General features: G+C 52.1%; 3 protein-coding genes and 2 long non-coding RNA genes across 7 annotated transcripts in view; 2 read left to right on the forward strand and 3 right to left on the reverse strand.

The window, feature by feature from the left end:
* Nucleotides 1–2,856: 2,856 nt before the first annotated feature.
* LOC136565986 (uncharacterized) lies at nucleotides 2,857–4,611 on the reverse strand. Of its 2 annotated transcripts, none has more exons than XR_010784946.1 (5): nucleotides 4,559–4,611; nucleotides 4,242–4,297; nucleotides 3,914–3,988; nucleotides 3,549–3,614; nucleotides 2,857–3,105 (listed from the first exon to the last, which is right to left on the reverse strand). It is a non-coding gene; the product is annotated as an uncharacterized lncRNA (long non-coding RNA). The 2 variants fall into 2 exon arrangements; XR_010784945.1 differs by having other exon boundaries at nucleotides 4,455–4,589.
* Nucleotides 4,612–6,150: 1,539 nt separating this feature from the next.
* Nucleotides 6,151–8,245, reverse strand: LOC136565985 (uncharacterized). Its single transcript, XR_010784944.1, has 6 exons — nucleotides 8,137–8,245; nucleotides 7,847–7,902; nucleotides 7,538–7,597; nucleotides 7,179–7,241; nucleotides 6,645–6,735; nucleotides 6,151–6,379 (listed from the first exon to the last, which is right to left on the reverse strand). It is a non-coding gene; the product is annotated as an uncharacterized lncRNA (long non-coding RNA).
* An 8,307-nt stretch (nucleotides 8,246–16,552) lies between these two features.
* KIAA0319L (KIAA0319 like) lies at nucleotides 16,553–47,301 on the reverse strand. The gene is made up of 21 exons (XM_066564678.1): nucleotides 47,152–47,301; nucleotides 45,949–46,115; nucleotides 41,450–42,102; nucleotides 36,238–36,511; nucleotides 33,482–33,583; nucleotides 32,543–32,640; nucleotides 31,309–31,396; nucleotides 30,130–30,222; nucleotides 29,437–29,569; nucleotides 28,365–28,593; nucleotides 27,507–27,630; nucleotides 26,841–26,973; nucleotides 25,863–26,011; nucleotides 25,409–25,560; nucleotides 25,096–25,234; nucleotides 24,623–24,782; nucleotides 22,368–22,510; nucleotides 21,278–21,400; nucleotides 20,674–20,764; nucleotides 20,227–20,318; nucleotides 16,553–18,279 (listed from the first exon to the last, which is right to left on the reverse strand). The coding sequence occupies exons 2-21, from the start codon at nucleotides 46,088–46,090 to the stop codon at nucleotides 18,092–18,094; spliced, it is 3,306 nt and encodes a 1,101-aa protein (XP_066420775.1). The 5' UTR covers nucleotides 46,091–46,115; nucleotides 47,152–47,301; the 3' UTR covers nucleotides 16,553–18,091.
* NCDN (neurochondrin) lies at nucleotides 46,919–51,358 on the forward strand. 2 transcript variants are annotated; one of them, XM_066564680.1, is made up of 7 exons: nucleotides 46,919–47,014; nucleotides 47,711–47,835; nucleotides 48,218–49,204; nucleotides 49,349–49,575; nucleotides 49,751–49,975; nucleotides 50,196–50,338; nucleotides 50,622–51,358. In XM_066564680.1, the coding sequence occupies exons 2-7, from the start codon at nucleotides 47,734–47,736 to the stop codon at nucleotides 51,086–51,088; spliced, it is 2,151 nt and encodes a 716-aa protein (XP_066420777.1). In that variant the 5' UTR covers nucleotides 46,919–47,014; nucleotides 47,711–47,733; the 3' UTR covers nucleotides 51,089–51,358. The 2 variants fall into 2 exon arrangements, with proteins under 2 accessions (XP_066420777.1, XP_066420776.1); XM_066564679.1 differs by lacking the exon at nucleotides 46,919–47,014 and having other exon boundaries at nucleotides 47,630–47,835.
* Nucleotides 51,359–56,685: 5,327 nt separating this feature from the next.
* TFAP2E (transcription factor AP-2 epsilon) overlaps nucleotides 56,686–69,070 on the forward strand; it is a 20,980-nt gene continuing 8,595 nt past the window's right edge. The window contains exons 1-3 of the mRNA XM_066564893.1: nucleotides 56,686–56,712; nucleotides 56,826–57,272; nucleotides 57,573–57,624. Coding sequence (XP_066420990.1) covers nucleotides 56,686–56,712; nucleotides 56,826–57,272; nucleotides 57,573–57,624 — 526 coding nt within the window. The remainder of the gene's footprint in view (nucleotides 56,713–56,825; nucleotides 57,273–57,572; nucleotides 57,625–69,070) is intronic.

Raw genomic sequence — 69,070 nt, forward strand, 5'->3', positions numbered from 1 at the left:
AGTTCTTCCAATGGACAGCATGATGCCTGCTGCTGCTTGCAGGGCAGAGTCAGTCCATATGTTTTCCCTCTATAAAGACATGACTATCAGGTCCCAGAAACATCGAGGCTGCCTGCTGATGGACAAGCACGAGGCAGGGACAGCCAACAATGTCTCTCCAGCAAGAGTCTCCCCAGTCTGTGCCAGAGAGTTGGCCTGCAGTCAGCTCTGCTCCATGAGCACACCCAGCCCCTTTCTGCTCTCCATTTCCACCTCTGACCACTGCTGCCAGTGGGCACAGCAGTTCTTGCCACAGAGCAGTCACCTGCCTGCACATCCCCAATGCCCTCAGCCCCAATCCTACCCCAGTGGGTCCTGGCTTTTCCCACCACATTGGGATGGATCCCTTTCCCACAGTTTGGGTACATTCAGACCATTGAGGGGTTCATGGGCTGCTTTGCCTTCAGAGTAAGCCCAGAGTACAACCCCATGTTCCACCCAGCACAGCCCAGCCCCCCTGCCCTCTCCACTCACCAACTTGAAAACAGAAGGAAAAAGATCCCTTATTTATTTTGAGGAACATCTTGTCTTTGTGTATTGCTGTTACAGGGAGGAGAGAGAAGCATTTAGGATGCTCTCTGTGAGCCACATCTCCCTCTGCCACCTGCACCTGAACCGGCCTCCCCAGAAGCACCCAGGGAGCAGAGCGGGGAGCGAGGGCTGGGGCTGCAGGGACGGGGACAGCCCAGGGCAGCAGGAGAGGAGCAGCGTGCAGGGCTGCAGCAGCGGGGACAGGCAGAACTCCAGGCAGAATTCCAGACAGCGCCCAGAGCTGTCCCCTCCCTCTCAGCAGTGCCACAAGAGAACCGAAACGCTGCTTATCCCATGCCAGACTCTCACCTATAATTGTAATTCCTGCCATGACTACGACTAATCCAAAGACCTTTAAAATTCCAAGGATGACTGGAACGGGAACTAAGAAGGAAAATGACAAAAGGGCAGCAGTGTGGGCAGTAAAGCCCCCTCCCGGCTGGAGCCCCGTGCCCTCCGCCGGGCAGGGCAGGGTCCCAGAGGCAGCAGCAGCTCTCCCAGCGCCGCCCTCCTTCAGCCCTGCAGAGACCCGGGAGGAGAGGGGAGAAGGGGCGAACCCCAGGGTCCCTGTGCCCCCCCCACTGCAGGTCCCGTGTCCCAGACCCCATGAGACTCCCAACTTACCCATGGTCAGCTAGGCAGGAGCAAGAGCTGTGATGAGGCTGCTCTAATCCCTGTCCCTTGGGAAGCAAGAATGAGAAATCTTTCCGTGGGCAGCAGGTGGGGTGAGCGGGGCTTTGTTGCCCAGCACGATCGCCCCCCACCACCCCTCTCCCACCCAGGACACCCTGGCCATCCCGTAAGAGCAGAGACCCCTCAGTCCCCACCCAGGGTCCAGCCCAGCCCAGGGCTACCTGGGCTGCTCTGCCAGCGCACAGATTCAGACTCGCAGGGATACTGAGATATTTATTGAGGGAAAGGAGCTGGTTTTATACCCTTGCTCAAGACCCACTATTTCCTTGTACGTTTTTTTTCACTAAATGACCTTTCACACATTGCCACATCAGCAACCTTCTTAACGTTTTCTTATCATCCTTCCATGGGGCCATCTCGTGCTGTTCAGGTGTCTGTAAGATTCTAGCAGTCCCCCTCCTTAGGGCGTCCACCAAGTGGCATTTCTTCCCAAGGTCAGGGGAGACAAGTTTCTCCATGCTGCCATGTGCAGGCACATCCCACAGCCTGGAACTCAATTCTATCTTATCTCTCCCCAATGATACAGCGAGGTGAGCAGCCCCCCATTATTGCCCCCCTACACAGAGAAAGGGGGTGCTGTCCCCAAACATCCACTGTGGGAGCACAGCACCCCACACCACCAACCTGTCCTGTGTCTCCTGTGCTCTGAGGGTCAAAGGGCAGCAGGAAGGATCCCAACAGGGAATGTCAGGACAGGTAATGTACGGGAAATTGCGCAATCACTGAGTTTCAGTTTCGTTCTAATCAACTCTTGATACTGGCGTCTCTGCTGGAGTGGGGCTGGGACTCCCCCATCTCCAGGACATTGGACCTTAGGGTTGTCCCTGCAGGGAGCCTGTGGCTTTTCACTGTGGGGAACTGCAGGGAATTCTTTTAAAAATAGATGGTCTGGAATGAAATTAAGTCAACTGAGACAACATTGTATCTGAAACCTGTTTATTGATAATGCAAAAAAAAAAAAACCAAACAAAAAAAGTTACCCTGGTAAAAAGTGTTAGAAAAGGTAGAGAAGGAGAAAGAAAAATGGAAAAGGAGTGGAGGGAGAGAGAAAGAGAGCAAGCCAGAGACAAAAAGTGGGAGTGAGCAGCAGCAGGTCGGGGAGTGGCTCGATGCTCACAGGATGCAGGATGCTCTGGCAGCAGCCCAGGAGCTCCCCCATGGCTGCTCCCCAGGGATGCAGCCCTGAGGATCCCAGACACGGCTCCCAGGAGCCAAGACAAGGGCCCAGCCCAGCAGGAGCAGTGGGCACAGCGTGTCTGGCAGCACCAGCAGCCCTGAACCACCCCAAATCAAACACAGTGGGTGTCCTGAACCCGGGGCTGCAGAGATGCACCCAGTCCAGCCCCGGGGCTCTGCCGGCCCTGCAGAGCAGTGCCATGCTGCCCTGAGGATTTGCTGCAGCAGTGCCGGGCTCCCAGGCACTGCCAGCACTGTCAGGCTGCAGTGGGAGCAGCCCCTGGCTGTGCAGGGGGACAGGGAGCAAGGCTGCAAACCCTGCCTGTGCAATGCCTTCTGGAGCACAGCACATCCCCAGCTGCAGGGCAGGAACCTGAGCCAAAACGCACACCAAGAAACACCACACACACACACACACACCAGTGATGCACTTTTATTAAAGGTTTTAAAAGCATTTATTGCTTAAGGCAATCCAAAATTTTTGAAGGGGCAGCTGGGGGTCTCTGTGGGCTTTCCAGTTCCAGTAGTGGGAACACATGAATGAAGCCAATTGGAAGGAAGGAAATCACCTTCTGTTCGCTGGCAGTGGGCACCAGGAGTTCTTCCAATGGACAGCATGATGCCTGCTGCTGCTTGCAGGGCAGAGTCAGTCCTTATGTTTCCCCCCTATAAAGACAGGAGTGTCTGTCCCAGAAGCATCGAGGCTGCCTGCTGATGGACAAGCACGAGGCAGGGACAGCCAACAATGTCTCTCCAGCAAGAGTCTCCCCAGTCTGTGCCAGAGAGTTGGCCTGCAGTCAGCTCTGCTCCATGAGCACACCCAGCCCCTTTCTGCTCTCCATTTCCACCTCTGACCACTGCTGCCAGTGGGCACAGCAGTTCTTGCCACAGAGCAGTCACCTGCCTGCACAGCCCCAATGCCCTCAGCCCCAACCCTACCCCAGCGGGTCCTGGCTTTTCCCACCACATTGGGATGGATCCCTTTCCCACAGTTTGGGTACATTCAGACCATTGAGGGGTTAATGGGCTGCTTTGCCTTCAGAGTAAGCCCTGGGTACAACCCCATGTTCCACCCAGCACAGCCCAGCCCCCCTGCCCTCTCCACTCACCAGCTTGAAAATGGAAGGAAAAAGATCCCTTCTTTATATTGAGGATTATCTTGTCTTTGTATATCGCTGTTCCAGGGAGGACAGAGCAGTGTTAGGGTGCTCTCTGTGAGCCACATCTCCCTCTGCCACCTGCACCTGAACCGGCCTCCCCAGAAGCACCCAGGGAGCAGAGCGGGGAGCGAGGGCTGGGGCTGCAGGGACGGGGACAGCCCTGGGCACCAGGAGAGGAGCAGCGTGCAGGGCTGCAGCAGCGGGGACAGGCAGAACTCCAGGCAGAATTCCAGAGAGCGCTCAGAGCTGTCCCCTCCCTCTCAGCAGCGCCACAAGAGAACCGAAACGCTGCTTATCCCATGCCAGACTCTCACCTATAATTGTAATTCCTGCCATGACTACAACTAATCCAACGACCTTTAAAATTTCAAGGATGACTGGAACAGGAACTAAGAAGGAAAATGACAAAAGGGCAGCAGTGTGGGCAGTAAAGCCCCTCTCAGCTGGAGCCCCGTGCCCTGCGCCGGGCAGGGCAGGGTCCCAGAGGCAGCAGCAGCTCTCCCAGCGCCGCCCTCCTTCAGCCCTGCAGAGACCCGGGAGGAGAGGGGAGAAGGGGCGAACCCCAGGGTCCCTGTGCCCCCCCTCTCTGGGCTGTCCCACTGCAGGTCCCGTGTCCCAGAGCCCACGAGACACCCAACTTACGCATGGTGGGCCCGGCGGGAGCGAGAGCTGCGATGAGGCTGCTCTAATCCCGGTCCCTTGGGAAGCAAGAAGAAGATTCCTCTGCACAGGCAGCAGGTGGGATCAGCGGGGCTTTGCTGCCCGGCACGATCGCCCCCAGCCGCCCCTCTCCCACTCAAGAGCCCCCGGCCCCTCCCCTCACAAGAAGAGACCCCCAAGGCCATGCACGCGAACCTTCCCGTCCCAGGGATCAGTGCCTGCTCCGCCGGCACAGCGAGGGGAGCAGCCCCCGTTACTGTCCCCTCCTCAGAGAAAGGCTGCTGTCCCCAAACACCCACCGCGGGACGGCGGCACCTCAACCTCTGGTGTGTCTTTTGTGCTCTGAGGGGGCCAATGGCAGCCGAAAATCAATAGACCCACCCTCGCCCCATCCGGCAGGAAAGGCAGGTCTGAGTCAACTGATTTCCGAGAAGTTCTTAAACAACTCTCTCAGTTTTAATCTCAGTTTAACTCTTGGTGTTGCTGCCTGTGCTAGAGCAGGAGTGAGGCTCTCCCGTCCTCGGGGTCGCACATGTGGGCACATGAAGAAAAATGTAGGGTTGGGAGGGAGAGGCGGGCGCCGCGGGGCACGGGGCTGTCCCTCTGCCCGCCGTGTCCCCCAGCCCCAGTGAGGTCCTGGAAGGAGCCCGTGGCCATGGTGAAACCCGAGACTGGGCAGGGGCTTTGGGGACACCTCCTGCCCACCCCCAGTCCCATCCTCAGCCTGTGCCCAGTGCAGCCGAGGTGGAGGCACTGCCCAGGTGGCCCCTGTGCCTGCAGCCATCCCACAGCTCCTCGTGTTTGGAGCCAAGGCCAACCCATGTGTGCCTCGGACCCAGAGCCCCTGGGGGGCTGCAGAGTGTTCAGGTTGGTGTTTTGGGGGATTTTGGCTGCCCTTTGAGGGTGCCAGGATGCTCCGGGATGCAGCTGAGGCTCAGTGGTTTGGGCTGTGGGGGCACCTGTGGAGCTGCACCTGCGAGGAGATGGCGGCACAGCCAAGGGCCGTGTCCTGTGAGCCCACACGGGCCAGCACGGATGGGTGGCAGGGGTGGGTGCCTGTGCTTGGAACCACTTCCAGAGGGGAATCCCCTTCAGCCCAAGCTCTTGGCTTGGCAGGGGTCATTGTGGCTGCTGCTGCTGCTCTGGGCCAGGATGCACCAACTCATTCCCCTGCCACCCTGCACTCCACAGGACACCCTCCACATGTCCCTGTCCATTTGTCAGAGCAGAGGTTGAAGGTTGGAGTAGCTGGGCCAGTGTAGGGCAGCACCCACTTCCCACACCCCCATGCCCCTGCCCACCTCTTTTGCAGCGATTCAGCACCAGGAGCTGTGGCCACAATGGCCACAGGTCCCTACAAGGAGCCCCTGAGTGCCAAATCCAGCCTCACATCTCTGGCCCTGCTCACAGCAGCCACAGGCAGCAGAGTCACTGCTCAGTGCCACCCCTGAGCCATCAACCATTGCTGTGAGCCACCAAGCATTGCTGTGAGCCACCAACCCTTGCTGTGAGACACCAACCCTTGCTGTGAGACACCAACCCTTGCTGTGAGCCACCACGGTGGCTGCCACCACAGCCATGCTCCCCCCAGGATGCTCTGCCAGCAGCCCAGGCGCTCCCCCATGGCTGCTCCCCAGGGATGTGGCCCTGAGGATCACAGACACGGCTCCCAGGAGCCAAGACAAGGGCCCAGCCCAGCAGGAGCAGTGGGCACAGCGTGTCTGGCAGCACCAGCAGCCCTGAACCACCCCAAATCAAACAGAGTGGCTGTGCAGGGGGACGGGGAGCAAGGCTGCAAACCCTGCCTGTGCAATCCCTTCCTGGAGCACATCCCCAGCTGCAGGGCAGGAACCTGAGCCACAATGCACACCCAAGTACCACAATGCAGACATGCCAGCACTGTGCATTTATTGCTTATTTACTGCTTAATTCCAAATCATTGAAAGCAGAGGCTGTGGGAGGGATCGGACTTTCCAGCACCAGCCATTTGAAGACGAATCCGTGTGCTTGGAAGGAAGGGATCTTGCTTTTGCTCCCTTGCATTGAACACAGGGAGCAGATCTGTTCCAGATGCGATCAGCTGCTGCTCAGAGGGCAGAGTCAGGCCATTTATGCAGCCCCTGCAAAGACAGAAGTGTGATGTTCCAGGAGCATCGATGCTGCCTGCTGAGGGACAAGCATGAGGCAGGAACCTGAGCCACGACACACACCAGGCACCACCACACACACCCACACCAGAAATGCACTTTTATTAAAGCTTTCAAAATCATTTACTGCTCAAGGCCACCCAAATCTGTTAAAGGGGCAGCTGCTGGTCAGTGGGGGCATGCTAGTTCATGCTGGTGGGAAGACATGAAGCAGGCGGCCTGGAAGGAAGGAAATCACCTTCTGTTCACTGTCCATGGTGATCAGGCTTTCTTCTTCTGGACAGCATGGCGTTGGCTGTAGCCTCGGGGGCTGGCCTTTTGTTTCCCCCCTATAAAAACATGACTATCAGGTCCCAGAAGCATCGAGGCTGTCTGCTGATGGACAAGCACGAGGCAGGGACAGCCAACAATGTCTCTCCAGCAAGAGTCTCCCCAGTCTGTGCCAGAGAGTTGGCCTGCAGTCAGCTCTGCTCCATGAGCACACCCAGCCCCTTTCTCTCTCCATTTCCACCTCTGACCACTGCTGCCAGTGGGCACAGCAGTTCTTGCCACAGAGCAGTCACCTGCCTGCACAGCCCCAATGCCCTCAGCCCCAACCCTACCCCAGCGGGTCCTGGCTTTTCCCACCACATTGGGATGGATCCCTTTCCCACAGTTTGGGCACATTCAGACCAGGGATGGCTTTGAGAGCTGCTTTGCCTTCAGAGTAAGCCCAGGGCACAACCCCATGTTCCACCCAGCACAGCCCAGCCCCCCTGCCCTCCCCACTCACCAGGATCACCACGTGCACCCCCAGCATTCCCAGCAGCGTCCACGGCCTGATTCATTGCGGCTGCTGCAGGGAGGGCAGAGCAGTGTTAGGGTGCTCTCTGTGAGCCACATCTCCCCCTGCCACCTGCACCAGAACCGGCCTCCCCAAAAGCACCCAGGGAGCAGAGCGGGGAGCGAGGGCTGGGGCTGCAGGGACGGGGACAGCCCTGGGCACCGGGAGAGGAGCAGCGTGCAGGGCTGCAGCAGCGGGGACAGGCAGAACTCCAGGCAGAATTCCAGACAGCGCCCAGAGCTGTCCCCTCCCGCTCAGCAGCGCCACAAGAGAACCGAAACGCTGCTCATCCCGTGCCATATTCTCACCCAAAATTGCAGCGCCTATGACCAGTACCGCGAAGTATGTCACGGCAACTGGAAGAAAGCCTAAAAAAGAAAATGACAAATGGGCGGGTATGTGGGCACTAAAGCCCCTCTCAGCTGGAGCCCCGTGCCCTGCGCCGGGCAGGGCAGGGTCCCAGAGGCAGCAGCAGCTCTCCCAGCACCGCCCTCCTTCAGCCCTGCAGACGCCCGGGAGGAGAGGGGAGAAGGGGCGAACCCCAGGGTCCCTGTGCCCCCCTCGATCTGTCCCACGCCAAGGTCCGGGCCCCCCACCCCCCGGGCCACCCAACTTACTCATGGGCAGCGCGACAGGAGCGAGAGCTGCAGTGAGGCTGCTCTAATCCCGGTCCCTTGGGAAGCAAGAAGATTTTTTTGCGTGGCCGGCAGGTGGGGTCAGCGGGGCTTTGCTGCCCGGCACGATCGCCCCCAGCCGCCCCTCTCCCACCCAGCAGACCCCGGCCCTCCCCTCACAAGAAGAGACCCCCCCCTCTTTCCCCAGCCCCGGCTGCTCCGCCGGCACAGCGAGGTGAGCAGCCCCCGTTCCTGCCACCGCATCAGCGAGGCTGCTGTCCCCAAACACCCACCGCGACACTCCGCGACACCAAAGTCTTGTTTACGCTCTGAGGGGCCAACGGCGTTCGGAAAAGCTCCCCCCAGGCACGGCAGTTGTGTGTCAGCTGATTTCCGCGAAGTTCTGAAGTTTCGCTTTCTGGTTAACTCCTGATGGTGCTGTCTCTGCTAGAGCAGGACTGGGGCTCTCCCGTCCTCGGGGTCGCACCCTGGGCTGTCCCCTCAGGGAGCCCTTTGGCCCCGAAGGCCTCGGACGGGAGCTGCGGGGGAAGGACGCGCCGGGCTGGGGCTGCTCGGGCTGTGCCAGGGCTCCTGCGGCTTCACGGGGCCTTTCCCCAGCAGGTTTGGGACCGATGAAACTCCGCGGCTCCGACGAGCACCGACAGCAGTCTGGAGGGCCGAGCTGAAGCCGCTCTGCCTCCTCCCCACAGGGCATCCTCAAAAAACAGCAGAAACCCCTCTCTGCACCCCCGTTTGTCCCGCTCCCTGCAGCCACTCCTCAGCCCGAGCCCGCTCGGGGCTGCACGGCGGCAGCGCTCAGGGCCAGCGGGTGCCGTGGCTCATGCGCCGCTGCAGCTGGTTGAAGGGGACCAAATCCAGTTGCAAGTTGATCTGGTTCCTTTTTACCAGCCCCAGGGACGCATCGTCTCTCCGGAGGCTCCGTCTGGTCGTTGCTGGAGATGGGGGCTCCCGGCGTGGGGGTCCCAGCCCAAAAATACATACTTCTTAACATTCCATAGCACCGGCCGGCTCCATATGGGCATATGAAGAAGTATGTAGGGTTGGGAGGGAGAGGCGGGCGCCGCGGGGCTGGGGCCGCGGGGCACGGGGCTGTCCCTCTGCCGGCCGTGTCCCCCAGCCCCAGTGAGGTCCTGGAAGGAGCCCGTGGCCATGGTGAAACCCGAGACTGGGCAGGGGCTTTGGGGACACCTCCTGCCCACCCCCAGTCCCATCCTCAGCCTGTGCCCAGTGCAGCCGAGGTGGAGGCACTGCCCAGGTGGCCCCTGTGCCTGCAGCCATCCCACAGCTCCTCGTGTTTGGAGCCAAGGCCAACCCATGTGTGCCTCGGACCCAGAGCCCCTGGGGGGCTGCAGAGTGTTCAGGTTGGTGTTTTGGGGGATTTTGGCTGCCCTTTGAGGGTGCCAGGATGCTCCGGGATGCAGCTGAGGCTCAGTGGTTTGGGCTGTGGGGGCACCTGTGGAGCTGCACCTGCGAGGAGATGGCGGCACAGCCAAGGGCCGTGTCCTGTGAGCCCACACGGGCCAGCACGGATGGGTGGCAGGGGTGGGTGCCTGTGCTTGCAGCCATTTCCACAGGGGAATCCTCCTTGGCCCTGGCTCTTGGCTTGGCAGGGGTTCCCTCTGCTGCTGCTGCTGCTGCTGGGCCAGGATGCACCAACTCATTCCCCTGCCCCCCTGCATCCCCCATCACCCACAAACTCCACATCCCCATATCTGTCCATGTGCCAGAGCAGTGTTTCAGGCTGATGCACATAAAGTCAGTGTAGGTGGGCACCCACGTCCCACACCCCCATGGCCCTGCCCATCTCGTTTGCAGGACCAGGAGAAGGACACAGGACTCAGGGCTTTCTCACCCTCTCCCCACCCAACAGCTCGAACTGGGAATGCCGGAGGTGCCTTTGCCCATGGGAGGAGGGATGCAGCTGAGAACTCAGAGTCTTGACAGTCTGAGGGACTGTGGGGGCCTCCCATGCCCAGCACACATAGCTGTTAACTACAGTATCATGGGATCAAAACCCATCTGCCTGGTAAATGGGAAGGTCCTAGCCATGGCAGGGTGACAGAGGGGACGCGCCCTGACTTCAGTGACCTTCCCAGCCCTAAATCTGAAGTTGGAATGGGACAATGGCAGGTACAGGGTGTGTTCTGGGGTTCCCAGGGCTGGCACCTCTCAGGACAGGGGGTGAGAGGTACATGGGGGCCTGGCTGTGGGCAGGAGGGGCTAGCTGGACGTGGCGTGGCCGTGACTCAGCACCAGGAGCCATGGCCACACACACCACAGCTCCCTGCAAGGAGCCCCCGGGGGCCAAGTCCAGCCTCACGTCACCAGCCCAGCTCACAGCAGCCACAGGCAGCAGAGTCACGGCTCAGTGGCCCCCCAAGACACCAACCATTGCTGTGAGGCACAGCATGACACAGCCAGGATGCTCTGGCAGCAGCCCAGGAGCTCCCCCATGGCTGCTCCCCAGGGATGCAGCCCTGAGGATCCCAGACACGGCTCCCAGGAGCCAAGACAAGGGTCCAGCCCAGCAGGAGCAGTGGGCACAGCGTGTCTGGCAGCACCAGCAGCCCTGAACCACCCCAAATCAAACACAGTGGGTGTCCTGAGCCCGGGGCTGCAGAGATGCACCCAGTCCAGCCCCGGGGCTCTGCCGGCCCTGCAGAGCAGTGCCATGCTGCCCTGAGGATTTGCTGCAGCAGTGCCGGGCTCCCAGGCACTGCCAGCACTGTCAGGCTGCAGTGGGAGTCAAAAGCTCAGGGCTGAACCCACTCACCCTGAAACCACAGAGCCAGGGCTCTCACATCGCAGCCGAGTTCATCTCCAGTCACCTCGGCTGACCTTGGGCAGCCTCCCAGTGCTGGGAATTAGAGACACCCCAGCCCGAGTGGCCCACGCAGCCCCAGCCCGTGGCACTGCTCCCACAGCCCTCAGCTGGGCTCTCCCAGTGACCTTGGAGGGCTGCACCAGCTCCAGGGGATCCTCACTGCATCCGGGGCACCTCGCTGTGTCCCCTGCTCCAGCCCGGGCCCCCCCTGCCTGCTCCCACCTCCCCTCCTTGCCCCTGCCCTGTTCCACAGACCGGTTCTACCTCACTGCCCTCTCTGTGCCCAGACATTCCCTGTCATCACCACCAACCCCTCTGCAGCCCTGGGCGTGCCCCCCACCACCGACGGCATCCCCGAGCCCTCCCCAGCCCCAGCGCTGCTGTAAACCCCGAGCCGAAACCCACCAGGGAGCTGTGGCCTGGAGCAGACCCTCTTCCAGGAATTCTCCATGCCCGCAGAGCGGCTCTGAGTCCCCGGCCAGGGCAGCCCCCCGTGCTCTCTACGTGCCCCAAGAGCAGCTCCTTGCCCGGGCGGGGTGGTTTGAGGGCACCAGGCGGCTTTGCAGGGGGAGGCGGAGGAGCCGGGGGCTGCCGGGGCCGGCCGTAGTGGCACCCACGCGTCCGCAGGCACCCAACAACCCCGGCTTGGCTATAAAAGGAAGAGTCTTTTTTTCCCCCCCGGCTCCGCCAGCGCCGCGTCCCTGGCCGAGCTCTGCAGCCGCTGCCCCGCAGGGGCCTTTCCAAGTTTTCTCATCCAGCGCTGCCCCCCCAGCCGGCTTCCCCCAACTCATCCGTCCCCGGCAAACCCACTGCAGCAGCTGCTGAGTGTCTTATAAAACACCAAGAGGCCCAGCAAGCAGGAGGGAGGTGGGCGCAAGGGGAGCGCTGGCACAGGGTGCCCGGGGGAGCACCGCGGGTCCCGTCCTGCCGTCCCGTCGCCCGGCACTGCCCGTGTCGGGGCGGTGGGCGCATGACCCTGGTGCACCCGGCCGTGGTGGTCAGCGCTTCCCTCCGTGCCAGTCCGAAACGCGATGCCGAGGTGCCCAGAAGTTGGGTTTCCCACCCTATCCCGCAGGCGCGGGGTGTCCCCACTTTGCGTGGCGGAGGTCGCCTCGGCTCCCTGGGGAGGGGGCGACCCGCCCCGCTGCGGGGGGACCCCCGCGGGCAGCAGGGCCGGGTGCTGCCCGCAGAGCCCGAGCATTCACCACCCAGGACCCCTCTGCAGCCGGGACCTGCCGGGGGGGGCCCACTGTCCCCCCAGCCACACAGGGACTTGCTGCCACCCCCGCTCCTCCGCCTGCACCCGGGCTGGCCCCAAGCAGGGGGGGCTGCGGTGTCCCCCTCCCCAGGGCGTCCCCTCCCCGCCCACGCCGAGCCGCTGCCGGCGCCCGCAGCAGGAGCATCCCCGGCCCCGGCGGGCTCAGCACCGGCCGGGCTCGCTGAAGGTTAAACCTTGGCGGCGGGGAAAGCCCCGCTGCCCCCCGCAGACCCCGCACCTCCCGCCCGCAAGGCCACTCACGGTGCTGGAGGTGACAGCGGCCGCAGCAGGCTGGGCTGGCGGCAGCGAGCTGCGGTGACACCCGGCACGAGCACGCTGCTTCTCTGCTCGCCTTGACTTTGCCACAGGACTCCTCCGGCTCGTCCGCAGGAGCTTGCAGCATCCTCCAGTTCAGCGGGAGAAGTTCCTCGCCAGGGAGGGAGGGAGGAGGGAGGGATTTAAGGCAGACCCTACCGGGGATGCAACATCTACGGGTGCAGTTGAAGACCCTTCGCTCGCTGGGCACCCCAAAGCTCCCACCTCGCTCTCCCCATCCTGGTCCCGGTGTCTCGGCACATGTGCCCGATTCTGGGTGATCTCTGCTGAGAAACCCTCTCCTTCCCGGACAGAGACAGCCAGGGCTGCCACCAGCACGCAGACAGCCGGCCAGCTCTGCCACCTGCCCCACATCCCTCGGGTGCCCTCGGGGGTCCCAAGCCATGTCGTGGGGGAGCCGGCACACACCACTGGGCCCAGCAGCAGCCCAGGGCAGCTCGAGGGCAAAACGGAGCTCGTGGAGTGCACAGAAGGGTAAAACCTGTCACCACCTCAGCCACACGAGATTCCCATGGCCAGGGCACCCCGTGGGGATGGAGATCCCTGGGTTGCCCCAGGCCACCCACCTGGGGCGTCCCCAACCACGGGGCGGTTGTTCCAGCATCCCCAGCTGCCAACTCCGGGGGTACAGGGCTGCTCTGCCCACCCGGAGCCCCACCTGTCCTACCTGCAGAGAGCTGGCAGGGCAAGGGGGACCCCCTGCCCGGGGCAGGACGCTGGGAGACACCTTAGCGTGGTTCCCAAAGGGAAAAGCCAGGGCCAGCAGCGTGGCATCCCTCCCGCGGCGGTCCCGGCGGCTCCCTGCCTGCCACGACACCCTCCCCACCCCGGGTGCGCTCTGTTTGCCTGCTATTTTTGGCAGCCTCCTAAGAGCTCCTCTCAGGCTATTAATAATGAGAGTGAGAAATTCGTTTGGCCTCTCCTATATAAGGAAAGGTAGAGGCTTAGAGGCAGCTAAATATACTGGCGCGTGCGGGAGCGAGCGGGGAGCCTTTGGCACCGCGTGTGGAAAAGAGATTGTTTGAACAATGGAAAGACGGACTCACTCGGAGCACGGGGCCCCGCCTGGACCGACGGACGGAGGGTGACGGTGCCCGCGGGCCTCCACCGCAGCAGCCGCATCGCCCCCGATGCCCCTCGGGGCTCTGCCTCAGCAGGAGGAGCAGCGGGAGAGCGGCGGCAGGGGCAGGGATGCTCGGCAGCTCCTGCTCCGAGCCAGCCACGCTCGCCCCAAAATGCCTCTAACAACCCCCGGGGAGTGACGCTGGCCCTGTGCCCGGTCAGGAGGGACGTGAGGGGTGCTGGTGGTGGGGACCAGGTGGGCTGTGATGGAGCTGTGATGGGGCCACCAGTTCCCACTGGGACATGGCCGGCACAGGGTCAGTCCTCCAGCTGAGCCCCCGCAAATCCCGGCCTCTCTCAGGGCCGTGACCAACGCTCCTGCCCGGCTCCGGAACAGCCCCGGGGGCATCTCCCGCAGCCGGTGGTGGAGGTGACATACTGTGGCATCTCTGGCACCTCTGCAGGGTGCCACAATGTGTCCCCAGCTCCCAGGGAGCCACCAGCACCCTGCAGTGTGCCCACACCCTCGGCACAGGGACAATCGTTACTGTGTCCCCCCCGTGGCTACGGGAGACCCGGGCGAGGTGTGGGAGCTGCTGTCAGGGAGAGCCCGGCTGGAAGAAGGGAAGCAGCAGCAATCCAGGGAATCCTAATGACAGGAATGCGCTGGGGAGCAGCGCCAAATCCACACGGTCGGAGCAAGGACAGCACATGCAGCAGGATGAGTACAAAGACAGGAAAAACCGGGTTCCTCTGGCTCCGGAAAGAGCTTTTTGGGTTTTTTTAACTCTTTGTAGCCACGGTGCTGCTTAGGGAGGCACAAAGTGGTGCAGCTGTGGCTGCAGCCCCGACCTCCCCGGCTCCGTCACAGTCCGACAGGCGCCTGGCCTTGGCCAAATCCCGGCACCCGAGGGACTGCGGGGCTTCCCCGGGCTGCTGAGCCACCAAAACACCGGGACAGGCGTGGTGGGAGAGCCCTCGAGCTGCTGCCTTGGCCACAACTGCCTCAGTTTCTTGAGCTGTGAAATTCCAGCAATAAAACCCATTTCACAGACTGCAGATGCTCAGAGGCTGCAGCCCAGGCCCTGATCCCCCCCTGGGGATGTGACACAGGCCAAACACTGCCAGAGGCAGGAGCAGCTCTTTGCCCTCAGGGCAGTGAGAAACCCCAATCTCCCCTTCAGGCACTGCCCAGGGCTGCTCTAAGCTCTCCCCACCCACCAAGCAGAGCCAAGTTGGGAGCTCAGCAGATCCGGCTTCCTCTGTCCTTAGGTGACATTGAGGGACGTGAACTCAGAGGCTCCAGCCCACCCCGCAGACCACGTGAACTCTGCATGGACAGAAGGACAGCTCTGAAGGTGAATCTCCTCCCCTCTCCAAAACATCTGTGTCCATCGGGTCCCTCCTGGCTGCCATGTGCTAAAGTGTGCTCCCTACACAGGCAGCCCCAGCAAGAGCTGGGTGGCCACAGTCACCTCCCTCAAGGACTCCACTAACTAATCAATGTTTCTCTGCTGCATGAGGAGGTGCTGCTATCCAGGTGTGGGGCAGCTGCTGCTTTGCTTTCCTGTGAAATCCAGTCTTAGGTGAGAACTGTCCCACAGCTGAAACTGGACAAAGAAGTAAAACATCTTCCCATTTGCAAGAAACATCTTCCCACGTGCAAGAAGCATTTTGTTTAAAAAAAAAAAAAGACTTTTAGTCTTGACCCAAGTAACACTGGAATCCCCAAACATCATTAACCAAAGTGCAGACAGGTTGGGCACCCCCAGCTATGCAGTAGGATGTGGAAAAGATTTAAGAGCAAACTATTTAAAAACTATAGAATCTGCCTCAAACATCTTCACCAGCACTTGAATATGCTAAAGGAAATAAAACTGAGTGAAGGTGCTGGTTCATCTGACAGATGTCTCAGCCTTTAACTTCCACACGTGGGCAACTTGTAGCCAGTGTCTAATTGTGAAATCATAAAGCATAGCAATGCAGAAACCTTCCTGAGCAAGGTCACGCTCACGGCGCTCGGGTAACAAACCAGCGGCAAAATTAGTGACACTGGGAGAGGAGGAGAGCAGGGAAAGGAATTCCAGAACCCCAGGGAGGCTCTGTGCACTCACCTGGGGAGGGCTGTGCTCCTGGGGCACTGCAGCAGACAGCCCGTCCTGCTCCCACCTCGGGCCAGGAGTTCCCACCTTCAGCCCGGGGGTCTCCTCACCTCTGTCAGCTCCACACATCCTTGTGCCCCCCAAAGCTGGGGTGCAGAGCCTGTCCCCATTCCCAAAGCCTTGGTGGCACTGAGGGTGAACATGTGGAGGGGGAAGAGGCTGCACAGCCGGGGAATACTAATGGGAGCCAGGAATCTAATGTGAGCTTGTGCTGTGCTGTCACAAACCTGCACTCAGAGATGGCAAGTGACTATGAGCCCACTGGGCACAGAGGGAAGGCCAAAGCTCTCCCCAAAGCCCAAACCTGGGTTGGGGTGCAGCCCCTCAGTACAGCACCCCCACCTGAAGGGCTGTGACCCCACAGTGAAACACAGGGATGAAGGAAACAACTGCAGCTGAACAAAGGTGTTGGAGGTAACAGCTGCACTGACTGTAATTCCCTCTCCTGTAACAAGCAGCCAGGCTCACTGAAAGCCCACCCTGGGGCTGTTGAGAAGGGCTCTGACCCCTGCAGTGCCTGAGCCCCCACCTGCTGCTGGGGGCCCTCCCTGGGCTGGGCAGGAGAGAGGGGCTCCAAAAGCACAATCCCACAATGACCAGAACTCAGCAGAGCCCAACAGCTCCCCTCTCCCAGCACAAAGTGCTCCCACAGCTGCAGCCTCAGGGCACACCTGCTCAATCCCTGCAGCTCCAAACCCTCCTGTTCCCACAGTTTGCTCACTTACATCCAAACGAGGCACATGAGGGTGGTGTCACCCAAGAGTTAAGTGTGGGGCCATGGGACAGCCAGCACTGGGCTGTGCCCTCTGAGGAGCCTCCCAGGGTCAGCCCTCCCTGTGTGTGGTCCTGGGTGGGTTTGGAAGGTGCAGGAGCCTCCAGGGAGGGGAAGCCTGAGCCAAGCCCCAGCTGTGTGCCAGACAAGAGGCAGAGGGTGGCCCGTGCTGTGACGCCAGCAAATGCCACAGCCTCAGCATGGGGAGAGCTGCAAGAGCTGGGCCTGAGGAACAGCTGATTGCCCAAAAAACAAACTCAGCAGCAGCCATGACTACATTCAGTGAGGGAACATCCCCTCACGTTCAATAGTGTTTAATCTTCATCTAGCTCAACACAAATCAGTAGTGCAGCAATATAAATACAACTGAGGAACTTAAAGCCTTTTGGCTTTCATAGCTCAATAAGAAGAAGAAAAAAAAAAGCCAATGAAACCAGTTTCCAGTTTTTAAATTAAACACAAAGAAAGGCAATGAACTGCCCACCCATCCCCAGAGAAGCAGTGGCATCCTTCATGCCAGCACGAGGCTGAGCTCTGTCCGAGGACAGGGTGCAACTCACGACAGCAGCACAGTGAGAAAAGGGAGTGGGAATGGGAAAGGACCCCCCTGCCTGCCCTTGGGCTCAGGCAGCAGGGACACAGTGACACGCTGTGCCACGTGCTGCTGGCACTGCCCACCACTCCTGGGCACCCAGAGTTCCCTTTTCCACCACAAAAGGACATCAGTGTGCTCTTGACACTGCAATAGGAGCACACAGGGCTCTGCAGCCACAACAGCACAGGGCCAGTGAGCTGCCAGCCTGAAGGAGCAGCCAGCTGGGGACTGCAGACACCAATCCCCATCACCTGGGATGTGCAAATTTTAAGGGAAAAAAAAAACAAAACCAAACCAAAAAACCACAGTACATAGTGTTCCATAACTGAGATATGGGTAATGTCCAGCCTCATGGACGGCCTGGTGACCAACAGAAGGTGCTGGGGCCACAGAACATGTCACAGCTTTGGAATGAAGCCAGACGTTGGACACAGGTACCAAAGGTGGGTGTGTGTGTCCCCAGCTCTGGTACCAAGCAGGACTTTGCTGCAGGAGGGGGTCTCCCAGCCTGGGCAGTAACCACAGGTCAGCTTTTCACACATGAACAGGCACCAAGTCCCAACACCCATCATGAGAGCAGCCTGACAGTGATTTGGAACAGCCACAAACCCCTCTCCTACCTGCAAACTGCCAGAGTGTTTACATTCCCCCTCCTCTACACTCCAACAGCAGCCAAGTGCATGTGAAAGGACAAGTCTACATTAAAATAGTGCTCAAACCATTAGGGAAGGTGAGAGTAAAGGAGAAGAAAGTTGTTGGACAGCACAAGTAGCCTGTGGTAGGCTATGGGAGCCTGAAGGGAGCTCAGAGCACAGCTCAAGGACTTGACTTTCCTTCTCCAAGGAGCTCCAAGGCAAGTGAGCTGAAGTCCACAGGTGCTCCCTCCACTGCACTCTGAGGTGGCTTAGGAGGGTCCTGCACATTCACAGTTGCTCCAAGTGGTTCTGTCCTGCCGTCTCCAGATGCCAGCTCCATCCTTTTCTGACTCTTCTCCTGGGGGTTCACAGTTGCCTTCTCCTCCCTTTGATTTCCCTTGAAGTTCAAATTCAAGTACAACCAGTTTTAACCGAATGAAAAGAAACCCAGAAAACCAAAGTTATTTTCTGTGAAACGAGTTAGCAGCGTTGTCCTGGTCAAAGTGGCCTCCAAAGGCCGTGGTAGGACAGGGATGGGATTGGCCTTCCCTGCTGAGCTCCAGCCAAGGCTGTCCAAGGGGGGCTATAGGATTTCCTCCCTCTGGCTCTTGCCTTTGAGGCTCAGCTGGCCGTTGCGCAAGGAGCCGTTCTGGCTGCGGAGCAGTTTCCCTTTTTCCCGGTCAGGCCATGTGAAGATGGCTTCATCACTGTCCAGCTCAGACTCTGAGTGCATCAGGCTCGTGTTGAGGACTTGGGCTTTCTGTCTGCCACCTTGAAGGGGAAACATTCCCAGGTTAGAAAAGCTTTTAACACCGGTGAGGACCTCACCTTGCTCCATCCCCTCTAAGTCTCCTTTTCCGATCACGTCTAAGAGGCAGCAGAATCTGACCTTCCTCTGTGTGTCTCTTATTCCCTGTGATGCTGAAGCCAAAGTGATCCTGTCTCACTCTGGCATGTCAGAGGTCACAACAACACTCCAAGACAGCACAAAGCACAACAAGCAGACAGGAAGGCAATGATGTGACCAGAAGGGGATGTGAGCACACGTGGGAGCTCTGTCTCCCTGACCTTGCTCGGGGCATTGCCTAGAAAATGCTTGGAGGGCTCACAACTGGAGTAAGAGAATATGTAGGTGTGTGAGGGAGATCTCTGCCATCTCACTACCCTCTCCCTACTCTCCTCTCTGCTACTCCTGCCTGCAAGGGAAGAGAGAAATTAGCAGGATGAATTTAGATTAATGCACAAGGACGGGAGAGAGACATTTACTGATATTGTCAGCAGAGGAAATATTTAAATTTAGCTTTTCCTTAATGGAGAAATGCAACATTTCCTCTCTTAGCAGAAAGCTCCCTGGACATATCTAGCAGGGAAAAAGACTTCAGTCAGCAACCAGCCTCAGAAACAGCAAGATGAGTTTAGTTACCAGAGAGCAAATGGTGAGGCACATTTAGCACATTTATTGCACAGTGGGCTCTGAGGTGACAGATGGTCAGATTAAAGCAGAGTTGGGTGCTGAGGGAGGGAAACACACCCAGGTTTCCTGCAAGGGTATCTGTGTTTGAGCAGTTGGGACAGCCTGGTCCTCAGAGGAACAGCTGATCAGTCTGTCACTGCAATGCCCTCCATGCTGCTCTTGGGCACTGCTCACTTTGCTGGAACACCATTAAGGGGGATAATACCAGGATGAGCAGTCATTTTCTGCTAGCAAACAAGGATCAGGGACTCTTTTCCATGCACAGTTAACACATCTCCTTCTCTAAACAAAACCAGGACACACTCTGACATGAAACACACACTCAGCAGCTGCAGAGCTGCCTGGCTTTCAGCAGGGCTGTACTTGGCACATCCTTCCCAACACTTCCCTCTTTTCCTGGTCAGTCAGCAGGTGGCCATGGCTTGGTTCATGTATCAGATAAAACCACTCCAGCCTCAAATAACTCCCTGATCTTTGCAAAGCACTGACAAGCACTCTCAGGTCAGCAATGCAGGCAGGGAAATGCTGGCTAAGAACACTGAAGACAAATCCTGTCCTTCTGGAATGGGCCAATGGACCTGTAGCCACATGGAGCACTGAGGAATTCATGGAGCTCCCTCTGAAATGCACCTGCTTACTGGAAAACTAGAGGATGAGCTAAAATGTGAAAATTTCACAGCCTGTTATGCACAGGAGCAAGAATAAATAAGTTGATGAACCAGTTGTTTGTGGTGGGTGAGTAGCAGAGCAGAAATAAACCTCAAACTCTCCAATACACAAGTATTTTGAGGTTGTTCTCAGGTGTTGATCAGTTCAGTGTAATGTTTAGTTCCACTGAATCCCTGCTTTGCTGTAGAGAATGACCAAAGAATTGCATATTGGCAGGAAGGGAACTACCAGAACCCAGGGAAAAACTTCAGAGCAGGAGAAGTTACAGTCAAGACCCAATTTTGGGCTTTCTGAGTCAGACTGTTCTGCATAGCTTAATTCATCCACTTCCTACTTCTGAGGTACCAAGTGGAGACACCAGGACCAGGCCAGTTTTCAGCCCCAATTTCCAAACCTACAAGTTAGATGACTTTACTAAATACCCCATATACAGATCTGAGACAAGCTCTCAGATCTTCTGAGACCCCTCTGTCAGTCCCTACACCACGTTTGCTTCACTGTTATTTTAAGTCTACCAAAGAAGAGTCCCCAGTCAGCACTCTGGAAGTGCTGAGCTCTTCCCTCTCATGTTTTACCTGCTTTGGGATTTGGTTTTAACTCCAGGCTTTCTTGATCCGTTGCATCCAAAATCTTGTATTTACTTTTTCTTTTGGATTTTCCTTTCCGTCTAAAGGGGAGAAAAAGGAATTAAGGAACAGTCCATTTCTAAAAGAGCCAGAAGAAAAACAACTCTGAGCTTCAAAGCTAAATCACTTGCTATTTAGGACTATGTTCATATTACAAAGCGAAACATTAAAATGTTGCTCAGTTGCACATTTATAGGTTAATCCAAATTTTCCTTCTTAATATAACTCAGAGTTGTGGAACTTCAACATTTAACTTGAAACACTTAAGTGAGAAAACCCAGCATCCCAAGGCTCAGCAGATGACCTGCTGGGACAATGGGATTGAATCTTTAACCTCCTACTGCAGACACTTGGCTGTGAAACCTGGATACAGCAGGGGTTTGGTCTCAGTCCCACCTCTTGCAGCAGCAGATCACCATCCACGACAAGATTCCAAAGGCAACCACGATGACAAAAGATGCAATGATCACATACAGCACACTCCACTCTGCAAGCAAAACCCCAGAGATAAACACATTTTGGCACCTCGTACAACTGACAGTGCAGATTTTAGGGGACTGGCTTTGGGAAAGAAAAGGCAAGGCCTGCCTCTTTGCAGAATTAGAGGCTGGCATTCCTCTTTGCAGAATTAGAGGCTGGCATTCCCCACAGGCAGCACCACCAGATCCCCTAGGGGATCCAGTGTGTGGACCTGCTGGGCAGTGTTCACTGTGTGCTGGTTTATACAATTTGCTCTCCTGTGGCAGGACAGAGATGACAGAAGAGAGCTGTGCTTTATACACCCGGAATAGACTCAACTTTAGTGAGTGTCCACTGGGAGGCTGTGAAGGGAGCTCACTCCCCTGTCAAACATCTGCCCAGAGGTGAGACAAGGGTCTGTGTGCTGGTGTCAGCATCTCATCAGAACAACAGGGAGACAGCAGGTGCCTGGCATGTGCCCAGCCTGGGTTCCAAGCAGGGGTTTCTCTGCCAAGGTGCCCGCCCCGGGGGGGTCACGTACCGCAGTTGCTTTCGCCGTCCCCCATCTGCACCCTGAGGAAATTCTCCATCCAGAAGGGGTCACACACGCAGCGCTTGGTGAAGGAGTCACAGCGCCCGTGCTCGGAGCAGTTCAGCTGACAGGCTGGGGGCCAAAACCAGCAAGGTGAACTAAATGACTCACAGGTGAGGCAAAAATGGGACAAAATAGTTCAATCCAGCCAACCCCTCCTGCAGGCTCTGATCTGAATGTGGCCCCTCTGTAGCTCATTCATAGCTCAGCCGTAATCACAAGAGGTGAGAAGTGCAAAGTAAGCACCTGGGCTTCCTGCCAAACTGAAACATCCCACTTCACCAGCAACATATATTTTGCCTAATAAATCCTCATTTTGATATACAAGTTATGGAATTTGTATATTAGTCAAGTAAATGTTTTTAAACAAAGTTTTGATTTTCCAATTCAAACCCCGACTGTGAGACAGACAAGAAACAAACAGATCCTTTGGAGGCACCAAACAGAACTGAAAAATGGCTCTGAAGGCCACAAAATGGTAAAATCAGGAAGTAATGAAAATAATTACTTTACACAATTCTAGTTTCAAATCTCTAACTGATCAGCAAATGATCCTCACAGGATGGATCTCATAAAAGAAAAGCAGTGCTAATGTAAAGATGTAAAATAATGATAGAAGGGGAACATTTCCTGCAGACTGATGTTTGTGCTGCATAGGAAATGAGTGGGTTCACAGCTACCAAGATGTGCAGTTTATTGTTTTCAGGATGACACTGATTTCAGTGGCTATAGTCCATTAATACTGTATTTTAGTTTCATAAGTATCAATCTGCTTTTGGTTTTGTGAACTCTTATCTTCACAGCAACACTGCAAGTAATTATTTATAAGAAGTTGAATAGTGAATAGACAGAATTAATTGGTAAATAAGCAATTAGTGAATAGTCTAATAGACTTATTTTCTGTTTCCCATTTATTAACATGAAAGCTCCTGCAGTGAGTGTGTGTGGGCATGTGGGTGGTTTTAACACCCTTATTTCTGTCAGGCAGCTGAAAGGAAGGTAAAAGATGTTCAGTCTATCCCAAGAGACTCTCACTTACTGACTGTGTTAATCTCCAGTGCCCGGAAGATAAGGAAGTCTGACTGTTGTTTCCTCAGTTCGTTCTTCAGCGTCCAGGCCACGTCTCGTCCTTTGAATATCTGATGGGGAGGCTGGTTCTGCACAAAGAACACCATCTTCGTGCTGGAAGAGAGGCAAAAATTATTAATTACCTGCTGCTTCTCCAAACATTAGGTGGAGAGCACACTCTCCAGTCTGTCATTAGAGGGACTTACTCAGAATCCCAAATTTATTTGAAGACCAGACTTCTGGCTCTGTTTGAAAGCAGTAATGGCAGACTTGGTCTTACAGTAGAAAACCCTTCAGAATATCTGATCCATTCATGTTTTCCAAGCTATGGCTGCACTCGAATTTGCACATCAAGCAGATCTTTGCATGTTCATGCAAAGCATCAAATCCCCAGACTTTAAGGTCTTGCTGTTTTCATACTCTCTCCTTCCTTCCTTCCTTCCTTCCTTCCTTCCTTCCTTCCTTCCTTCCTTCCTTCCTTCCTTCCTTCCTTCCTTCCTTCCTTCCTTCCTTCCTTCCTTCCTTCCTTCCTTCCTTCCTTCCTTCCTTCCTTCCTTCCTTCCTTCCTTCCTTCCTTCCCTCCTTCCCTCCTTCCCTCCTTCCCTCCTTCCCTCCTTCCCTCCTTCCCTCCTTCCCTCCCTCCTTCCCTCCTCTTTGTGGGATCCTGAGAGTTTACTACCCTGAAACTTGGGGGTCCATTTACACGCTCAGAGCACAGAGCTCCAACACCAGAGAGTGGAAGTTTACAGTCTTTGCAAAGCTGAGTTTAAATGCACCAAGTGCTGTAGCCCAAAAACAACCCAGGTGTGAAGGATTCTGTATTCTGCAGCTTTACTGCATTAACTTTATGATAGAAGAACTTGTTCCTCATGGCTTGCTCACCTTGCAGAGCCCTGTGGATCCTTTAGACTCACAAAAGGATGCATGAATGTTTGGGATTTATTATCACTAGTGAGCTCATGAGTCAATGGCATATCAGTGAAACCCTCAGAGTATGTGAAAAAGAACAAACCAACAGTCAGAGGAAAAAGCTCTTTTTTAACAGCACAAGTTACTTTGACAGTGGAAGCAAAAATGGGATCTTAAAGCCATCTGTCAGGAAACAATCTCTGCTCCTTTATAACACTTCCCACTCTTTTGTCTGCTTGAACACATAAACAGATGAAGCATTAATGACAAGAATCCCTTACTTGCCTTACTCAGGGGCGACTGGTTTGCTCATGGCAGAGACAGAGAGCTACAGTTACAACAGAAAGTGCTGGCTCCTCTGTTCTCAGCTCTCTAGGTTTGCATGGACAATGAATTCTGATTTTCCTGCTACAGCAGGCCATGTGGACACAAAGGAATCGATACATCAGAGCACTCAGCTAGGTGTAAAGTAACAGCAGATTTATTGCTGACTTGCTGCAGGACTTTAAGCATGTCCCTTAAATCTTCTTCAGTGCTTTAGGTACTTTAAAACTACTCCCCTTTTAATAAAAACTAAGTGCAATATTGCACTTATTTCAACAGATTTCCACTCATGGCTTGTTGCCACTCTCCAGGTAGGCAATACCACCCTGACCTACAGCCCTGATCAGCAGTCAACTTCCATGTGTTTAGGATAAATGCAGTTTTCTGTAAGCCAATTAGCAATCAAAATTAAGCTTTTCTATCTCTTCAAACAGAAATTACATTGGCTTTCAACATTTTTTTATACATTAGGTTGAAGCAGTTGTGTAGCCAATAAAGCTTCTGCAGAATTAGTGGAAGATGTTCCCTGTCTGGGGCTGTGTGGTTGGAACTGGATGATCCTTAAGGTCTCTTCCTACCCAATCCAGTCTGTGATTGTATGAGCTACCAATCTGGCATGAAGGTGAAGGGGATTGTTACACACTCTGGTGTGTTCTAAGTGTTTCAGCAAACTCCTCCACCAAACTCTGTTACTTTTCCAGCTGCAGAACATCCCTTTACAGAGTCTCCACAATTTTCAAAAAACAAATCAGATTTGTTCTTATTTTACAGGTTTGAGGTGAAAATACACCAGCAGCAGCAGTTTTCAAGGGCAATGCACCATCCCCAGAGGGGAAAGATACTCAAGACCTGCTTGGCACCTCTGATGCGAGCAGGAATATCAATGTTAACAACTCCACATGTCCCAGCGATCCAATCTGCTTTCCAAAAGGCCTTGATTTTCCAAACCCTCAAGCAATTCCTTGCTGTGTACCCTCCCAGATGAACCCCCACCTTTGTTCAGTGTATGGCTGGATCTTTTGCACGGTGATGTCGGAGTCGAGGACGCCCAGCAGCACCCCAATCTGCCGGATGAACATCCCCTTCTGCCGCTCCGTCAGCTGGCTCACGTTCACATCCAGGATCATCTCCACCAGGTTATTTTTCCTAGGATCTAGACAGAATGTAGATTGTACAGATCTTTAGAGTTTCTATTTAGCAGCCTGGGCACAAGGCAGGTTTTTAGTTATCTTTCTAGGATGTTTCTGATTTGAACACGGAACTACAGAGTGGCACTGTGGGAAGGGACACAAGGTAACAGAAGCAGTGAGAGTCAGCCCTCAAAAACCACAGGAAAACACAACCACATCCCCCAAAACTTTTGACATTTACAGTTCTAAACTAGACTAGATGACACATTTTAATCCCAGTGTGCTGTATCCAGAGGGCTGCAGGCAAATGTGGTACGGCACAAAACTCAGACTCACCAGGTTTGACCTCCACCGTGGTCCTTTCCACATCACTCTCTCCTTTGGCATCTGTTACTCTGAGGTGAAATGTGTAGGTCCCTTCTACCAGATTGGACAGGAGGAGGACAGGATGATGGTCTGAATTATTTAAGACTTCCTGGAAGGCAGAACAAAGTAAGTATGAGGAAACAAAGGATCAAAGCAGCACCATGTATTGTCATATTTCAGGATATGACAGAGTAACAGCCCAACAAGGAGCTTTGTATTTCCTCAGGAGCTGTCAACACTACCTTGCACTGATTTTTGTGATCCTTTACAAAAGAAAGCTCACCCCAGCTGCAGGGCTCCCCTCATCTCGGGTCCACAAGTAGCTGACAATCCCTTTATCATCAGAGGACTTTGATCCATCCAACTCTGCTGTGTTTGTGGGCAAGGTGATGACAACATTACCAGCAATCTTTGCAACAGGTGGCTTGTTTATCTCTAAATAAACAGAGAGAAAACACTTGGAGAAAGATCTTGTAATGCCCAATTAAAAATTACTGCATTAGATCTCCAGTGTACTCCAGAAATCCCAGTCTAACCCCAGGGAAGAGAAGGGAAATGCTGCAGGATTAAGCTGAAAATACCACTCCTCCAGAAAAGGGCAAATCTCAAGGCCACTTCAGTGCTCTCCACATTGTCTCCCTCCATTCCTTACTTCTGTTGTGTCTCTGAACACAGGTTTTGCTGAACTGCTCAGAGATAACCAGCGACTGAGCAGCTCTGCTCATGGCTGGACGTACCTTCCTTGACGATGACGTTGACGGAGCTTTGGCTCTGCAGGTTCCTCTCATCTTTCACTGTCAGAGTGAACTCATATGTCCCAACCTGGAGGCCTGTGACAGTGGCAATGCTGCTGTTGGCATTCTCCAGCTTCACACCATCTGGACCCCTAACCAAGACACAAGGGGTTTGGTTAGTTTTGGGCCTTTTTCAGGGGTTTTGATAAGTTTGAACTTTGCACAGAGCACTGGAGGTAACCTCGCTCCAAACAGGAGCCTGGAAATAATAGGCCATTATAAAAATTAAAATTATGTTCTCCAGTTACAGCAAGATAATCTAAAGAATAAGTGCAGAATCCAGAACAAAAAGTATAATTTCTGGCAGGTTAATGCATTGGTTAATTTTAAACCAGAGGAACACTGATAACAGCACTTAGGTGGTGTTTACAAATAGTGGTACTTTCAGCAACTTGGCTTGTGAACTGCACAATGAGCCAATTTTGTAAAAAAAAAAAAAGGTGCAAAGCAATAACAGTCCTTCATTTCTAAGGCTTTGCACAGACATTGCATTAACAAACAGAAAAAGCTACTGGAAGTTGCTAATAGGCTTTTTCCTGAATTCCCTAAAGCATTTCAGGGAATTTAGAGTTGAAGAGAACTCTGCCTCCTTTAAACAAACTGCAAAAGCATCAAGTTAGGAGGCCCTGCTGTTGTTGAGCACAAGGGTCAGTCTCTCCATGAGACCCAAGCTCCATTGCTGTGAATGGAAACACAGCTGAGCCACACCATGCTCAGAGTGGGAGCCAGGCCTAGAGATGAAGGCAAAGCTATTTCTCATGCTCAAAGAAAACCCCCCTTCTTTCCAATCAAATATAAATCCTTGTCTTATTCAGGCAAAGCTTGTCAGGCCCCATGTGACCATGACTGAACACCAGAGAGGTGTGGGGGTGTTTTAAATGAAAGATTTGGATACACAAGAACATGGAAGGTGATACACACCGTGTTTTTTCCCAAAGATAGAAGACTATCTTCTGGTCATCTGAGCTCTTGCTGCCATCTAGAGTGGTGCTGTCCACAGGAAGAGTCAATTCTTTATCTGGACCAGCATCTGCCTTTGGGGGCTTGTTGTTCTCTGGAAAAGAATGCAGGATTTTTCACACACACACCACAAAGGTGAAGCTTAAAACACCACCAATAAGATTTTCCAGTACATCCCTTGCCCACTACCTTGTATTCAGATAAAGTTAGGTTAAAAGCAGTTAAGAAATTCAATAAGCATTTAATTCACACATGTGCAATAAAATGAAACTGAAAACTAGGAATTCTGATTTTTGCTCTCATTCTCTCAGTACTGCTCCACTTTTCCTGCCCCTGTCCCAGGACCCAGCACTGTGGGCAGACACAGCTGTTTGGAAATACAATCCTGCCTTTATTGTAGGAAAATATCAATTAGGTTACATTGTGTAAAATAAGAGAATGGCCCACAAAGGTAATATTCCTACAAGCTTTCTTTTGCTCATTTATCAGCAATATACCAGCCCAGAATGTTCCTAAATCAGATCAGCTTTTCTGAAAGTCACCATAAGATCTAGAGGTCGCTGACAGATTGCTGCTCACCTCCAACCCCTGGAAGGGAAGCAGCAAGAGCAGGTAAAGGCAGCTTACCTGGCTGGACTATCACAGTGACCTCTGCAGTGGACTGGTGCCCAGCAGAATCAGTCACTATGAGCTGGTAGGTGTAATCACCTTCCTGCATTGCAGAGAGCTGCAAGACTGGTGTCCTCACACCCTGTAAGAAAAGATTTTCATGGATTAAAAACAATCCTCGTGCAGATGATGGTGGGCCAGAAGACTCTGATTCTAAAGTAACTGTTGCCAGCACATTCTAGGGGGTTATTACCAAGTCCTGCTATTGGAGCAGGAGTCTGTGCCACTTCAGCAAAGCTCTTGCAGCTAAATTTATGCATACTACAAGGACACTGTTGTGGGGCATTACAAGAGTAATGCCATACAAGCAGACCTTTAGGGATTCAATAGTTCCCAACTCCAGTAAAATCTCTGGGGAGCCCTGTGCAAATCCCACACATTGTGAACCCGATTCATGGACTTTCTTATTCTATAAATTTGACAGTAGTAATAGTCTTTAAAACTAAAATGATGACACAGAAACAAGTTCCAACATTTACTGTTTAGCACTGAGAAGAGTCTGGCCAGTATCAGTAAAATTCAGACTCCAAGATTCAGCTCAGAAGTTCCCACCCCTCTCAATCCCCCTTCTTCAGCAGGTTTTAAAAGTGCATTGCTCAAGAAAGGAACAGGATGCCAGTGGTGAGGCTGGTGCTCCAGCTAAGCCACTAAACCACCACCAGCTTCACAAGGATTTAACCTTAGGCACATACTTATATCACACATTTGCTCTGTAGGATTCTAAAAGACATTTGCTAACAGTCCATTAAAACTGGTTTGATTATAGACAAAATCCCAGCTAGTGAGCAATCCAGATGGAGCACAGGAGACACTGACCTGCATCTCCATCACCTTCCCTTTGCTGTTGGGGCTCAGCAGCCACTCGTAGCTGACGATGCTGTGGTCGTCCGTGCTCTGGTTGCCATAGAGAGTGATGGAGTTCTGGGGCAGGGTGATCACCTGGTTTGGGCCAGCATTGGCCACTGGAGGATAATCCACTGCCTTCTTCACAGTCAGGTTAGCAGTGGTGGAGTTACTGGCACCATCTGAGTCCACAACTGTTAGACTGAAGAGGGAAATAAGAAGTGATGGTGACCAGAGCTGAATACAGACTTTTCTGAATAGAAACTTCCCCCAAATGTCCAATTATCAGCCTCAAAGTGATGCAAGTAATTCAACAGTCACATCCATCTCTCACTTGAAATCTAACAACCAGTTCCAAGGTGAAACACAGAAGTGCATTCTAACCCCCAAGTGGCCTGGACACAGCACATCTCCTCAGGTAGGCAGGTACCACAAAACACAACTGCTTTCTGCTAAATCTAGACCTGAACATGGATGTGGTAAGTTCATGCCAACAGGTTAACAAGAAAGCAGTGATCACTAAGAGGTACTCCATGTTATTTTACTTTAAATAGATCTGCTGATGCAGTGATGGACATCACACCAAAATACAGGCCAAAGGAAAAACACAGGACAAATACAAAAGTAAAATCAGCCACCACCTATTGCCCAGTTGTGCATCAATCCATTATACCTCATTCACTTATCTGAGACAAACACATTGCATTTAAAAACTGGATTTGAAGACTGCATTTCTTCCTAAGCCTTTACCCAAAGAGTTTAGATTTGACATTTCAAGAGACATTTTGCAGTACTGACAGACCAGCCACCATCTTAACCAGGGCTACAAGGCAAGAATAAGAAGTAGCTGGACAGCTTATCTCTCCTGAAGTGCAAAGCTACAAAACTGCTTGAAAGTGTAGGAGTGGAGAGAGGGAACATCACAAAACGGAGTTCTCTCCATGTTTTGTGTTGGGTTTTTTTAAAGCAGATTAACACTTCAGGAATCTCATACATTTCACTCGTAAGGGATGGGAACTGATGGACTCTGCCAGGTGTGACCTACCTGAAAGTGTAATTCCCAGGTACCAAGTTGGTGAGTGTCAGTATGGGAGTGTCACTGGAAACCTTCTCCTCCCTCAGGGGACCCTTCAGCTCTTCCCAGTGGTAGCTGATAATTTTATCATCATCAGTGCTTTCTGTTTCAGTAATGGAGGAAAACGCACACACACAAAGAGTTGGAAAATGCTGCTTCACAGATTCCAATGGTCAGTCCCCACTTCTGCCCTGGGTTTAGTATTTTTGGCTGAAGCCCAAAGTCCCTGTTATGCTCAGACACCCAAACTGTAACAAATCAATGCTAGCTGGGCCTAAGACAACCTGAATTTGTTTAAAGGAACTCCTGAAAAGCTCTAGTGCAGGCCAGGATCACTGAAGGTGGCGTGTCAGTAACTTACACATTTGAAGTTTAGCCAAGAGCCCGGTAATTTTGACTGACAGTAATTACTTTTTGATTCTGAGCAGCAACCTCCAGAGCTTTTCCTTTTTTAGGAGACTGGCTCAGGCCAGTGCCCTTCAAAAGGAACATGGAGAGGTGCTGCTGTGTGTGTTCTGCTCTCCTGGCCAGAGAGGCCAATTCTTTTCACTGAACTGTGTTTGACAATGTCATTGTTTCTCTTGAACTTTATGCAAAAGGCCAGCCCAGGACCAAACACAAAGCCCCCTGCTGGATGCTGCACTAAAACCTGCAGGTACTCACTGCTGCCGTCGATAAGAGTGGAAATGGTTGGCAGGGAGATTTCCTGGAATGGTGGGGACACGATGGCAACAGGAGGCTGATTCACCCGGGGCTCTGCAACAACAACCCAGCTGTTACCATCACACTACAGGCAGAAAGTCCTGGCCAAGGAACTGCAAAACTATCAGCAACAGTGATTTGTGCTTCCAGCATGTTCTACACCAGCTTGGGGAATCAGTGCTGCCAAAAAGGGCTTCAAACAGTGTGGGGTGAACAGCCAGCACATCAGTGCTCTGGGAAGGCTGCACTGCATCAGTTTTTCCCTACTGGGTCAAGCACCTACAGCTTCTTGCCACAGTGTGGCTGCTGCTCTGAAAAGTGAAGGATTTTGGTGCATGCTGCCAGCTGCAAACTCACTGCTTATAAGGAAATGATCAGCCACAGCACCCAGAAGACCAGCCACACACTCTTGCTAATTTAGGGAGTGCAAGAGGCCTTCTTTGCCCACAAAGCTTGTACAAGAAGTCTTGCTGAAGACTGCAAAATGAAGGGGTTTTATTGACACTTGTGGTTGTCTCTTTACACAGGCCACATAAAAAGTGAGGCAGCACAAGATGCTGTACCTCCACCAGCTCACCTGCAAACCAAGTCTTACAATAGGGAATGAGATTTGACTTAACCTGCCTGTGGTTGGGAATGATATTTCTTATGGACAGGAAAGAAAGGAACCTCCAAAGGAGCTTCAAAGCTCTGGCTTCTCTTGAGTTTTTGCTCCTGCTGCTATAAGATTTTTGTCAGACTGCAGCTAGTTTTTATGGAAGCAGTGGCCTGTCAGGGTGAGATGTTTGCTGAGCACTTCCATAGCAGGATTAGAGCTCTTTTATCAAGTGGTTGGCTTGATACAGTACAGCAAAAATAGCAATGTTTAGCAATAGCTTCCAATCTCAGGAAATTATTTAATATATACACATATATATGTGTGTGTGTGTGTGTGTGTGTATATATATATACACTCACATATATATGTGTATATATTAAATGATGTATATATTAAATGATGTATATATTACATGCTGCAAGTTGATAGCACAATGAACTATCCCCACACCAAACCAAACAATCTAACCCCATGGTACAGCTGCCTTGGCTTGTCAGAGATGGCTGAAGTCAAGGAAAATCCAATCCAATCCCAGCACTCACTTGGATTCACTGTTACATTCACATATCCCTCTCCATGAGCGTTTTCCCCATCCACAACGACTTTGAACTCGTACAGGCCAACAGTAAGCTGGAAACAAACACAAAGGATTATTTACCTACAGGTTGGTGGCACCATGTCAGGACCTATTGGAAGGTCAAGTTCCTGTGCTTTGGCACAGGAGCACCCAGGCAATTGTGCTTCAGCCTCTACATACACAGCAAAGGAGGGTTTCCAGGCCAAAATGGCATCACAGGTATTTTAGTTTACAATGGCTATGCAGAAAGACTTGTATTTCTCTCTGCCACAGGACTGTCAGTCAAGCTTTATTTTCCAGCAACAAAAGGCAAACAGAAGAGAGATAATAGAGATTAGTTCAGTTTGTCTGGCCACAGGAATCTGAGCTAGCAGATTGCATTTGAGGTGAAAAAGGCTGCATGTAAGAAGAAAATCTCTTCTTGTGTATTTTTATAAATGCAAGTGTTTCTTCTTTTCCTTCTAGGTGACATGAGCCAGGCAGTCACCTCTTCACCATCCACTATTGAGCCAAAATGAGAGGATGAGGGACCAGGTGCTGGATAACAATCTTGACACCCAAAAGGCTGAAACCCTGCCAGAGACCTGCACACTCTTTTCCAAAGGTTTGGCTCTACATGATATCCTTACTAAAGCCTGTAGATTCTTTTTCTCAGTGCAGTAGAATCCAGGCTGCTCAGAGGAATGTCTCAAGTACAGAACTGTATATTCACAGTACTTAGAGTCATTTCCTTGTTAAGAATCCCCATGTGCAGGAACTGGCAACCTCTTCCCTGTCAGAGCTTGTCTAAGAGCAGCAGCCAGGGACATGTCATGAGGTATTGCAGGGTTCTTGTTAATGGAAGCAGCAAGACCCTCTTCCAGTGGGCAGTACAAGGCTCAGATAAGCAGACTACCCCACTGTTCCAGGAATATTCCCTCCCCTTGTTACTGTTAAACTGTCCCATTTGTGTGCCTTGTGACACTGCTTGTAGGCAGCTTGTACCTCCTGAAATCAATTTCCTCCTTCCCTCGTGCCAGATCAATCTCCTTTTTCTAAGAGCCTCAGAAGAGGGCTTGCAGTCCAGTGTTGGCTGCCTGCCCACCATGCAATTTCCTATTCACCCTGAAATCCCAAACAAATCTTTCCTGGCTGGTGGGGTCCCCATCTTCTCCACTTGGCATTTAACACAGCAGGATAGGAAGTAGCCAAAGCTTTACCTTAGACAACTTCAGGGTCTGGGAGTGCTTCTCTGCCATTACTCCACTATAGTCTTTTGGATGAGTAATCAACTCCCACTCATAGGAATATGTGGTTCCTTAAACAAAAAGAAAAGGTCCAGATGTTTTTTTTCAAAGCCTGTCTTTCTGCCATGCTAAAGAACTGCAAAGGTATTAAACATTTACAAGGCACATTCTGCTGCACTGTGGAGAAATGAGACAGCTTGGGCTGTGGCTTTTTGGGAATATACCCAGGAAAAGAGACAATCTGTGCTTCTAAAGTCATTTACTCTGGAATCAAAACCCATCTTTCAGCCTCCAAGGCAATAAAGAGCTTTGGAACAATCACAGCTCCAGGATAATAAGAGAGAAAAGCCTTATCACATCCTCAGATCCTGCAGACACAGGAATGCCAATTTTTGAGCAGGAATGAATCAATCCCTGCTGCCCACAACATGGAATACACCTGCTTCTACAGCTCCCACTGCCACAGTGGACAGAGTTAAGAATTTTTAAAATACCTGCCAACAATTTGATTAAATGAGGAGTGTATAGAATGTGTTCCTCAGCAGGCAAATACCCCAGTTCAGATTTTGATCACTTGCTAAAACAGCTCAGTTCCTACCAGCTAATATCAAGACTAGATGCTAAAAGTCCAATTCTTCCTCATACACCACTCTGAGAATGTGCCATCTCTTCTCCCATCTCATCCCACAATCTCCCAAATCCACTGGCTTTGTAGCACTTTCCATTTTTTTTGTGCCTCACTATTTTCTCTGAGAGGCAGCACAAGACAATAGCTGAGTATGAAAAATTTCCACAGGAAAGTGCTCTCTGACAAAAGACATTTTCAAGACTGCCCTTATTACATGCCACACATAATGACTGTTTGCCTTTTCACATCCCAAGCCCTTAGCAGAATTCCCAGGGAAGCTTTACCAGGTGGTGGTTCAGGAAGCACAAATGCATTCAGCTGAACTTCATTCTTTGGCAGGGTCACTTGAACACTGTCTCCAGCAGAAACCACCAGCTCCTTCATAGCTGAAAGGGACAAACACAGAATTGGAGAGGAACAGGGGAAAAATAAACCCCAGCTTGGTTTCAGTTGATGGAATAAACCCCAGCTACAAATGATGATGTATTTTGTAAACATCCTGCTCCTCAAGAGCCCTCCCATCTCAGGTTTTGCTCTCCTTGTCAATGTAAAAGCACTAATGGGGGTGTACAATTTTTAGTCACCTCTCTCTTTGCAGATACTGGGCTGAAACCTGGCCCTTGGGCCCTGCACAGGGACTCTCCTCACCCAGGTCCAGCAGGATGGGAAGGGTTTTACTTGACAGCTTTTTGGCAGAGAACTCAGCTGCAGGCTCATGGCACAGCAAGACAAACACTGCTACTTCCAAACTGCAATTCCAAAGCTTCACAAATATATAAAGAATCCACAGAATTTCTTCTTTGAAAAATTGCTTGAGGGCTAAGAGAATTTTTTTAAACTTGCATAGCTGCCACACTGGGTATGGAAGCTCAAGATACAAACTTGGTCCTTTTTTATTTATATTTTCTTTCCCACCCCCCGCTCAAGAATTTTCTTGCCATTCCATTTCAAATAAACTGACAGGTTCCTTTTAAAAACTACAGGATAACCTTGAAAACTATAGCCAGGGACATATTTTTTTCTGCTTTTTATTAGCATTAAGATAACCAGAAAATTCAACACATTTCTTAAAAACACCTCTTGGCCTTCTCATCTCTCTCTTCCCTTCCCATTTGCTTTATATTTATCTTTTTATTATTGGACCTGGGAATTATGCATAGAAAATATTCATTCTTTAGTTTGACCCTGTCAAAGACAATATTTCAGAGGTATGCACAAAAAATCCAAATTAAAAAAAATGGGAAAAGGGACCTTAGACATTCTGCTATTTTCCCACCTTTATTATCTATTATTTATCTATCTTCCAATTTTAATAGCTAGTGGAATTAACCACCTTTTTTTCCCCTCTCAAATACTCCATCAATCTTTCACCTTCAAAGAGTTCCAAGGCAAAAAGCAATCAGATCTCATTAGGAAATAATAAAAACAAAACCCAGACAAACAGATAAAAAACCTTGGAAAAACTACTCTTTACATCATCTTTGCATTGGTTAGCAAAACCAGGAGGCCCTGGCTATGTTAGATGTCCCAGACAAACCAATGAAGATTTTTAAAGCATATTTTCCAGTTTTAGGTGGGGTAGGCCCTTAAAAAAATAATTTAAAAAAAATTAACTTGTCAGCACAAGCAGCCAATGAACTTCCTGCCAAAACCATCTTTGGATGCAGCGCTTCCCTTCCACTTTCCATTTGTTCCCTTGTAAGGGAAAGGCACCCTAAATTCAAAAGCAATTCAGCAGTGAATGCTTCAGCACACTGGCTGCAGTGAATTCTGAGACAGCACACGGGCAGTACACGCCATTCCCGGTGTGCAGCCACCCCTCCAGGGAGAGCTGCCAGCCTGGCTCAGGGAACAGAGCTGCCAAAGGCCATTTTGGCCTGGGTGCACTTTCAACAGTCTGTTTTAGGAAATACCAGTGTGAACAGGAACATCAGCATGCTGCAGAGCAAAGCACGGGCTAACAGCCAAGTACACTGTTCTCCACGGCTGAACTGTGCAGTGACACTTCAGGGACAGAAAAGAATCAGTTACACCCTCTTCTGAGCACACATTAAGGTTTCTGCTGGATTTGATGGATAGCAGTGTGCCAAGGCTACTGGAAAAACATTTCCCAGGACTCTGCCCTGCATCACATCTCAGCCTTCACGTTGGGAACTAAGATATCCTCATTAATTCCCAGCTGTCCTCACATGCAATGGTCACATGCAGATTTATGATGTTCAAGTTCCATTCCAGACCTCAGGAATTACTGGGATCCAACAGCACATGTGCTGACACAGACGCCTCAGTATTTTCTCCAAGGTACCAAATTATCTATATATCTATATATATTATATATAGAGATATTTTATGCATATTTTATATATACTATATATATATAATATACTATATCTGTATCTATATATAATATATATAGATATACATATATATAGACATAGATATATAGATATATCGATATATCCACACACATATATAGATATCTATATATTTTAATATATATTTTAATACATATATAATATATTATACATAATATAATATATATACATATATAGTATATTATATATACTATATATAATATAGTATATATACTATATATAATATATAGTACACTATATATAATATACTATATATAATTATATCATATATAATATACTCTATCAATATATAATATATAGCTATATATAGATATATACACATTATAGATATATAGCTATATATTTTATATATATATTTATACTCATTTTTATGTATATTATATCTATTATATAATCTATATATCTACATCTAGATATAATATAGATAGATATAGATATGATAGATAGATAGATAGATGGATGGATAGATAGATAGATAGATAGATAGATAGATAGATAGATAGATAGATAGATAGATAGATAGATAGATAGATAGATAATTATGGTACCTTGATACCATATATTTACAGATATATTTATAATATATCTATATATATTCTTCCACACTGCTGTGGCTTGAAAAAGCCTGAGCAGGTGACATTTGCTGGAGCCCTGCAAGTCCTCACCTGGAGTGGTGGCAGCAGTGCTTGGGGCTGCAGCAGTGCTGCTCTGGGCTGTAGTTACACTGCCATTTGTGGGCACTCCACTGGGCACAGAAGTCTCTGCCTGTGCCTTTGCTGTGCTTTTCACTGGCACAGGGCTGGCTGTGGGAAACTGAGGGTGGGCATCATCAGGCTGCCCAGGCTGCTCAGTCTTCCCTGGAGCTGTCAGGTCCAGTGCCACAGGGCTGGAGAACGTAGCCAGCACTGATGATTCTGGTGCAGATGTTCCTGTGTGGATCTGGAAAGGAAGAAGTTGTCTGAGTTTGATCTGAACACTGAATGGCAGTTTGAAGTTGCCTTTCTCCTCCTCCACAGTTAGTGAGGCTGAAAAATCCCTGGTTTGTTTTTCCAGAAGCAGGAATTTTTACAGCTTCCCCTTCTCTTTTCTGAAGTGTTTCTTCATGTTCTTCCTCCAGAGCACACAATTCTACCCCAGCTGAACACCAGTTAACACCAGATTTAGCTACAGCATACCATATATATTTGATATGGCAAATATAAGAGAAGATCCAGGTTCAAAATTGCAAAAGAACAGAAAGGTGGGATAAGACAGAGCCTGAAGACAGGGACCACAAACTGGGGTTCATTCACTCTGGCTGTGACTTCCTTTTCCTGAAGCCATGCAGTTGGCCAACATGAAGCAGGAGGATTGCAGTGGCATTTTTATGTCATAACTGAATTGTTACAGCAAGAGGAAATTTATTTTGGAATCACTCTTCAAAGCAAGGTGAGCTGACACACACAGCTCCCTGCGTGCCTGCCCCAGGAGATGCTGCTGGGCAGGGAGAGGAGCTGGAGGGCACAAAGTTTGCTCACATCCACACAGGATGAGCCACTTGATTGAAAATAATCAGAATGGCAGGAACAATTTCCTTTCTTTCATCAAAAAATTCCTTTTACCTAGCCCCATCCCAGCTCCCAGCCTGCCAGGCCATACTCCTGACAATTTACCCTCCACCATGTGAAGTCCATGTGTGTAGCACTTTTTTTTTTAGCTAAGTCTATTTTGAGAACATCTGCTAAATATTTAAAATAGAGCAATTTACCATCTTTGACTCAGAAAGTGCTTTGGAGCTGGATTTCCCACCACTACTGCCCATTAGAGGAGTGATTAAAAGCTCCTATTGGAGGAAATATACTCAATATGCTTTTAGACCATGCTGTTGGCATTCAGTCCAGGAAACAGGAACTGGGAAAACACTCCAGACCATGGTGGGCAACATCCTTGTCAGTAAATGGGCTGGGCTTTAGAAAACACTAAATGTTGGTTGTAAAAATAAAGCTGTGCTGCCCACACTGAACAACCAGCCAAGCCAGGAGCAGCACTGAAGGCACTCAGGGCTTCTCTGCAAGGTTTTTGTTTCAGCCTTGGGCAAATAATTTCCTCTCACCATATCTCAGCTCCCTTTGCTCACAGAGTGTAAAACAATTGTTTGATTAACATCTGAGCTTTATGTACCAAGGAATCAAACACTGTTTGTTAGTGTTACAGACATAAGCTGTCTTCCTTTATTTGGTTACTTTATAATGGGCTTACTTAAACAGAAGTATGGATTCTTTGGAATCCAGGCAGGAAAACTCTGGCATGCTGCTCTTTCTCAGTGGCCTCAGGACAGCTGGATGTCCCAAGCTGTATCATCTTCCACCCACTGACAACTGCAAAGGGTACTCCCTCCCATTCCTCAAGATGAAGTCTGAAATGCTGGCAGGAGAAAGAGGGAACAGCCAGGCAGGAACCCAAGTGAGACAGACTCTTTAGGAAAGGCACAGGAGCAGAATGTTCCCATGACTTCACTATGGGAAACAACTTTTTGCCTCTCAAGAATCAACCCAGAAGGGTCACAAGAACAAGAGCCACAAAAAACACAGAGGAGATCCACATTCACCTGCTGGCCACAGCAGAGTCCCCACTTTGCCTGGTAATATTTCCAGTGAGCTGAATGCTTTCTTGACTCACTTTTAATTCCCAAAAAACCCCACTTTACAGTTAAGAGAGACCCTCTTCCTTCCAGAAATCTTCAGGATGAATTGACAGCCAAATGTCTGTGGAGAGCTGGAATTAGATAAGCTTTGCCTGGGGCAACACAACAGTCAAAAATGCCTCTAATGCTTGCAAGCTGAGACATTTCTTATCTTTGCTCCATAACTCTGAATTCTTTAAAGCAAAGAACAGATTATTTCATTCTTGGGGATAAATGACAAGGAGACGAGAAGTTTGCCAGCTGTCCTATCTTATTAGCTTAGAAAATAGAGAGGAGTGACACATTGGCCTGAGTCAACACAGGAGCCTCAGACAATTTTGATTCCACCCCTAAATGCCTTTGGCCTGAGACAAATAACCCAGTGTCCTTGTCTGAGAGTCCCATGTCTGGTAGAGGGACTAGAGCAGCCCTGTGCATCAGAATCCACACTGAGCCCAAGTTACTTGAGAGAAAAATACCTCTGTCCTGGAAATTACCTCTATTTTTTAATTTAAATAGGCCTGGTCTGAATTCACAAAATGGGCTCTTTTCAGCTTAGATGATTTCCTTGCTGTCTGCACTAAGTGCCACATCTGTGAAGACTCTTAAGGCACTAAAATGAAGGTAATGTCACAAACCATTACAGAGTTAGTGCTGGTGGTAAAGAGAGACGTTTCCTTGTTCCTTGTGGATGAAAAGCACCCAGCACTTGCAGGAAATGTGACAGCAAGAGCCAAACAGTGGGCTTGATGTGAGGGCAGGAAGGAGTTCTCTGGCTCTGTTGCAACACTCCTGCTCCAGCCTTCCCCAGCCTGTCTGCAGAGCTGCTGCAGTGCTGCAGCATCCCTGCTCATCAGCAGTGCTACAGTTAAACACTTCTCCTGACTGGCTATATTTTAAAATTGACAAGGAATTTTACAACGAGACAGAAAAAAAAACCTGGTGCCTGGAAAATGTCACTCACTTGAATGAAAAAGTACCAATCTCCCTTAGTTAAGGGCTGATGAGCAGGATGCACAGTGGTTTATCCTGGTTCCATAGCATAGATACAGTAAAACCAGAAATTAATGCTCACTGCACATTAGCAAATGCCACTGCAGATGGCTGTGGAGCCATCAGAGCTGCACAAGGAAAATTAAAACCCACAGAAGCAATATTTTCCCAAAACTGTCATTTTCCTTCTCTCTGAGCCTGCAAAAGCAAAGGAAAATATTTACCTTCCATACATTCAATGCTCAGCAGCAGCAGCAGAGGAGAAAGAGCACTTTGATTTCAAATCTCCTCTCCTACTTCAGGTGTTTGATGCTCTCAGGTGTGACAGCCAGTACTGTCCTCATCTTCCAACCCTTCCTAAAGAACAGCATGAAACACCCAGCCATGTGCTCCATGGATTGGGCCAAATGTAACCCAGAAATTCTATTGATTTCAGCATGGGTGTAACTTTATTTTGGTCCCAGCCTGGAATACCTCCCTCCTGGAAGGTCTGGCCATGTCCAAGAACACAGCCCCCAATGTTTTATCCTTGGCTCACATTAAATGCTCTTGGATTTGAAGTGCAAGGACAGCTGCAGAGCTGGCTTTGCATTTTGCAGGTAAAGTGGGATGGTTCAATAATCCTGGAATTAGCCCAGGTGGGTATTTTAATTCTTCCTTCTCCTCAAAAACTCCATCCTAAACCTCAAAAATGCAAATGTCAGGAATTCTATTATATCACTATATTTTAGTAAAACGTTTTATTTTTATGAACTTCCATTTTGTTAAGAGCCATGGACTTTCTTATTAGCAAAAATCATCAAGGAGCATAAAAACCTTTCCCCAGCACACATCCAACAGTGCACATTAATGACAAAGGGAGCAATTCCTAAAGATGGGAAACCCTGCATGTTCAGCAACATTCAGAAGCTGATTAATCAGTGTAATTTAATATTTGCAACCAGTTTACTAGACACACATTGGACAGTAATAGCAGGACAACCTGGAAAGCAAAACTGCAAAAAGAACAAGCAGGGAGATGTAAAAGCTGCTCCCCAAGAGCAAGAGAAAACATTTAAGAGAGTCTGCAAAGACATCTCCTCACATGTATGACAGCTGAGAGAATGGGGTCACCATCTCAGCTCAACTCCTAGGAGGAGGAAAGAACAGGGAGGGTGGAAACGCTGCAGCATTGCAGGGGAGAAAGAAATCTGAGCTCAAGTCAGCCTCACATGCTGGGGGGGTTCTGGAAAATCAAACATTTGTCAGGTTTAGTGCCTGGTTTCACATGTCACCCTGGCTGCCCAGGAGCTCTCAGCAGTGCCCCTTGGCTGCTCGCCACATCCTGCTCCAGGGTGGTGGCTCAGGCAGTCACAGCCCTACCTGCAAGCAGGATTTGAAAAAGTCAGTCATTGCCAGAACCAGAGTTTTGTACAAAGCCAAACCCCTGAAACGTGGCAAAAGCTATTTCAGGAGCAGTTTAACAAAGGAGAATTCTATTTCGCCATCAGGAGTGCACAAGCGTTTTTGAGATAAGGCTCAAAAAATCATTTGCAGATGTAAAAATACAAACATCACTTAACAATTCAAATGTGCCAAATTCTCTGTAACATCATGATGTACTGGCTTAACACTGTATGTATTTGGAGTAGAGACTAAACTGATTTCATTCACCAGTGCCAAGGTAAGCTTTGGAGGATTTGAGAAACTGGAGCACTCTTCAAAAAAGAGAACATTTGGAATTAAGATGCCAACTCAAGCAAGCAGATTGACATCGAAGTACACTGTGAGCTCTGTGCATGACTCTATAAAATAATGTATTTAACTGCCTTGATTCAACATTTCAATGAAAACAGATTTTTTAATTGTGTGGATTTGAACAGGTACTTTTACAGGTAACAGTTTTCAGCTCCCAGACAATTTCCACTGACATGTCACCTTTCCTTCTCATCTGGCAAGCACACTGTGTGATAATACAGAGGATAAGCATTCTCACAGACTCCATCCTGCCTCACTTTCCAACTCAACACTGTTTATCCCAGCTAAGAAAAGGGGAGTAAAAAAACCTACCCCAAAATCCAAACAAAACCCCAAACCACTGGCAGTGCCTTGTTGATAGGAGGCTGGAAACTGGAAACCTGAAAAGGTATCCCATCACTGAGCAGTTCCAAGTCTAAAATCAACCTAAAGCCAGACTGAGGAGGAGGGGACAGCTGTCCCAGACAGCCCCACCCACCACTTACCTGGGGCAAGTCACCATCAGCATCCTGTGACCTGTTCACATTATTGCTCTTAGGAGGGACTGGGCTTCTGGGGTTCAGTTCTCTTGGATTCTGTCCATTTTTCAGCAAGTCTTGCTTTTGATTTTCTTTCTCAGGAGCAGCTCTGTCTGCCACTAAGTGCCTCAGGACCTGATCCTTCAAGCGTTCTGTTTCACTCTGGCTGCTTCTGGAGTTCTTTGCCAGATCCCTTCTCAGGAGCTGCCCCCTGTTACCTGCCAACCTCCACTTCTGCAATGATCTCCTCAGTCTTTTCTTCCTCTGGACAGGGATATCCCAGTCCAACCACTTGTGACTCCAAGTCTTCCCATTACCTTCCATATGGAAGTTCAACAAGTGCTCTGTGCTTTTTGATTTCTTTAAAAACACCAAAACAGAATCTGAAAAGCCAGTCTTGTTGGCCTGACATGTGCCAGGCATGGTGCAGTTCACCTGGATGCACATATTTTCCAAGAACCAAAAGGCATCACAGGTGGGGTGCTGGCAGCAAGTGGTCTGACAGGAGCTCAGAGTATGGAACCCTTCCAGAAGCTGCAGATGGTGACCTGCCCACGATCTCAAATGGCCACCGAGCAGGATCTTCCCCAGCTCACATTTAGATCCGTTCCAGTTTGCATCTGGGAAAGAGGAGGGAAGACAAACAGACAATTCTCAGTCCTTTAAAGCAGTGGATAATAGATCTCATCACTATTTGGGACACAGGAATAATGCAGGAGAGGGACACAGGAAAGTAAATCTGACTTCTCAGAATCTCTACCTGGCCTCACTATCCAGCACATACACAAGATTTTAAGGAACAATCTGCTTCTCCTACCTAAGCCACCACCACCCTTTCCAACAGGGATGGAGAAGCAGAAGTGAAGACAGAAATGTTCTTGTTCCAGAGGAGCCCATAATGCCCACACTGAGCAGCTGGGCCAAGGTCACACTGGAAGTTCAGAGGCAGAAAATGAACCCAGAAATCCCAGGCACAGCTCTTTAACCAGTTATGGCCTTGCCTCTCTGCCCATAGTCTGCCTAGAAAGAAAACACTGCAAATGGTGGCACTGGCTTGGAGCACAGTACAGAGGCATTTTGAACTCCTCCATGCTGGTATTTGACATCTGTTGCTTATTCTGACTGAATCTGCTCCACTTGGGAAGTTGTTAACAGTCTCTAGAAAAGGGTTCTGCAAGGCAAAGCCTTGCCACCCACCCTGCCATAGTGTTTTTCATTAAAAACCCTCAACATTTGACATAATTTCAGTTAAGAGTCAAGTCACTTCAGGTCTCAGCTCTGCAGTAAAGCAGCAACTGCTTTGCATATGGATTCTTTTTTTCTTAGCATGAAAATTTTGAGTGCTTGCAGGGATCAATGGATTAAAGGCTTCCAAAATTCAGAGCTCTGCAGATTAAGGACTCCCTAAAAATAGCCTAATGACCTATGGGACTGTTGTACTGTGCTGTGTTCAGCATCCAAGCAATAATAGGTCATTGGAAGATTACTTTACAAATAGTATTGCTGGCCTGGGGAGTTGTGCAGCTGGAGAATATGCTCCAGATCTGGCTCCCTCCCTGTCAAGAGTGGAGTTCTTGAACACAACACAAATAGGAAACATTTTTCTCCATTTAAATAAAGCCTGAATTTAAATTACAATATCCTGATTGAGAATGAACTTGAGTTTAGTGACTGAGTTGTAGGGGACAGAGCTCCCTGTGGGTGTCTGAACCCACCACTGTGCAGAAGAGGGAGAAGATCCTCACTTGAGCAATGAAAGGTGTAAAAGAAACTCTGCAAATGTTCAACAGCAAGACAAGTTGACACCAGGATCTCTGAAAACCTCAGCACCCTTGTCACACCTCATCAACACACAGCACTTCCTTGGAGAGAGAGCAGACAGGGAATCTGTGTGCCCAGGGCAACTGCCAGCCTCATCACACCTGAAATGCCAGCACTGCCAGCCCCTGGCACCACTGTCACAGTCACAGGCAGGGACAAGCTCCAGGCACCAACCTGATGGGGCTGGAATTAGAACAGAATATGGAATGTGAGTACACACCAAAGCCATGTGCATGCACACACACTCTCTCCAGACTTGGAGAAACAGTAACAAATTGAAGAATTACACCATCCCTGTGAATTTCAACAGGATCTTATCCACTCAGATTTACGTTTTGCCTGTAAAATTCCCTTTCTGTTAAAGGTGAATCACTGTTGCTAATATATCCTGAGCATGAGGGAAATGTGCTGCTTCCCACATTCCTAAAATCCTTCCTCCTCCTCCTCCATCACTGCTCATCCATCTCTCCTCATGTGTCAGGCCTGGCTCACACATACCACTCAAATTAAGGCTTGATATGGAAGCAGTGAAATTCAGCAGCAGTTTCTAGTACCAGGCTTGGAACTGGGGCACACACAGAATGGGGCACATTTAAAAGAAAAATGTTCCCAGGGAAGATATCCCTTGTGACAAATCACTACATAATACAGGTAATATATTTATTCATCTCAAATATAAAGCCTGGACCCCCAGAAACATCTCAGCATGTCAGAGCCATGACTTAGCCTGGATGACACAACATTGCCATGCTGAGAACATTCTGCTTCTCTTTTAACACTCTGCCAAAACAAGATTTGAATAATATTTTGGCTACATTTCATTTCCAGAACTCTGTTAATGGCCGCTTGGGACATATTTATTTGAAATTAGCCAGTATGTTCTTCTGAATTGCTGTACATGGACAGTTAAAACTCAGATAACTCTCAGGAATGACAGAAGTGAACAGGCAACTCCCAGCACGCCAGATGTGAATTTTCCACAGAGACATACTGATTTTCACTTTGCATTTTCAAATTCCATGGCCTTTGCTGGGCATCAAACATTCAGACAACTCTACATGCCCTGGGAGAAAACAAAATCTACACTTGCATTCGTCTGTGGAAAGCAGGAACATTCCTGAGGATGAGTTCCCTCCTAAGCTCAGCACCACACAAGTCACAAGACACCTGCACAGTGGGTGTGCTTAGTCACTTTTCCATAGTGTTTTTGTCACATCAGTGGGGAAAACTGCTCTTCCCTGGAACTCAGGAGTTCCTGTCCCAGGGATGCAGTTCACAGCCTTGCTGAGCAGCAGGGTAATGGAACACACAGGAACAGCTTCTATTAATAACTTCAGGTTTACAGACTTGCCCAGGCAGTTAATCCTGCCTGATAGCAGATTAATGATTAAAGGCTTGACTCTGTGGACTTTTTAAACCTGCCCCACAGTCAGTCAGTCAGTTCTGTCAACACAGTCCCCCTTGTGTAACTCCACATGACCACGCTCATTTCTAGGCAGCCATAACTCCTCCTCAGCTTCACAGACTCCGCTGCCTGAGCGACACAAACAAGCCCAAAATAACAAAAACTCTGCAATGGAAAAAATGTCCACATCAGGGTAGCTATGCCCATATAATTATATTTATTTCTGCACACGCAAAAGCTTTAATTTAATGGACTCTTCACTCATTTAACAGTTGGACTTGATGATCTCAGAGCTGCACTGTTCCAACCTTAACAATTCTATGAGTCCTGGCTTTAACTCTTCCAAGCGGAGCAGCCCTTAAACACACCAACACTGTCTAGAACACCCCTCTAGGAGTCTCACAGGAGCTCTAACTCTGAACTTCCAAGAAATTACTAAAGCCAGGATATGCAGGCAGGAAGCTCAGTCGAAAAGGAAACACTCATCATTCAAACACACAACCCTTAGCAGGAACACCAGTATGTTTTTCCAGGGTCTGAATTAGCTGATTAAAATCACACAGCTCATTAGCTTAATCAAATCTGCCACTGGGAACTGTCCAGGATGGTCCAGTAACACAACAGGGACGCTGCAGCTGCCTGGAGAACATGTCCACATAACTGGGAAACAAAGCAAACCAACCCCCTTCCCAAACCAAACATCACACAATCCATTAGAGGAAAACTTCCATCCTAGCCACTGACTTGGTTATTTACTTGAGCAGGAGGTTGGTTGCTCAAGTTTGAACAGGAAATAAAAAAAAAACAAACATAACCATTGCCTGTAGGCAAATAAAGACTTCTGACACACTGCTCTTGGGAAGAGCATTAAACATCTTAGGGCTAAAAAACATTCCTGCCTTTCCAGGTTGCTTCCCTTAAATTAAATTATTTTCCAGATTATCACTTGTCCCTTTTGTCAAAAAATAAGGTCAGAAAAAGCTCTCTCTGAAATACAAGCTACACTTTTGAGAGCACATTTAGTAACTGCTAAGGGTGGTGCTTTGTTCGGTTTGAAAACAACAACTGCTTTGGTTTCTCAGTTAAAAAAACCAATTAAAAAGGAAACCAATAAAAAACCAACCCTATAATGTCTACCAGTAAATCATTTCACTTTTCTCTCAGAGTATTTTAAACAAGTAAGAGGGATAAAGACCATAAAAATCCATATACAGAGTCTCAGAGAGAACAGAAGAGTCACCTGCAGAGGAGCACGAGGCGCACAGGCAAGTGCACAGGTAGAACAGCTGCAGAATTCCCAGCTCCCTCACAGCTTTTCCCAGGCAGTATTGGGACAGGAACCGGGTGCTGATGCTGGGCTTGGCTTCCAACCTCTTCTCCATGGCCTTTGTGGGCAGCAGCAGGGTTCTAGAAACACGCAGGGTATGAAACACAAAACACCCTGTGGCAATTGAAATGTTCCTGCACAGATCCAGCGAGAGTGCAAAGTGAACAGAGCATTTGTGGAGCAAAAGGAATGTCTTATCAGCTGTGATTAGTCCAGCTGTTGCTAAGGAACTATCAATGTCTGATACCAAAATGAAATCTGTAGTGGCACAGCTCCCAGTGCTGAGTGCAGAGAGCCTTTCCCTTGTGGTTTTCTCCTCCAGACCCCATTTTTCATCTGATATCACAACAGCTGTTCAAACAGGCTATTTAGGAAATTTAGGAAATTCCAATTTCATGTATGCCTGAGGATTGGACACCCAGCAGCAGCGTGAGGATAACACAGGCAGGGACAACCCCTGCACATCTGCCCGGAGATGTCACCACAGGCACATCCGTGCTGGCTGGTGCCAGCCAGAAACAGGGAAACGACAGCACAGCAACACTGGGAAACTGGCAGCTAACGCCCTGGTTTGCTTCTTGTTTTGCCCCACAGGGCAGAGACCGCTAAACTTCTCTGCCTTTCTAATGCCAAAGGCTATTCAATAGCCTTATATGCTAATTGAATGCAAATTATCTCTAGGTGATAGGTAGGAGAACATTAATTATTTCACGGGTAATAAATAGTGTCTATTTTAAGGGAGCAATGAAAGCATCATTAGGCACTAAACGGCATTAAATAGGCCAGTTCTGAAGAATGCAAAGGGAATGTTGTGGCAGGGAATGCTGTCACAGCCGGATCCACCGGCGCTCCACAAGCACTCAGAGCTGGTTACACCTCGAGCAATTGCACTCAGCCGTCCGCAGCAGAGCAGGAACAGACACGGGAGAAAAACTTCACGAGGGAGGAGGATGTAAACACGCGCCCGCTCAGCCAACAGGTCCTTGAGGGAACTTTCCGCCGCCCCAGCCCCCGGTGCCCGCCCCTGCCCGGCCGGAGCCCCAGCACGGAGCCCCCGGGGCCGGGCCCGGGCCCCGCGGGAGGCGGCCGCGCTCCGTGCCGGCGGCGCGTACGTACCAAGGGCGCATGGCGAGGCTCGGCGGCTCCTCGGCGGCTCCTCAGCGGCTCCTCGGCGAGCTCAGGCGGGCACCGGGCGCCGGGCACGGCCGGGGCTCCAGCGCGGCGGGCCCGGGGGCACCGCGGCCTCCCGCCCCGCGGCCATGGCGGCGCACGCTCACCCGGAAGCTGAACCGCCGCCTCCCGGCACCAGGGCTGGGTCCGGCCGTGCGGGCAGTGCCAGGGCTGCGGAGCCGCGGGTCCCCGGCGCTCGCTCCCCCGCCGCTCCCGGTCGCACCAGGCGGGGCGGGCGCGGAGGCCGCGCAGCCACAGGTGATTTGCCCACAGTTCCGCGCGGAGGCGGCGGCTTCGGGCACCGCCCAACAAGGCCGCACGCGGTTGGCCGGCGGCGCGGAGGCGGCGCGCGGATTGGCTGGGGGGGGAGGCGGGGCAGGCGGCGCGCGCCTGCGGGCGGGGCGCCGTGAGGGAAGGAGCGGAAACCGCGAGGGAAGGGGCAGAGGGAAAGGAGCGGAGCCGTGAGGGACAGGGCTGAGGGAAGGCTGACCACGTTCCCCTCTAGTCTTTCAGCCCCACTTCCCGGCCATGGCCTCGGACGCCGGGGACAGGCTCGCCACGCTGAAGCGGTGCCTCAGTGTGCTCAGAGACGCGAGGAACGACAGCGAGCAGTTCGCAGCGCTGCTCCTGGTAAGGAACCGCGGGATCGCCTCAGGAGAGGGTAAAGGGGAGGCCAAACACCCCGCTGGACACGGGAGTGCCCGGGGGATGTGGGAAGGGGGATTGGGAGCTCAGAGCAAAGCTGCTTCAGAGCTTTGGGGTTCCCTTCAGCAAAGCAAGAGAGCCTGGCCTTGACCTGGGTGTGCGGAGAATCAGTCGGTGCTGCCACACTCTTGAAACACCGTGGTAAATGTCTGGATTAGCGCTTGGATCAAGTGCCAGCTCACTGGGTACTTCCAAAAACAACTTCACTAAATAAAGTTGTTTTGGTTTCTGATTTGCAGCAGTTCTATCCTGTACGTGTACCAAATCCTTTTGCTATGCTCACGCTCACTCCTGTTTTGCCTCGTAGGTGACCAAAGCAGTCAGAGCCGGAGAGGTGGATGCCAAGACCCGCCGCCAGATCTTCGACGCGATCGGGTTCACATTCCCGACCCGCCTGCTGATCTCCCAGCAGCCCCCAGCCGACTGCCCCCCGCACACCTTCCGTGCCCTCGGCCTCACCCTGCTGGCCTGTTTCTGCACCGACCCAGAGCTAGCTGGGCACTCCCAGATCCTGAACAAAATCCCGACCTTCAATGACGTCCTGCTGTCCCCCTGCGACCCAGACTGCACATCCATGGTTGATGATGTGTACCAGTGCCTCAGCGCTGTCCTGGCTACAGCCAGAGGCCCCAGGGAGTTGGTGACCAAAGGGACAGTGTCTGCCCTGTGCCAGGCCTACCTGAATGGTGGTCATGGCTCTGAGCGTGCCCTCACACTGCTTGTGGGGCTGTTGGCCATAGCAGAGGCCAAGTGCTGGCAGAGAGATGCTCCACAGCTCCTGGCTGTGCTCACCAAGCTCTCCAGTGACTTCCTCAAGGCTGAAGACATGACCAAATTTGAGCTGTGTGAGGTTCTGCCTCGCTTCATCCCCCTGTCACATCCTCTCACAGAGAACTCGCAGGGCTCCGAGTGCCTGTGCAGACTTTACAAAGGGCTGGCTGACGTTTTGGGCAGCAAACTCAGCCAGTCACAGCGGGACCCCGCTCTGAAGCTTGCAGCCAGCCTCGTGCAGGCCTGTGGGGCTGAGTGGATCCCAGCAGGGAGTGCTGGCAGCAAGTTCCTGGCCCTGCTGGTGAACTTGGCTTGTGTGGAGGTCCGCCTGACCCTGGAGGAGCCAGATCCCCTGGAGGTGGAGGGGAAGAAGGAAGTGGTGACAGCCTGCTATGTCCTTATGGAGATGGGGATCCAGGAGTGCCTGAGGGAAGAGAACCCTCTGCTAGAAAACGTGCAGAAAATGCAGCTGATGAGGATTATGGAGGAGGCATTTGGAGCTGTAATACTCTACTTGAGACAGGTAAGGCAGGGCTTTTAACAAAGGGCAGGTTGTGGGGGTGGCTCTGTGTGGAGCAAACTCTCCCTCTTGTCCCACTGTGATTTCCAGGCCTGTGGTAGTTGATGGACAGTGACAATAATGTGTCACTTTGCTTTCTTCATGCAGGTTAAACAGGAGGAGCTGCAAGATCCTTTCATCTTTGCCTCTGTTCGAGTCCTTGGAGCCTGGATGGCAGAAGAAACATCCTCCCTCAAGCAGGAAATCTGTGAGCTCTTGCCTTTCCTTGTTGATTATGCCAGGAAACTTTTCAAGGAAGGCAGCCCAGCTGTGAGTCTTCCCCAGGCAGAGCTGGTCAGCACTGAGGGCTCTGCCTTACCCCAGGATGCTCTGAGGTGAGCATTTTAAGCACACATTTATTGCATTTTAGTGCAAAGCTGCTCAAATAGGTTTTCTATTTTCATTCTCCCTGCAGTGCCACTTCCATGGGGGCTTTCTCCCCAAAGATGGATGTAAATGCAGGGCTCAGACCCATTCTACCTCATGCTCCCAGTTTCTTTCCCCTTCCAGATTTCTCCTACCTGGCTTTTGCCATTTGACAGCAGAGGACAAACCCCGGGACATCCTCATTGCCGAAGGGGCACCAGCACTGCTGTGTGAGTACTTCCTGCAGCAGTGGGAGGTTCTGACCTCTGAGTCCACGGCCCCAGCACCTCTGACAAGCACTGAGATGAGCCTGCAGACCATGTGTGGGATTTTCCTTAACCTGGTTGTGACTGCTCCAGACCTGCTCAGGTAACAGAGCTGTGGGAGCTGGCTCTGAGGTTGGCAGTGGGAAGAAAGGGTGCCTTGTGCATCAAGCTTGAGGATCTGTTAACCTGCCATGCTGAAAAGGGATGTTCCTTTTTCAACCTCAATTTCTTTATATTTTTGGTGCTGTTTTTAACCTTGACATTCTCAGGTGCTTCTGGCTCTACTCAGGAAATGTGTCAAAAAGGGTTTATTTTTTCTCTAGGCGTGACAAAACCTTTTCCTCCTTGATGGATGTGTTGCTGAAGTCTCTTCCACTTCTGCTGCCCCAGAAGCATCACCTGGTTCTGGCAGCAAATGTTGCCACTCTGGGCCTGATGATGGCCAGGATCCTTGCGGGGTCAGCAGGTAAAGGAAGTTCCCATTGGCAAAGCCCACGTTGTGCTGCATGGGCAGAGACCAGGAGCTGGGAAGTTGGGCTGGAAAAAGCAAATAGAAGGGAAACTGGTCCAGTTTGTCATTGGAAGAGTGATCAACCAAAAGGGTTCAGGAGCAAGGAATAGTGAAACAACCAGCAGGCTGGTGTGCTGGGATGAAGAGATTTCTAGGGCAGGAAGATATTCTGCTCCCCAGGGCCCTTCTCTGAGTGAGCAAGCTCTGCATTGTAACATTCATTTCCCTTTCCTCCCAGCCCTTCAGGGAACACAGCGTGCCAGGGAGTTCTTTGGAGCTGCCATTGGCTTCCTCTCGCGGGCGCACGTGGCGCAGGCAGACCCCAGCAGTGACGGGCTGGCCCTGGCCGTGTCCCCTGCCTACGCCAGCGCCTGGGATGACATCGCTGAGCTCTGGTTCCTGGGGATGCAGGCCTGGGCTGGCTGCGTGCCACTGCTCCCCTGGCTGCCCCACGCGGCTCTGGGGGCACACTGGCTGCAGGGACTGGCACAGCTGCTGTCCCAGGTCGCTCCAGCCTCTGTGGATTGTGAGCTCGTCACTGCGTTCCAGGCCGTGCTGGTGGAGCTGGCCAGAGCCAGCCAGCAGTGCAGGGATGTGATCCTGTCCCACCACGGCATGGACTGGGCCAATCTGTATGGAATGGCAGCTCTGGAACAGTGTCTGGCCGAGCAGGGAGGAGCCAGCAGCACTCCAGGTGGGAAATGAAACCAGACACCTGCACAAAGTCTGTTCAGCACTTCTGCTGTGCTCTCTGCTGCCAGATGGGCACAAAAAAACCCCATTTTAATGACCAAACTTTACAAAACTGGAGTGATGCAGCAGCACCCAGCATGATCAGCACTGTCCACATCAGTGTGCAGAACTGCTGCTCCTCAGAACATTTCACCATGCCCTTGCTTGACCTGTTGTGAGGATTTCTCTGTAAAAACAGCCTGTTTTGTTATTAAAGACATTTTGTCAGTTTGTTTTTTTACACTCCTCAGTGCTGGGATTTCTTTCTGCCCAGGGCCCTGACAGGATGCTTGCTTCTCCTGTTCATATGGTCACAGTAAGCCCTGCAGGTTTTCACCTTATTTTCTCTGAGTCCTGCACATATTAGTAACTACACATAGAACCCTGAAAAAGGCAGGAATGGGAAAAACTTTATTATTTACTGGTAGCACTGGGAATAACTCCTTGTGCCTTGAAGATGCTGTGCTGCCAGATGATCCCCCAGTTCATATCCTCCACTGGTACCATCATCCCAAGTTCACACCTAAAAAACCTTCCCAGCACCACTTGCTTTGCCTGTTTTGCCCCATCAAACACCTGCCCAAAGTACATCCATGGGATTTTCTATTTCCTCCCTCTCACTGCCAGGACGGGATGTAGAGGGAGAGATTTCCATTCTTGCAATGTGAAGATGTGAAGGATTCAGTCTGCCTCTGCTCCATTTAGGGTGTGGAAGCCAAAATGAGTGAACTCCCCCTTGCTGATTCCCTGCAGACCAAAGAACGTCGTGCTTTACAGAAGAGAAAGGCCACATGCACCGTGGAGTAAACCTCTTGCAGCACCGGCTTTCCAGCTTGGCCTTGCAGCTCTTGGGTACCGCGCTGTCCCGAGGGCATTTCCCAGAAGGAGCGGCCGCTGCTGAGGCTGCTGAGGCTGCTGAGGCTGCTGCGGCTGATCGGGGCGGCTCTCCCTGCTCCCGCTTTTCCACCAGGTGTCAGCCGAGGAGTTCTCTGGGCGCTGCTGCCTCGCCGGGACCGGCTCTGCTGCCAGCCCGAGGCGCTGATCAGAACTCATTGGAGGGGGCTGTGAATCGTCTGATCAAGGGAAAATCAAGCACGAAGCTGCCTCAAAAGGAGGGCTGGCTCTGGGTGTATTCCTGCTTTACACTGTGTTTTTGGCTCGCTGCTTTATTAGAGCGAGTGCCTTACACAACTGGAGAGGAGGCTGCTGCTCAGGGAAAGTATCTTCAGATCTTTTCAGCTCAGCCCTGAGCAGCCAGTGCAAGTTGGAACAAAGGCAGGTGCTGCCAGCAGAGCAGTGCGAGCCAAACCAGCAAATGAGCCTCCTGGCCTTAGAAAAGAGCAGAACTTTGTGGAGCTGGGCTGGGAGAGGCTCCTCAGCCTGCCAGGAACACATCCCTGCACCACAGGACACAGCAGCAGGAAAAGCTGGGAATACAATGCAGTGTCAGAAAAACACCCAAACCCTCAAAGCCTTTACCTTCAAGTGCTCCCAGTCCTGTATGCTCTCTTGCCTCTGGTCAGGGGCGTGGGCTTCCCATTAATGACAGCCACTAATTAGTGCTAATGAGAGATATGACCTGTATCACCAGGAGGATGTTCCACTATCCCAGTGCACTGCTGGGCTTGCTGTGGGCAGCTGATCTGGTTTGGCCATGGTTCATTCCCGTGGGCAGTGGTTGGAGCTCCAACACCTGACCAGAGATCCAGCCTGAGCCCACAGTTCCAGCACTAGCACAGTCCTAACCCAGAGGCCTTTGGCTACTGGTCTTTAATTCCCTGAGAGGCTACCTGGGGGCAAACTGAGAGCCCAGAAGGTTTTCCAGTTTTATCCTTCCCCATCTTAGGGAGTGGGTTTGGCCACCAGCAGGTGCCCGGAGAGGAGCATCTGCACCTCATTCTCACACTCCTTGGTGTAAAGTCCCCTCAAGTGTGAGCAGAACCATCTGTGCCCTGCCAGAGCTGGACCCTCCCTGGGACCCTGATATCTTGTCATGCATTTGTTTCCTTGCATGAAACAAAACATGCTCCTTGTGAGCCCCTCACAGCTCTGAGCTGACAATGGAAGGGGTGAGACACCCACGTGGCTCTGGGATGTTACCAGGCTGAATGCCAGTGGAGATGGCCGAGCTCCTTGAGCAGTATCATTGCTCTCTTGTCCCAGGGCACTTTCCAAACATTCCTGGACAGAGCACCCCCAAAAAGACTCCCCAAGACTGAGTGCTAACAACATGAGCCTCCCCAAGACTGAGTGCTAACAACATGAGCACTGCATGTTCAGGAGGGGAGGGCACTGGAGCTGTTGGAAGCCTCGTGCCACGTGGGCACCTCCTCTGGCTCCATGCATGCCAGTCCACAGGCCCCAGCACGCCCGGCTGGCCCAGCCCACGCGAGGGAGATGCTGCCCTGGCAGCCTGGCCAAGGCTTCAAAGGCTGCAGGATGTCCTCAGCCACCCCGAGCTCTGCAAGCCCAGCCACAGGTTCTGCCTCTGGCAGCTGGCATCCACGGGCACTGATGATCTGGTGCCAGAGAGGTGGATGTGGCATCATCTAACATCCCCTCTCTGCCAGTGTTTGAGATCCCAGCACAGAGTGGGATTGCAGCCAGCAACACCCAAAGCAAACCGTGCTTTATCTCCCAGTGCATTTCCAGCACCAGGACAAGCTCTCCAGGAGCAAGATGATTGTTCACTGTGCTCCAACAAGATGGACGTGGCCCCAGAGGAGCAGATCCACATTCTGCTTCTCTTTGGCAGCTTAAATGTCATAATGCCATTGCAAACCTGACCATGGTATGCGTTATCTTACAGCATTTATTCATGTCACCCCAAAAGCCCTAGCAATAAAATTAAATATTTCATAAGGTTGTTATTTGGCTGCTGTGCTGCCAGAACCCAGGGCAGCCCCCTCCTTCCTGCCATGAGATGTAGCAGGGGTGGCACAGCTGGACTTGTGGTCCTTAAACAGGGATGCTAAAAAGCAGGTAGCAAGGAGCTGTGTTTGAGCCTCCAGTGCTCAGGTGATCCCAGCAATTGTCCTGGCCAGGTTGAACCAGTAAAAAGCCAGGCAGCTGCTGGGAGAGTACGCTAACAACCCCTTGTGTGACAGTCCTGGGCCCTGCCTGGGACCTCAGGACAGCAAAAAGTGAATAATTGTTCATCATGGTTTAATGAGTGCCTCCTGTCCATGAGAGGCCCAGGGGTTTGGTTTGCGTCATCAGACAGGTGCTGTACAGAGGGTCTGGGGCACTGAAAGACTCAGGTGGGTCTTGGTCATCTTGCAAGGACAATTCTGCTTCTTGTAGGGCTCTGGGGGTGCTGCTGGGCAGGACACCAGGGCTGGGAAGGTGCTGATTGTGTTCCCAGAGAAGGTGAGAGAAGGTGCCAGGGCAGGGGAGCTCCTGGGGGTTTCCTAAAGCCCAGAGTCTGTTGCAAGGTTCCTTTTCTCCTTCCTGAGCACTGCTGTGTTGTACTGGGGAGGGCAACCCCCCCCCACAGGCCCTGCCCCAGCCTGATGTGTTCCCATGACCCCAGTTTGCCCAGCACGTTCTGTGAGGGGCAGTGGGACAGCTCTGCCTTGTTTTTCCTTCCCTTTGTCTGTCAGTGTTGCAGGTTTCCTCTGCTCTGTCTCAGTTTTGGGTGGAAACACAGCTTCCCTCCAAGCTGCTGCAAGGGACCATTCTCCTGCTTGCCTGCTGTCCTGTGCAGGCTGACTCACAGCCCTTCCTGCCTGGATTTTGCACAGTTTCACCTCTTTCAGATGAGTAAAGACTCGACATTATACGCACTAGATGAGCAAGGGACATTAAGAATGAACTGGAACATAACTGCAAAATACAGCATGTCCAATCCAATTTTTCCTAGCAAATGAAATGGATCTGGTGGAAAATAAATACAGAACTTCCAGGAGCAGCGTCCTTGAAGAGCATTTGAGGGGGATGAAGAGATTTGAATGGATCAACCCTCTATACCTCTTCATATCCCTCCTCCCACCCTTAAATGCCATCTTTAACAGAAATAAATTAGAATAAACGATCAGCCCATGCCTCCTAAAGACAGGTGGCAGGGTAATATTAAAAGAAATGAATAAAAATTCATTTAATGAGCATTGTTAATTAAACCTGGAAATCAAAGAGGTCTGAGTTGTGGGAATTCAGAGGAAAAATGAAAATGAAGGGAGCTGTAGCTCGGGGCAGGAAGAGTGGAATTAAATTAACTGCAGTGTGGGGCTGTGTTTGTTGATGTCGATCACACAGCGCGGCGTGCTACAGCTGGGGGTGAAGGGTTTGTGCTCTGCTCCACGTAAAACACGCGCTGCCAATGGAAGGTCCCGCCCTGCGGGTGGCACGGTGAGACCGCTGGGACCCGCGGTGACACAGCCCGGCCACGGCGCCCGTGGGCCGCGGGGAGCTGTCACCGTGTGTCCGGTGCCGCCAGTGTGTGCCGGGCTGTGAGCGGCCGAGGGTGTGCGTGTGCCCGTGGGGATGGATGGGCATCGCCGCTCCGCCGTGGGACCCGCGTGGCCGTGATACCGGGGAGGGGGGGATGGCACTGGGGTCACTCAGTGCCGCTGGCAGGACCTTCCTTCCCTGCCCGGCTCGCCCCGCTGGTGTCCGGTGCCCGGTGCCGCGCTCAGGGACCCGGTGTTGCGGGCCCGCCTCGTCCTGCCCCGGAGGGAGGGCTCAAACAGAGAGTGAGGGAGGGATGGGGAGGCGGAGGGAGGGACGGAGAGGCGGAGGGAGGGATGGAGGAGGGCAGAGAGGCAGGCACGCTGCCCGTCGGTGCTCCCCGTTTTCCCCTGGCTCTGTTGCACCCGGCGCCCGTCCTCCCGTCCGTCTCCTCGGGCTGGGAGCCGGACCGGAGCATCCCCAGCCAATTCTCGCTGTCCCCAGTCCGGGATGCAGCTCCCCGCTCCCCGTCGGGGAGGAGGGTGAAGCGCCCCGGGAGGAGCCCCGAGCTCTCCCGGCAGGACCGGCCCCGGGCCCCGCTCCTGCCGCGCTCCCGGGAGGTCGCAGCTGCCGCCGGGGCCCTCGCAGCGCTCCCGGAGGGGCCCCGCACCCGGCTCGGGCTAATAAAGTCAAACCGTAGAGCATCGCCGCGGCCCCGCAGCCCGTCCGCACTCTGGGGCTCTCCCGACCCTCGGGGCTTGCTCCGCAGCAGGACTCTCAGGGCAGGGGACCCGGGGTGGCACCGCGGGGAGGGTGTGCTGGACCGGGGACCGGGGACCGGGGCCGCCCGACGGCGCGGGGGTAGCACCAGCCACGCTCCCAGGGGGCGGCGGGTGCCCCTCGCCCCCCGCCCCGGCCGCCTCCCGCCGCCGTCCCGCCGCGCCCGCTGTCGGGAGCCGTCGGGGCCCCGCGGGAGCGGGCGGCGCGTCCCCGTCCCCGCGCTCTGACGCGCGCTCCCGGGGCGGCGGGCGCGCCCCCGCCGCTATAACTGGCGTGCATGGAGTCGGGGCCGGCGCAGAGGAGCGGGCGGGCGATGGGAGACGCCGCTCCGGCGGGATAGAGGGGCGGAGACGGGGGCACCCCCGGGGCCCGGCCCGCCCGGGGCTTGCCGCGGGCCCGCACCGATGCTTGTGCACAGCTACCCGGGCATGGTGAGTGCGGGACGAGCACGCGTGGGGCGGGACGGGACGGGACGGGACGGGGGGCCGGGGACTGGGGCCGGGGGTCCGTGCCCGCCTCACCGCCGCTGTTTTCGCCGCCGCAGGACCGAGCCGAGGGGCTGCCCGGGGCGCCGGCCGGGGCCCGCCTGCCGCAGCTGCCCTCGCTCAACCAGGCGCCCTATGGCTCGGCGCCGCCGCTCTGCCACACGCCCGCCGCCGACTTCCAGCCGCCCTACTTCCCCCCGCCGTACCCGCAGCCGCCGTTGCCCTACCCGCAGGGCCAGGAGCCCGCTTACCCTCACCTGGCGGACCCGTACGCGGCGCTCAGCCCTCTGCACCAGCACCAGCAGCCGGCCTGGCCCCCGCAGCGCGGCCGGCAGGACGAGCCGGGGCTGCTCTCGCAGACCCACCGAGCCCTGGGGCTCGACCCTCGCCGCGAATACCCCGCCGTGCCCCGCCTGCTCCACGGGCTGCCCGACGGCGGCCACGGCCTCGCCGACGGCCCGCTGGGCCTCCACGGCCTCGGCCACCACGGCCTCGAGGACATCCAGGTACGGGGGGACGGCGGGAGCACCGGGAGGGTGCCCGGGGTGGGTTGGTTGTCCGGGGACGGGGCCAGATCCCTCTGCCTGTGCGACCGAGGATTCCAGGCCGGGACGAGTCGGGCCCCACGGCGTCCGTACCCCCGGGCAAACAGAAACACCGGGCCGGGGATTCCCATTAGTGGGGCTCACTCGTGTCCTCAGAATTCCCTCTGGCCGGGGGCAGCGGGGGGATCGGGCCGTCCCCACGCCGCCGGCAGCCGGTGCCCGGGGCCGGCTGACGGCTCTTCCTTCCCTCGGTGCTTTCAGGCCGTGGACGACGGCGGGATGAACCTGCTCGATCAGTCCGTGATCAAGAAAGGTAAGAAAAGCGCGGCGGCTCAGCGGAAAGCGGCACCGGACCGGGCCCCGCTCCTGCCCTCGGGGCTCCCCAGCGTCGGGTCCCCCCGCGTCCGCCCTCCCGCGGGGCTGCTCCCCGCCCGTCGGGAAGGGCTCGCTGCTGTCCCCGGCGAGACTGAAACGAAAGCGGCGGATCCCGGCGGGCCAGCGCGCCCACCCGCCCCCGGCCCACCGCTCTCCCTCGGGCGGTACCGCTGCCGTCGATCCTTCCCGGTACCGAAGGGCCCGGACGGGCGGACGCTTCTGTCGGGGAGCCCCGGGGCCCACCCCGCCGGCGGCCGCGTACGGTTTGCGTGGAAAGCCCGGGGATGCCCCGGCGGCGCTCGGCGGCAGCTCCCGGTGCTCCCGGTCCCGCCGTGCCCGGTCGGATCCCCGCGCCCGGCGGCGGGGGAGGCAGCGCGGGCCGCGAACCGCTTCACACCGCGGCGGATCGGGCCCGTTCGGCGGGACCGGTACCGAGGGGAAGGACGCGTTTAACGGAGACGAGAAGTGGCGCGGCTCTGGGGCCGGTGCTGCCTGTCCCGCAGCCCCATCTCGGCAATACCCGGGTCTGCAGACACCCCCCCACCTCTGCCGCTCCAGAACCGGGGCTTCGCTCCGGGACCAGAGGGGAGGCGATGCCTTTTCCTCCGGGACCGGCGCGGGGATCGGGGCTGCGGGCAGAGATCCCGCTCGACCCCCGAGATCTCCCGCGTCCGGTTCTGCCCCGCACCCTGACCAGTCCCCCACATCCCAAGGAACCGGTGGGTAAAACAGCTCAACTCCCTAAAATATTTCTGTACTAAATTTTCCGCCGGGCCGTTGTGAGAGCGATGAGAGGGGCCCGGGAGCGTCCGGTTTGGTTCTCGGGGCGATCTCTACTATGGAATATTCCAGCGCTGCTCTTGGCTTCTCCCCGCGATTTTTTACAGAATTTTGTGCATGGGGAGGATGCGTTTAACCAGAACGGAGCCGCAGCCACGGGGACGGCTCGGTAACGTGGGCCAGTGGGTGCTGCAGCCCCGCAGTCCCGGTGCTGGTCCGGGCCGTAGCCGATCCCCGGTAACTGCATGAAAAACCTCCCGTTCGTGCGGTCCTTCCCCAGCTGCCGCCGGTCGTTTCGAGGGGAGCGGCGCTCCCGGTGCGCCGCATCCCCTTTCCCTAGGAAAGGCCATTCTAGGAACACGCGGCTGCCAGCGGGACATTAATGACCCGCATTAATTGAGCTTTAATCAGAACGCTGGAGAGGCGTTTCATTAAACATTCGGGAGTGAGGAATGGTCGCAAGAAGCTGAGGGGTGCGTGAGCCGGCACCGACCTTACCTCCGTGGCTGGGGCAGGGCAGGAGCGCCCCGGAACGCTCGGGAAATATCCCGGAGTGGGAATGTTAGTCTGGAAGTTCGGTTAGAGTTATAGTGGTTCAGTGAGGTTTTCCCCCTCCTTTTTCCAAAAGCGCCTTTACTTAGAATTTTTTGTCTTCTATCGGAAGGATTTGTCGTTGTTTAGTGCCTGGTTTTTGCCCTTGGAAATTCTCTAGTTCCCTAGTCTTGGAAAGAAAAATTTAAAAAAAGAAAAAAGAAAGGAAAAATAAAATTAAAATATCTCTGGCTAAAGGCAGAAATGGTGCAAAAAGCTCGACCGCAGCCCCTGTGCTCACGGACACTTTTTCTTCCATGCCCTTTCTTGTCTGGGAATTTTAATATTTTTTTAAATATTAATATATCTTTTCCGTCCCTGTTTTTGCCCTCTTTATTATTATTTTAATTTTCTCTATTATTATTGCTGTGTTTGGAGAGCGCAACTCCGAGTTTGCTGGGGAAATCGATAAATCCAAAGCCACGAGCGTGTTTGCGGGGGGAGCTGGGCAGCCCCGCTGGAAGCGGCGGGACGGAGCCACCGGGGCTCCCGGGAGCGGCGGCAGCACCGGGGGCTCTGTCCCGGCCCCGCTCCGTCACCCGCCCCGCTGTCAGGGATCGGGAGAACGGCATCCGGAGCCGATGGCCGCGCTCCTCTTTCCCTGCCCCTGGAAGCTCCCAAACGGGCGAGTTCAGCTCTAAAGAAACCGGAGGAATTATGGAAGCTGCAGCCGGGGATCCCGGATCAAACGCCTCTGCCCTCCACACGGCCCGGGGAATAAATTCCTTTACATTCGGCTTTATTTAATTTTTTAGAATGTATAAAATGTGGCCCTGGCAGCTTTGAGCTGTGTTCTGGAGCCCAGCGTGGCAAGAACCGAGCCCGGGCCCCCGCGGGTGAATGACACCCCAGGAAAAATAAAATTAAATTAAAGCCATGTGAGGCAGCTCCCGGCGGGTCCCGGGCAGAAAGAGCCGGAGGGAGCGGCTGGGCAGCAGGGCTCGAGAACCCCCAATCTGAAGGGAGCGAGGTTAAACTTAAAAAGCGCAGTTTTGTCCTAAATCGCACCGAGATCCCAAACGCCGATTAATCCTGGAATTCCTGACGGAATGGCCGTCGGACAGAAACCTGATAGAAATCTTTGCGTGTGGAAACAGATTTATCCCGCCTAATTAGTTGCCCTGATACTATTGTCCTGGTTCAACAAAATATTAATCACCTGCCCCAGATCCCCAAACCTCCCTTTTAACTCCCGTCCTTGGAGTCGCATTTAGTCCCCGGTCGGAAAGAGCCCGGAACGGGCGGGAAGAGCCCGCAGCCCCGCGCTGTCCCCGCAGCCTCTCCCCTCCCGTATCCCGGGATTCCGGGACCATTCCCGCTGAACGGGGGTCACTGCCGATGTCCCCCAGCCCGGCGAGGGGAAGATGCTGCCCCCGGAGCCTCGGAGCGCTGTGTGGGAGCATCACTGACAGCGTGCCTGTTTTCCCTCCTTTTCCTTCTCAACTAAACTTCCAGCCGTTAATAAAATTCCAGGGATTTTGTGAGCATCTCGGAAATGCGGTGCATTGCCACCCTCTCCCCTCCGAGTGTTTTCCCCAGCCCGTAGCGCTCCGGCTCCTTGGGTGCAGGTAACCCCGAATGAAACAAGTGGAGAGGAAAAGCGGGGATTCACCCCAGAAAGGGCTCGGGGACCGCCCCGGGACCCCCATCCCGCATTGCGGCGGGGGCAGCCAGGTCCCGGCAGCGGGTGCAGCCCAGGGAGGCAGATCCCGGCTGGGAACAGGCGTTCAAATACCCCTTTCCACCGCTGCCCTCGGGACTGGTTCTGGTTCGTTATCGCCGTGGTGATCCCTAGGGCTGGAGGCGCCGAGAAATCCCGGGTGAAGGGTCCAGTTCGGTTGTGGGGTGCGGTGTGTGAGCTGGGATTTCACTTGGAGCAGGGAGAGATGTGATAGCTCTGAAAAACAGACGATGAGTTTTTCCCCCGTGATGTCGTGACAAATGGGGTGATAGATTTCGTTTGGGAATAAATAGATAAAATCTTGGACAGGGCAGCAGAGCATTTATGAATATCTTGTACCCCTATTTGTTCATTCTCCTTTTTTCCCATCAGTATTTCAGAAATTGTTTCCTTTGCCTTTCTTTTGTTGTTGTTTTGTTTGTGGTTGAGTTATTATAATTATTATTAGTAGTATTAGTATTAGTATTAGTATTAGTATTACTTTCCCTTCCAAGCATTTATATAAGACCAGGAAATATTAGACTGAGAAACATTAAAATTAGCTCTGAAAAAGTTTAGCTGGGGCTCTGGCTGCTTTAGTCTACAGCAGCTCAGGAATTTTCTGCTCCACTCACCTGCTGCCCTGATGTTTGGATGCCCAGGTCAGCTGCCAAGGTCTGGCTGTGAGACCCCCCCAGACATAAAACTGGGGACTCAGCAAGTCCCGAGCTCCTGGTGCAGGGTGCGACCTTCTGGTTATGAAATCAAGCATTTAGGTCGTTGTGCTCAGTAGCAAAAAATCCTGCAGCTTGGTTGTAAAATAAGGAGGGGTTTTATTGCTTTCACATCCTTTTGGGATCAGCAGAAAGCTTCTGGGAGAGCATTTTTATTACAAAGAAAAATACCAATCTCTTTCCCTGGCACCTGGGGACACGCTGGGGTGCGGGAGCAGCCCTGGGTCCTGCTGGAGGTGGGCAGGAGAGAGCTGGGGCCCTGTGGCAGAAGGAGCAGGGTGAGCCACAGGGGCTGGTGCACCCGCTCGCGGGCACGAGTTTTGGCTGTGGCATTTTACAACCTGGAGTAGAGACAGAGCAGGGTGTGACCAGCGTGGGCTCACACTGGCACCCAGGCACGCACAGCGCGCGTCCCCAGCTCCGTGCTGGGGCAGTGGGACCTGCTCCTGCCACTGTCCCTTGTGTTTGTGGATCTGGTGCTGCCACTGTCCCTTGTTTTTGTGGATCTGGTGCTGCCACTGTCCCTCATTTCTGTGGATCTGGTCCTGGCTGCTGCTGCCTTGCCTCATGTTTGTGACTTGTTCCAGTTTCCATCCGAGGCTTTCAAGCCGCTCCGAGGGGCAGTGCTAGCGTTTCTGCTCAGGAATGTGGACCTGTTTGGCTGGATACTGGACAGGCAGATGGAAAGCTGTGCCTCAGAGCCCACAGTCAGGAATATTGCAAGAAGTAGCTGTCACTACTAAGGAATGCAGCAGAGGAGGGAGATTAAGGACCGAGATCCTTAGATCCACTCGCCACCGCACGCGAGCTCCAGGTTTTGAAGCTTCTCAGCTTCTTCTCAAACTGGTGGGATTGAGGCACTGGCATGATGGCAGCAGTGCCATTTCTCCTTTGTTTTGGTGCAAGGAGGAACTGAGCTGTAAGAAATGTAAGAAGCCAGATGTGGCAGGGGGAAAAAAAAACCCTGAAAGAATGGTAGATTAGATAAACATCATTTCCTGTGACGAGTAAGGTAATAAATGAGGTCATCCTGTAAAACACCTGGGGCTGTGAAGACACAGCTTTTATAGGACTGTCCAGGGCCGTGGGTGGAGGTACTTGGCTTCCAGTCAGCTGCAGGGTGCTGGGCTCGCTGGGGAGCCCTCCCAGCTCTCTGCAGCTTCATCTGCGGCGGTAGTTTGCCTGAGTAGGAAAAGGGGCTCACCCGGGACAAGCCGGGTCTTGACTGGAAGTTTTGCTGCCTTAGTGCTGCTCATGAATGCTTTAAAGTTTCGACAAGCCCTCGCACACACAGGGAGATAGAGCAGCGTTCCTCAAAACACAGTCACACCTCCCGAGCCTGCCGCTTCTGCCTCGCGCGCTCACGGTGCGCGGCAGGAACACCTACTAATCAAACAGAGAAACTTGAAAGAAAGTTTTTACTCTGAACTGCATCCAGATCACCATTCCTCCATTAAAATTATATTTTTAATGTCCTATAATTGCACCAGGATAAGCCCAGGTGTGTGTTCATGTGAGATAACACACGCGGGTACTGGTGAAGGCGCTGGGCTTTGTCTCAACCTCCCCACTGCCTCCCAGGCATGTGTTATCTCCAAGTTTCATGTACCTTGTCATGACTTACTGTTTAATTAGATGTTTCTAAATGAATTTTTTTCTTTGTTTGAAATAAAGAGCAACTCTTAAAGGGTAGGTTCAGGAAAGCCAGCTTGGGTTGTTTTTTGGCTTGTGGCTTGAGCCAAAGCAGCAGCACCTCTGCTCTGGGAGGAGAACCTCAGGTGAGGCTTCTCCATGGACAACACCGAGAGAGCAGCACAGACGTGTTGGGCTTGCTCTGGAGCACCTTCCCCTTCATTTTGGGGGCTGTTCGGTATCTTTGCAGTTTGGTGGCCACTGTCACATCACTACCCTGGCTCCCACAGGGGCTATTTCATCCACAGGTGGACTGGCAGCAGGACAGCCTTGGCCAGGTTACACCAGTGGTGTTTGTCCCTGCAAAGGAAGTGGTGCCAAGATCTTAATTTGTGTGACAGCACAGGTGCCTGCCTCACTGGGGTCCATCAGGACACACACCCAGGGCAGCACAGGCACAGGCAAGACCCATAGGGACCCATCAATGTCATTCCAGACCAGGGTCACACTAAACCTGCAGCAGAGCAGAGGCAAACACAGACTATTCCTCCCAGTTTAATAATATTCCAAGATAGATGATCTCAGAAAAAAAATGTTTGCAATCTCTCTTAATTATTTGAAGAGCCTAAATGAGGTTCTCTGAAGTCCTAGACTAGCACTCTAACCACTAAACCATCCCACCCTTTCCTGTGTGATCCAGGGAATTACTCACTCTTGCTGTCCTTCCATTTGTTTGTTTATTTTAATTCTTAATGGAGGAACTAATTAGCAAATCTGGATGTGATGCTTGGAGCTTCTGCATGCTCAGCTCTCGTCTCCTTGGCCTGTCCCCAGCCCAGCTCTGCTGTGCCTGGGTATTGCCTTCCCTTTGGTTGTGGTTTGGGGAGAAAGGGCAGAGAATGGGAGCGAGAGGGAATTGCTAGAAAAGAGCCCAAGGTGCCCATTGCAATTAAAGAACCCCAAAACACAACATGGCAGGAGCTTGGGGCTTGGAGCAGGACCAGGGGAGCTGGGAGCAGGTTCACCTTCGTGGCTTAAAAATCCACGGCAGTGTCTGCGGTGCGTGCTTGGGATTCCAGCCGGGCTGAGTCTCCCCACCCTCTATCTCAGGCATTTATCTGGCATCAGTCACCAGAGTGCCGAGGCGCCAGGGAGAGAGGGATTGGGTCAGCCCTGTTCCCTCCGGACTGGTCAGACAGGTCCCAGGGAGCAAGTGGTGTCCCCAGGGCTCCCTGGGAGCCCCAAAGTGGCCACATGTGTGGGAGAAAGCAGAGCCACCCTCCCAGGGCTGGAGAGGTTCGAGCAGAGGATCTGACCGAGGGTGCTTTGGGAGGTTTCCAGCACAAGACCCCAGTTAGCAAGAGATGGGGTGGCCATTGAAAAACCATCATCAGAGGGTTTGGCGCAGCAATACACTGGTGTCAGCAACCCAGGGCATCCGACCTAGGAAAAGGAAAAGCCTTTTTTGCTGTGACAGTGGGTGAGCAGTGCCTGTCCCCAGAGCAATCCCTGGCCAAGGGCAGCTCTGAGGAGCCGCTGAACCGAGAGATTCACGTTGCTGTGGTCAGACCCAGACTGAAACCCCGCCAGCTCGGCGGGCTGGCAGCAAGCTCAGTACGAAGGGAAGAATTTTTTCTGTTATTATTCAGTTCTAATCTTTGCTGGATGGTCTTTTGCCCTTCAACAACCTGAATAGATTTAACAAATTGACAGGAACATGGCAATGGCTTCCACGGGATCGGTCATCGCTCACCGCAATGTCACAGCTTTGCTCTCCCCTCTTAGATTATGGAGATCCCAACCACACAAATTCAGGTGCATCAATAGGGAATACAGGGAAAAGCTCCCCTGCATGTTGTTGTGAAATGGATTGAACTGTTTAAACACATAAAGAGCTCATAGACTGGGTGCCAAAGTGTTTGTGCTGCTAAAGGAGTGAATTTGGGGTGGTTGATGCTGCAGGCAGAGTTATGGAGTGTGTGGGGCTGGGAGCACTTGCTGCAGCACAGCCAGGGGTGACAATGGATGGGGAACTTCCCTTGGTGTCAGCATGGAGCAGTGTGGCTTAAATCCTCTGGCTCTCCAACCTCCCATTTCTAAACCTGCTTGGTTTGTGCTGTGAAACATGAATTCTAAACGGGCAGAATTTGACTGAATTTTAAATGATTATTCAGTAATTGAACTGAAATTGAAATAGTTAATTTTCTAATGTAGATATAGAAGGGCATAGCTGCAGATTCAGAAAAAGTAATTTAGAATCAAGGGGGAAGGAAATAATGTGAATTACCAGATTAAACTGACTTCTCCAATGAAGTCGCTGCATCGGGGCGGTTTCCAACCAGCAGTGCAGGAAATATCTCCAAACACTTCGTCACTCAAAAGCAGAACCCAAATAATTTTCGTTCATTCCCTTTAAAGGTTCAGACACCTGAGTTTTACTGTTTAGGGGGACATTTTAATCATTGATGTTTGGTGCCTGCCAGTGAAGTGTTTCTGCAGTTACTGCTCAGACTGTGACATCAGGGTTCCCCAGACAGCAGAATAGAATCCACTCCATGAAATGAAGCATGGAAAGGAAACATGTGGGAGCTCACCACAAATTAATTGTGAGCAGTTCCCAAAAAACTGACAAACTATTCTGAACAGCAGCATATTTGAGGTCGAGTCATTCCTAAATGGTGAAGCAGAAAATGCCTTAGCTGAAATTATCAATTGCAAAGCACTTTCTAGTCCCCTTCCCAAGTCCTGCAGGAGCTCAGGGGGCTGAGTAAATTTTAATATTATATCAGCTGGCCATTCCTATCAAAGCATGATGTACTCAGCAGGGACCATTCTTAACCAAGCCATTGTTCCCATGGATTTGGGGGAGTCTGAACCTTCCTGCTCTGTAGATCCATCCCAAAGCTCCCCAGGAGACACCTGCAGTGACTCATGGTTGGGACTTCACTGGCTCAAACAGAGGTACAGAATGAAAAATGGAATTAATATCACACGGCAACTTCATATTTCTTTCCCAACCTGATGAATGGATTTGCATGGGAAACAAAATGTTAAATATGGGAGTTTTGCATAGGCATGGGACCTCTCCTGATCAGCTTTCTCATGGGAATAGATTGAGGCTGTATCCCTGCTCTCCTCTGAGGGTCCGAGATTCATTTCCCTATCAGAGCTCAGCGATCTCGAAAAGCCGCAGATAAAACCAAGATTCTTTCCATCCTTCCATTTGAAAAGGCCGATGATGGTGGTGGTTCCTAGAGAGGCTCTTTGACAGGGGGACTCGGTTCAGGTTGTGCATTCGAGATAAAGAGAATACCTGTATAATCCCCTCTGGGGAGAGAGGATAATTACAGAGTGTGCGTTTGAAATACAGCTGATGGCTCTGACCTCCTTCCCTGGACCATCAATAAATACCTCTCTGCTGAAACACCAGGAAATTGGTGCAGCTGAACTCTGCAGCACCTCCTCCCTGAAAAAGGGCTTTTAAAGGGATGGCAGGAGCAGCTGCCCTGGCTCACACCCACATTCAGATATTTTTTTATATATGTATCTCCATCTTATAATTTACATCAGAGACATTCAAAGGAAGGTTAGATGAGCTCGCTGACAGCTCTTCCCGGAAGACAGCAGCAATCCCTCCCCTCTCTGCAGCGTTTTCATCGGGGGCTGCGCACAAACATCCATCAGCCGGGACCCGGAGCGGGTCAGAGCAGCGGCACCCCCGGCCAGGGAACAAACCGGGGCTGTCACCGCTGCACCTGCAGAGCCGTGGAACCAAAACCTCGGCACCTGCGGCAGGTTCGGAGGGTGCAGGTGTGCGGGGCACGGCTCAGCTCTGCCCCGCAGCGATGCCCGAGGCAGCCGAGCCGGCCGGGGCACGGCCCTGGAAAGGGACGGGGGGCTCAGAGGCTTTGGTGGGGGACTGGAGACAGAGCTGCTGTGCCTGAAGATGAGCGATTGCTTTGTCCCAGGTTGTCTCCTAAGGCGATTTACTGCTAGCTCTTTAAAATGCAACCTCAACAGTAGCACACTCCCACTTTTAAAGGGATGTCGCAATAAAAGCTCCGATATTCAGGGATTCCGCCTTACCGAGGAAGAGAATTTACCTGCAGTGTATCTGGAGAGAGAAGAAAACAGACTTGTAAGACGGGCAGCGATTTGCATGTTCCCTCTGGACCTGTTTTTCCCCTTACAGCACCCAGAGCTCCAGCTGGAAATGGAACAGAACAAATAACACCACGATAAGCAACTCAATTCCCAAGTACCACAATTTTTCCTGCTAACAGATAATTTTGCAAGCGAGCAGCGCATTTCTCCTATGGAAACGACTCTGTACTTCGTACTTTTCTCTTTTTGTAGGAAAGTTTCTTTTCCCTTAAACCCAGAAATCGATGTTTTTCTGTCAGCACGGACACCGGCTCCCGCAGCTCCGCGCACCGAAGACTGAGCCGGGCTGCAGCTGCACCTTTTCCACCGAACGTTTACATTTCAAAGTGCCCATTTCCAGGAATCACAATGGTAATTTCACCCACAGACTTCGGTGAACAAATATGAGGAAGGAGAAGGAATGACGGAGCATCCTCAGCCCGGACCGTGCAGAAGAGGGAGGATGAGGAAGAGGAGGCGCAGGGCTGCGGATCGGCTCGTGCTGGATTTCACTGGGCAAAAGCAGGAAATTCTCCAAGGGTTTCTAGGTGAAAGCCTTTGAAGAATGGGTTTGTTTTGCTCCTTCTTTTTGCCTCTTGAACTTAAGATCCAAAGGATCTACCTCTGCAAGCCAGAAGTGGCAGAAACTTTGTGCTTTCTTTTGGGACACTTCGAAGGAGTGAGGCTCCTTATTCCATTCTCTGGATTCATAGCTGAGCAGTCCATTCAGCCGAGGTTTTATCTTTCTCCCAGCTGTCTCCTGAAAACCCTCAGGGAGACAAAGCTGTGCCATCCCATCCCATGGGCTGCAGCACCCTGGAGGTGTGGGACTCCTGTTGTTCATGGAATTGCCTTTCCATTGCCTGTCTGCTCCAAGGGGCATCATCACATCCCATGCTCAGCGGCTGGACCAACTCCTCCTGGTGCATTCAGCACCCAAGGACTTCTCACCTGGAGAAATCTCCCACCAGAGATTACTTGGAAAGTTTTAATTGGGTGTCATAACATCCCTCCCAGGTAGACATTATTATATTATTATCTGCAATTTGTTGCTGGAGACAGTCAAGCCCAAACAGGGATAGTGACTTGTCCTGTGTCATGACACAATTTCATTCTGGCTGTGGCAGATACAAAGAGATAACCCCAGGCAGGCAGGGTGTTCTCCAGCTCAGGGAAGTCAAGGGATGAAACCCTTGGTAGTTTTGGACACCAGGACTTGTTTGAAATCACTCTCTGCATCAGGGTTTTTTGAGCCACAGCAAATGAGGTTCTGGGGGTTCATCATCTGACAGTTACACCAGCGTATGTTTTAAAGACAAACCAGAACTGACTCAACACAAAAGGCTCCTCTGATGGGACATGACAAACCTTGAGGTTCACAGGGAAGATGAAGTCATGGGTACCCGCTCCAAGCACAGAGGCAAGCGACTCACTGGGACTTTGTGTCTCTCCAGGGCTGCTCACACTCACCTGGAATTGAACAGATTGCAAGTGGCACCTGCCCTGTGAGGTTCAAGGCTGCAGTGAAAGGCTGAGTCTGATGGAAAAGCTTCCTGTGAGGTGTACAGAAGAAATGAGGATCATTTCCCTCCCCACACTCAGCAAGATTCTGCTGTGTGCCTGCTGCTGCCATGCTGCCCTTCTCCAAATCACCACAGCACCAGGAGCCAAGATGATGTGGTGACAAACAGCTCGATTTCACAGCTTCCTACAGAAAATCCAGGGCTATGAAAACAGAGGCTGTAGGTAACCAGCCTGCAGCACAGCACTCCCCAACACTTGGGCAACAGCTGAACCCGGATTGCTTAGAAAAGCACTCCCACATGGAATTGCACACACACACA

This window comes from Molothrus aeneus, chromosome 23 (assembly GCF_037042795.1).
Source record: "Molothrus aeneus isolate 106 chromosome 23, BPBGC_Maene_1.0, whole genome shotgun sequence".
Classification (NCBI taxonomy): Eukaryota; Metazoa; Chordata; class Aves; order Passeriformes; family Icteridae; genus Molothrus; species Molothrus aeneus.

Excerpts from the sequence above, each read along its gene's own strand:
- KIAA0319L (XM_066564678.1), bottom strand. The coding sequence starts at position 46,090 with ATGGAGAAGAGGTTGGAAGCCAAGCCCAGCATCAGCACCCGGTTCCTG. Across the intron at positions 29,570-30,129 it reads CACTCTTATCGACGGCAGCA|AAAGCACTGATGATGATAAA; the intron begins GTGAGTACCTGC and ends TTACTGAAACAG. Across the intron at positions 22,511-24,622 it reads CAGCCATACACTGAACAAAG|CACGAAGATGGTGTTCTTTG; the intron begins GTGGGGGTTCAT and ends CCTCTCTTCCAG.
- NCDN (XM_066564680.1), top strand. The coding sequence starts at position 47,734 with ATGGCCTCGGACGCCGGGGACAGGCTCGCCACGCTGAAGCGGTGCCTC. Across the intron at positions 47,836-48,217 it reads AGTTCGCAGCGCTGCTCCTG|GTGACCAAAGCAGTCAGAGC; the intron begins GTAAGGAACCGC and ends TTTGCCTCGTAG. Across the intron at positions 49,205-49,348 it reads TAATACTCTACTTGAGACAG|GTTAAACAGGAGGAGCTGCA; the intron begins GTAAGGCAGGGC and ends TTCTTCATGCAG.